Source organism: Ochotona princeps, chromosome 4 (genome assembly GCF_030435755.1).
Source record: "Ochotona princeps isolate mOchPri1 chromosome 4, mOchPri1.hap1, whole genome shotgun sequence".
Lineage (NCBI taxonomy): Eukaryota > Metazoa > Chordata > Mammalia > Lagomorpha > Ochotonidae > Ochotona > Ochotona princeps.
This window is the reverse complement of record NC_080835.1, coordinates 12,605,751-12,677,839: the sequence shown is the minus strand read 5'-3', so window position 1 is coordinate 12,677,839 and position 72,089 is coordinate 12,605,751. Positions and strand designations below refer to the sequence as shown.

General features: G+C 40.0%; 1 protein-coding gene across 1 annotated transcript; it reads left to right on the top strand.

Moving 5' to 3' along the window:
• The first annotated feature begins 17,350 nt into the window (after positions 1-17,350).
• On the top strand, positions 17,351-54,569 carry LOC101528792 (fatty acid desaturase 2-like protein FADS2B). Its single transcript, XM_004585519.2, has 12 exons — positions 17,351-17,671; positions 23,652-23,762; positions 33,112-33,309; positions 34,712-34,813; positions 42,983-43,108; positions 44,930-44,990; positions 48,995-49,071; positions 49,261-49,358; positions 50,494-50,590; positions 52,009-52,088; positions 53,121-53,246; positions 54,518-54,569. Exons 1-12 carry the CDS (start codon positions 17,351-17,353, stop codon positions 54,567-54,569), a joined length of 1,449 nt encoding a protein of 482 aa, XP_004585576.2.
• The last annotated feature ends 17,520 nt before the right edge of the window (positions 54,570-72,089 follow it).

Sequence of the window (72,089 nt, the reverse complement as noted above, 5' to 3'; positions counted from 1 at the left end):
ACGCAGCAAAGCTCATTGACGGGTATAACTGAAATTTAAACCTATAACTATTTGGATTAGAGTTAATACTCTTTATTGCATTATTGTACTATTTATATAATTATATATTTATATATGATATACATAAATAATATATCATATATCATATAGTATATATATTAATAACATAAATAATGTATTAGTACATATAAGTACAAATTTTAGTTTTAACTTTAATTTTAAACATATTTTAAAATATAAATATTGTATTTATATATAATATATTTGTATAATAATAGTATTATATAATATATTGTATCATATTATAAGAGTATTAAATACTCTACCTTCAAAAGTACTTTATCAAGAGGTCACTCACCCTGGGTTATAAATCCCTCAATACAGTGTGGAACTACAACATACTAAGTATGATACTGGCTAAGTCCCGCCCACTTTGGGCATCACTCAGACTCATTCTCTTTAGGTTCCTGTCATTTTCTCTGGTCTTGATTCTTTATGGTGTAGTAGACACAGTTTATTAGGTAATCAAGCATTCAAGTTACCTTGATTATAAACCCAATGAATAAGAGATTACAAATAGTGTAAGGAGTGTTGAAGGGAACTTCCTTGTCAGATTGGCATATTTGGGATTTGGCTATTATTCCCTCACCCTCCTGATTTCTTAGTAAGTCAAATAAACAAATTAGTTTTGCTTGTTAATGTGGAATTTTAGCATCAGTCACTTCATTTTGGTTTGGTTATTTGGGCCTAGTGCATGTGCCCAGCCTGAACCAATGGCCTTCCAAGTGGTTTAGTCAACACATGTTCAGCAATGATTCCCAACAGTGGAATTACTTTGTCCCCAGTGGATAGCTGAAGCCAGTCTCAATGTCATGACTTAACAAGGAAGGTAGGGGAAAGTCTGTTCCTGACATCTAGTAGGTAGAGTCTAGGGATGCTATTCAACAGCCTACAGCACTCCCAGGGCCACTCTCCTGCCCCAGAAACAATGAATTATGTTGTTCAAAAGGTCAAGAATGCTGAAGTGAGAAACAGTAATGTGGGGAGTGGGGAGAACAAACGAAAACACAGCTGATTCACCAACAGCGACAGCAAACATCAGAAGGTATTTCAAAACATTTTTAGAAAATACAATTTAAAAGTAATTTCATTTTGGTACCAAAAAAGTTTCAAACCTTGTGTATATCATTGCTTCATTCCTTCTTATTGGTGAACAGCATTCATTGCGTGGATGTACCAACAGCTTTATTTATCCATTTCCTTGTTCAAAGGCACATTAGTTATTTCCTGTTTGTGGATCTTACAAACAAAAGCTGCACTGAATTTTGCTGTGTGGGTTTTTCCTTGGACATAAGCTTTTATTTCTCTAGGAAAGATACCCAGGAGACACATCTCACCAACAAAGATATGTGGAAACTGAAAATGAAAGGATGAAGAAAAAGACATCTCAGGCTAATGGAAAAGAGAAACAAGCTGGTGTAGTCATTCTTATGTCAGATAACAGACTTTGACATGAAAGTGATTAAAAGCAATGAAGAAGGACACCACATAATGATCAAAGGACCCATTCAGCAAGAAGAGATCACCATAACAAGTGTATATACACCAAATGCCAGAAAACTGCCTGTTCATTTCCTTTGCCCATTTCTTCACAGGGTTGTTTGTTTCGCTGTCATTGAGTTTCTGAAGCTCTTCGTAAATCCTGGATATAATTTCCTCACTTGTTGTGCAGTTGTGCAAAGATCTTCTCCCATTCTGTTGCTTGCTTCTTCGCTTAGTTGACCACTCCCTTTGCTGTACAGAAGCTTCTTAGTTTGATACAGTTTCATTTGTTTACTTTGGCTTTGACTCTTTGTGTTCTGGGCGACTTTTCTAAGAAGTTTTTACTGATGCCTCTCTTGCAGAGGAAATGAACAGATATTTTTCAAAATAACAAATTCAAATGGCTGATGGATATATGAAAAAAATGCTCAGGCTCCTAAGATATCATGGAAATATAAATGAAGACCATATTGGAGTTTCACCTAACTCTAGTATTATTGACCTACATTTAGAACTCTACTAACAACACCTACTGGCATGAAGGTGGGGAGAAAGGTACCCTCCTTCACTGCTGGTGGGAGTGTAGGCTGGTACAACCCCTATGGAAGTCGGTATGTAGAGTGCTAAGAAAACTGAAAGTTGACTGCTGTATGACCTAGCTATCCCACTTCTGGGAATATATCCAAAGGAAATGAAATCTGCATATAATAAAGTTGCCTATGCTCTTTTATTTACAGCAGCACAACTGACAATACCAAAAACATGGAAAGAGCCCAGATGCCTGTTTAAAGAGTAGTGGATAAAGAAACTGGTACATCTACTCTGTTTATGAAAGACTAATACTACTGAAATAATATAGGGAAAATCAGTGGGGTAAGGGGCCTTGGAGAAGGGGGAAGGGAAATTCTACAACCACTGGAGCTGTATCATCATAAAATTAAAGGATAATAAAAAACAAGATACAGGGCCCGGCGGCGTGGCCTAGCGGCTAAAGTCCTCGCCTTGAAAGCCCCGGGATCCCATATGGGCCCCGGTTCTAATCCCGGCAGCTCCACTTCCCATCCAGCTCCCTGCTTGTGGCCTGGGGAAGCAGTCGAGGACGGCCCAAAGCTTTGGGACACTGCACCCGCGTGGGAGACCCGGAAGAGGTTCCTGGTCCCGGCATCGGATCGGCGCGCACCGGCCCGTTGCGGCTCACTTGGGGAGTGAAACATCGGACCAAAGATCTTCCTCTCTGTCTCTCCTCCTCTCTGTATATCCGGCTTTCCAATAATAATAAAATCTTTAAAAAAAAAAAAAAACAAGATACAAAGCAATGTATTATTTAATTTGTATGTTAAGCTGTATTAAATTATACAACTTAAAAATACGGTTTTTAAATTTTTAAATTATAAAATTAAATTTTCCATGATATTGTTTTGTAGGTTTAGAGGTTCCCCCCTCCGCTTTCCCTTTCTCCCTCCCTCTTCTCCCTGCCCCACCTTTTTCCCCTCATATCATTACAACAGCGTAGTCCTTAGCAACAGTCACAAGTCCAACATTCTACTACATAAGTGTATCATGGCATTGTAGGTATAGGCAGTGGTAGAAAATCTAGTATCATATTGTCAAAGCATATTTGACAGTTTCATTAGGAGTTCTTTTATTCACAAGCAGAGATACATACTGCAACCTATCTTCACCTCCCAGTATGCTAGTCTCCATTATGCAGTTCATCTTTGAGAATATATGTGTATACATGTTTACATATATATATATACATATATATATATAAGTTGCCTTATATCAGAGAAAGCATATATTTTTCCTTTTGAGATTGACTTATTTTACTGAGCATAATGATCTCCCACTGGGAGCATTTTGTTGTACATGGTGGTATTTCATTGTTTTTACTGACTGAGTAGTATTCCACATTTTTCAGGAAAAACATTTGGTACAGCACTAAGACATCCCTTGGAATACCCACATGTAATATTGGAGTACTTGGATTTGAGCCCCAAGTCAGCTTCTGTTTCCAGCTTCTTATAAAGTGCACCTTAGCAGGCAACAGTGATGGCTCAATTATGTGGGCCCCCGTCATCCACATAGAGATCGAAGTTGAGCTCTGGCCTAACAAGAGCTTTGGGCTGAGTGTTTGAGGAATCAACCGGTTAGCATGAGATCACTCTCCTTCTGTCTTCCTGTCTTCCAAATAAAAATAAATATCCACAGCTTAGGCAACTTCCTAGGTTACCTTGCACCTAGGTGAGTGTTACACAACTGGGAGAAAAATAGCTGGCAAGAATTCTTATTTTTTTAATGATAAGCAGGGAAGGTGGGGATCTCTGGGTCTGGAATGCCACCCAAGTTCACAGGTGTAGCAGTTACAGACCGCCCAAGGAAGGGGGTCTTGGGACATACTGGAGTGGGAGCAGATGAGGGCATGCTTGACAGGGAAGGAATGATTTCTAGAGATTTCCACAGAAGAGGCCACTGCACTCACAGGTGGGCAAGGGATCTGAGATGGAGTGGCTGAGAGGGGCAAAACCAAGGGCCTGTCTGGGTCAAGTCAAGGCACCTGCCCATGTGGAAGATCTGGGATGTGCTAAAGAGCATCACCCACTGCTTGTTGGCACTCACAGCAGCTGGGGCTGGGAGCATGCCTGGCTGGACCGTGCCGTGGTGTTCACCCACGAACATCAGAGCAGGGGATAGGTCATGTCAGGCTGGGATGCAGCATCCACCTGAATGTGAGAGAACTAGATCCCGGGAAAGAGTCTGTGGGGAATTCTAGACTCACTTCTGTAGGACTGCAGCACACACTCATTTACACAAAAAGTGGGAGCAGTAAAGGGCCATGCCAGGTTGGGCCACAGAACACCTGACAGGAACCCACATGACCCTCACAGGAGCTGGGGCTAGAGAAGGATGAATGGGGTCAGGCTTCCCTACCAGCACATGCAAAAGCCAGGACTGAGGGCAAACCATGCCAAAGAAGGCCACTGCCCCCACTGGCATGCATGAGATCTGGATTTGGGAGTAGTAGCTCCATTACTAGTCCACAGATCCCTCTGGGTAGTATAGGAGCCAAAGCTGGGGGCAGGCCAGACCGGACAAGGCTACAGCACTAGTAAGCATTTGTGTGGGCCTGGTCTGGTAACAGGTCAGGCTGGGCCAGGCCCTAGAAACCTCTGGCAAGCATGAGAGCTGGGACAGGATCTGGGCCACACATACTGGGTTGGGCTGCAATATCCACCAACAAGAGCTGAGTCTCTGTGTGGACCATGTCAGGCTGGACTAAAGTACCTGCTAGCATGTGCAAGATGCAGGGCTGGAAATGAGCCTGGTAGGGAACCTTGGGAACTCCCCTACTGTGGGTGGACCAAGCTCGGTAAGCCTGAAGCACTTGTCAGCATACATGTGGGCTGGGCTCCAGCACCCACCTGCGCTCCCAAGAGCCAGAATGAGTGTGGGACAGGCCAAGCTAGCCTGCAGCATTCTCTGGATCTCTCTGGCTCACAAGAGAGCTGCATCTGGGATGGGCCAGACTGATCTAGGATAAGGCACCCATTGGTGAGATTTAGAACGAGTGTGAACCAGTTAGGCTAGGCCATAGTATCCACTGGTAAGTGTCAGGACTGGAGGCTGGCCGTGTCAGTCTGGGCAGCAGCACCTGACAGCACACATGGGATCTGGGTCTGGGAACAAGCCTGATAGAGGAACTTGGTGAACTCCTCTGCTAAACATAGCTCCTGCTGATAAACACAGGAGCTGGGGATGGAAGCAGGCTAGACAGCACTGGGCTATAGCACATGCTGGCACATATGTGAGCAGAGTCTGGGGGCAGGTGAGACTATTATGAGTGAGACTCAGGACAGGGTGAGGGCCAGGTTGGGTTGGACAACATAAGGACTGGCACACATGAAAGCCAGAATGGGTACTGGCCAGCCAAGCTAAGCTGTAGCACACTCTGGTAAGTGTCAGGACTGGGTACATATCATGCTAGGCTGGACTGCAGTATCCTTTGGTGGGTGCAAGATCTGGGGCTGGGAATATGCCCGACAGGGAAACTGTGGGCCCTCCCTCTGCTAAGCTGTACCTCTTGCTAGTGAGCACAAGAACCAGAGCTAGGGGCAGTACAAGCTGGACAAGACAGCAGCACCTGTCCATAGGCATGAGGGTCAAGTCTGGGGGCAGGTAAACCACAGCACCTGTGGACATGCACAAGAGATGGATGGGATGTGGGCTAGACCACAGCAGAGGCTGGCATGTGCAAAAATTGGGGTTGGGGGTGGGTCTGGTAGGGATTATTGAGCTCATCAAAGATGAGGTTTCTTGGGAGTGGGGGCTCCCTACTGGGCCACTGAACTCAGACCCTGGCCACAGAATAATCATAGGCTGTATAGTCCAACCTTGGAGTGCATGTGTCAGGTCCGGGCCTCCTCAGTTGCTGATGTCTGTGCAGTGGACAGCACATCCAGATGCACATGGGACGCAACAACCAGCTCATCTAGGCCAGCATGGGATATCAACTGCTTCATCAGAGGATGGAAAACAGAACAGGTTGGACAATTCTCCTCAGCAAGCTTTGCAGCATGTTCCTGGGTCTGTGGAAACACTAAGGTAGAGTTTGTTAACCAATAAACCTTGGGAAAATGTTCTCAACCCTGGAGCAATTAACTGACAATGTCTCAGGGCTATTGACTCCACTCAAGTAACATTCTAAGAATATTCTTCCCCACATCAGAGTCTCAATGATGTCATCAAAGAACTGTCCCCTATCCCCGGATGTGGATGTAGTTTGATAGCAAGCAATGTACCCCACCTCCCCCCACCCCCATAGACCCAGGAGGGGAAAAAAAAGGACTGAAATGTGTGTCTCACTTGCCTTCCTCCATTCCTGACCCTTCCCACCCTAATTGGAGGCCCACATGGGTATGCATCCCTTCATCTATGTAAGCCATATTAAACATAAAATTTAAAAATAGCAATAATCCACTTAATAAATAAATAAAATTTTCACCAGACTCAAATAAAAACAAGATGTGACTAAATAGATATGTGAGTACTTTTGTTATGTACAGGTGCAATAAAGATCTGTGCATGTGTGTGGCTTGCATATGTGTCTGATAATGTAAATAAAAGACAAAGAATCACCAATACATGGTAGGAATAAAGGCCATTTTAGATGACTTTCAGGTTTTCATTGGAATTAGAGGCATTTATACAAACAACTGATAATTTCTGTATGTAAATGAATTAACAGCCCAGCATTGACACGCTGTACATGTGGCAAAAGCATAAGCCGGAATGTGATCACTACACATTGACTGTCTCATTCTCTGTTCCTGTAAATGGTTAGCCTCAGGGAACCACCTCTCTCTGACCAACATGCGTGTGATTCCCAAAGCTGACCTCATCAGGCTGATTCGCAACTCTCTGTGTTCAGACACAACTGGGGTCTTCTATCCAGGCCAGGTGCTAGGCCCCTGTCTCCATCTAGCCAAATAATGTCAGTCTGTTTCTCCTGCAGGTACTTTTGAAAAAGAAAATCTCTTGGTATAGATTTAAAGTTCACACTTGAAGCACTGACTGGGGAAATAATATTCCTGAGAACGAAGTCAGCAGGAAATCAAGCTGATCATTCAAAGAGACAAGGACTAAATCCAGAAAAAAATGATATTTTCCCAAGGTCTGAATACATATATAGTCTCAGACTTCTTTGCATTATGAGACAAACTATCTTCTAGCCTAAATTCACATAGCGATAAATTCCATTCCACTGAACTGGATTTTTGTGTTTTGACATCTCTCAGGGGTATAGTGCAGGTTGTTGAGCCAAGAGAAAAAGAAGTCATTTCCAGCCCGCGTGGCTAGGAAAAGCCTCAGAAAAGCGAGGTCATGGCTCAGCCTTAGAGAAACACAGGAGAGGTTGACTGACAGCCAGAAGTAGGCTGGTTTTACACATGTGTGAATGTAAAGTGTTTGGTGAGATACTTTTACTGAAGTAGAGAGTTACTGACAGGAAGCAGGAAGGAATAAGGATGAGGCCACAATCCTGAATGCCAGATTACCAAACTCAGGAATTAGCCTAGATGCAAATAAAGAATCAATGAAAGGTTTTAGTAAGGGTGTGATCTGCTGAAAATTACCCTTCCAGGAAACTCATTTCATGAGAGAGTCGTCTCTAACAGATGTGTGACATGACCGGTCCCCTTCACAGCCTCTTCCTTGTATCCTTCCTCAGTCTCCTCACTTTCTAACATCCTGCCACTCTGTCTTGTGTACTGATTTATCCTCACCCTTTTTTCGTAGATGTATCTTTTAAAATATGTCTGTTTATGACATTTTAAAAAGTCAATATATTTCCTAATGGACACGCTGCAGGATAGATGAATCTCAAAATAATTATTGAATGAAAAACGATAAAGCAGAGCCGTAGGGTATAGTTTGATTTATATAAAATTATAGAAAGCTCAAAGGCCTGCTCATCAGTGATGCCTGATGATGGGAGCAGGACGAAAGAGGACGCATGAGCAGGTGATTACAGACAGGCAGTAGGGCTGCAGTTGATCGCAGAACTAGCAGTTGATTGCAGGGGCAGGGCTGGCTGAGGAGAACAGAGAAGGCGATTGCAAGGGGAAAGGAAGGCTGAAGGGCTGGGAGCAGCAGGCAGGTGCTAAAAAGAGGGAACAGACAACTTTGGAGGCACAATAGAATTTCCACTAACTTGACTGATCTCTTCATAGCTGGAAGCGTTCGCAAAACTCAATTGCTTAAAATTCATTCATTTTATTGTATGGTGCACTTCATACCGTTATACCTCAATATAAATGAGACCTCAGTAAAACTGTTAAACACACACACACACACACCCCGGAAGCAGATGTTCAGCCAGGCAGGGTATGTGCACCAGCACTGAAGTGTATGGCTTTGTGTCCTGGCTTTGGCTTCTCGCTCCAGCTTCCTGCCATGGCACGCCCCTGAGGGAGCAGTAATGGCTCCGCAGTGGGTTTCCTGCCACCCACCTGGGAGACTAGGATGGGCGTCTAGCTCGGGTGCTGACTCAGCCCCGGCTGTAGAGAGCATTTTTGGAGTGAACCAGTAAATAAATCCTCTCTCTCTTCTCTCTCCTCTCTCTCTCTCTTTTCTTCTCTCTCTCTCTCTCTCTCTGTGTCTCTCTTTTCCTCCCTCCCTCCCTTGCTCCTTCTGTCCTTCTGCCTCCCCCCCCCCCCCAATTACAATTTAAAAACTGCAAAACCTAGAAGTAACCATATGGTCCAGATTAAAGCAATAAACATAAGTACTATACAACTGCAAACTAATTTTCACAATAGTTCAAGCTATATTTCATGATTTTGTTTTCAGCTGCTCCCACTCATCTTTATTTTTTAAAAAAATATATTTATTTATTTTTATTGGAACATCACATATACAGAGAGGCAGAGAGACAAAGATCTTCCATCCACTGGTTCACTGCCCAAGTGGCCACAATGGCCAGAGCTGAGCTGATCCAAAGCCTGGAGCCAGAGCTTCTTCTGGGTTTCTCACATGAGTACAGGGTCCCAAGGCCTTGGGCCACCTTCGACTGCTTTTCCAGGCCACAAACAGAGAGCTGGATGGCAGTCTAGCAGCCTGGACAGGACATAAACTGGCGCCATATGGGATCTCAACATGTTCAAAGCAAAGATTTATCCAGCAGGCTATCGCACCAGGCCCACTCACCTTTATTCTAAATTCCTGATGTTTTCATATTTTATCACCCTCCTAAGTAAATTCTTTCCTTTTCTTCAGTCATATCAAATATAGTTCCAGACTGCTAACACTAGAGGAAAATAGATGAGAAATAAAAAATAATGAAAATCCTAAGCCAGGCCATTATGGTGCTAGTACAGCTAGAGAACTTAAACCTTGTACATTTTAAGAGCTTCAGGATTCAGGGTACCAGGGAAATTGAAATGTTGGAAGATAACTCAGCTTCATTCGGTGGCAGTCACCCTTATTAGAGTTCATTTTTCTGCTATACAAAGCGATCACTGACCAGTTAACAGTCATTGGTTTTCCTATGTGTCAGTCCGGAAGCAGAATGCATTTTCTTACTCTTCATGATAACCCCATAAGAAAAGTTCTCAATATTCCCAGTTCCCTCTCCTTAGCTGTGTAACTTAGGATTAGTCATCTACCTTCTCTGATCATGAATCTTCTCCTGTAGAGCAGAATAGTAAAACTAGATGGTACTTCTTACACTGATATGAATTTTTGTTTCTTTACTATATTGCAACACCAAACAGAGCATATAAAAGAACCAAAGAAGATTCTGTTCTAGAAAATAAACCCAGTTTGGGGTACTGTCTCTGTGCGTATGACTTGACTTTATCATTTGTTAAACACACTCAGAACAAGTTGAGACGACAAGGAAATCCCTGCATTCATAGACACATCAGTGTCTGTGTATCATGTCAATGTGGCATAGCAAGGGCAGGGTAACAGGAGTCACCAATGCTGGCAGAAATGCTATAGGTTGGTTTTGTTGTTTTGGCTTTTTGCTTTTTATCACAGGTGTTAATGAAACTACTTTTAAGTAACAATCTACCACCATAATGTGGGCCGTATTCAGCCTTGGCTACTGGCTCAGGAATAAGCAATGTTCCCCAAAGCATGCAAAGCCACAATGTCACACAGCAGGCCTCCCCATGCCCCCAGGCTGCCTGTTACATAGTCAGTGTATACTCAATGTCAGTGTGAAGAGATCAGGCTTCCAGGGAAGCTTAGAACCTCCACCATAGGAACCTGAAAATCTTGCAGTGACTCCAAAGGCATAAGCCTCCTACGGACAGTCACTTACAAAACTTCACGTATTCAGCTCTTAACCCAACAATTTTGCATTTAGAAATTTACTCTGAAGTTAGATTTCTAAATCAGTCAGGCAATGAAGATTATCAATATTAAATATCTATTTTTAAGAATATTTCCTAATTTGGGAGTAAGGCATCACAACTGAGAGCAATGAATCAGAGGAGAAAAGTGGTTAGATGAATATAGACAGAGGGTGAATAATAGATGAACGGAGGGAGAATAATATGTGGACAGAAGTAGGTAATGGTAGATAAAATCATGGAGAATGAAGAAGCCGGGAGCACCTCAAAAGTTTGTAGAGAATGAAATTAAAAGAAAATGTGCATTTTCACATTAACCCTCTCAACACTTCTAGGAGCATGGTAGAGGGACAGCTAGAAGATACAAAAAGAAACCAGTAAAAAAAAATAATAATAAAACATTGTCGCTTTTTGACCCTGGGTGGTAGATATATGAGCATTCGTTTCCTTATTCTTGTGACTTTTATATAGAAGTGAAATGTTAAAAAATAAAAATGAAGGAAAATTGAACCAAATTACTTGACTATACAATGATTTTAAGTTTGTGGATCCAAAAATTTTCTGGCTCCATGTGTAAGACGTCCCTTGGGATGCCCACATTCCATACCAGGATCCTGATTCAAGTTCCAGTTATTCTGATCCAGCTTCTGTTGATGCACATTCCGGGTAGCAGACAGGGATGGGGCAACTACGTGCACCCCATCCACCCATATGGGAGACCCAAATTGACATCTGGGCCCTGGCTTCAGACTTTTCCATCCCTTGGTCTTGTGGGCACTTGTGGGATAAACCAGTAGATGAGAGAGCTCACTCCTCTTCACCCTCAAGTAAAGTGATAATAATTTTTTCTATTTCTGTTTTTAAAAAATTCATCTTTAAAAACTAAGAGAGAAGACAATTATCTTTGATTTGCAAAGATCTTATTTTCAAAATCTGCCAGGCTTTTAAAAGCTTAATTAGCTCTGTTACAGAGACAGATCTTGCGTTCCATTTTAATCAGAGTGCTAATTTTGCCATCTATAATTCCTGTACCATGTAAGTTGTTTCAGCAGATTGCAAGACGCAGTGTCTCTTAACCCTGATGATGATAAGGTTTAAAAGGGCTAGCATTCAACATATTAATAGTCATTTCGAAAAGCGTCTACCACTTCCCCTACTGTCTTGCGTATGAATCACCATAGTGGAAGCATGTCACAAAGAGCATGCGATTCTTTTCCTTGAACATTAGGAAATCTTTTGAAAGAGTATTTTAAGGAACTGCCTCCATCTGAACCACTCCCCAGCTCTGTAATCCGTGGTATGGTATTTCCTTTCTCTGAGTCTTTTTTTATTCTCCAAAAGCAGTGGTGCCAATCATATTCATGACCTACCACTGTTGCAAGGATTAAATCAAGAGATGTGAGGCAATGGGAGGGGTGCATGATGAGCTCTAGACAAGTATCCCTCCTCTTTGCTTGCTCACACTTGTGGCATGCCCGCCAGACCAGCTGTTGGTCACTGCTCTACCTGAAACTAGACCCCATAACCTCTGTCCTTCACATGCAATTATTCACTTACATGACAAATATTTGGACAGAACTTTTTCTATGACAGACTCTAGAAAGACAGGAATGAATAAAACAGCTCCAAATCCCTGCGGTCTTGGATGTTGGAACTTCATGTGCTCTTCCTCCTGTCTTCTTTCTTCCTCTGACATAGGCAGCCACTGGGTACACAAGGGTCAATGACGCGTGGACGCTGTGAGAAAACAAGGCTGTGCTGCCCCACTTGAATCCTGCTCACGGCAGGACCAGGGCCAACCAATCGCAGGCTGCCAGGCGACCAGCTGAAGCAGTTCTTCCTGAATTTCTGCCTCAAGACAAAGAGGCTCTTCTACGCCAAGGCACCAACCGCAGGTTAATTGGGGGTGTTTTGCAAACAAACCTTGTTGAAATGATAAAGTCATGCTTCAGAACAATCGTCCTGGGAAAAACTGGGTGTGCAGTCTACAGAGTCACACACATACACGGAGCTTAGGGTTTCCCTCCAGTGAAGGAAGGCCACTGCAGAGCAGATGGGCCAGTTATAATGATAACTGCATATTCACACACTTTTATGATGTCAGACCTCAAAAGGCTCAAAGCATTTCATAAACAGATAAGTAAGGAGATCATGAATCCAGGGATGAGTCGAATCCCTTCCAACACAGTCCAGTGTTCTCCTGGGCTCTATGGCTGATAAAAATCAGTTCCTTTTTCTCTGTGACACATGAGAGTGAGATGACACCACTCCTATGGAGAACTTGGGAAATCTTACACAATGTCTAAGAAAAACATGGTTCTTTTACAAAATCATACTTCCATCTTCAGTATTTCCTTTGAGTCTTGCAACAACCTTTTAAAGATAAGGAAAAACTGGTGTCACACTCGGTACAGAAAGAAAAGGGTTCAGAGAGAATAAATGGCATATAAAGATGCATAGCTTTTAAGTAGGAAATAGCATAAAAGAGGCATGACCCATTCTGCAGGTGCTTAATTCAGAGCTCCTGTGTGCTTTGTACTCAGGCTTCAAAGCTCTTTTTTCTCCATTATGTATACAGCCTAAATTCTCAAGATCCTGACATCTGAGCCTGCTATAGAGTATCTTTTCCAGTGATTTCCGTTTTTACCTAAAAAATATTGCTCTGGTTTTGCTAGCATTACTGTTGGATTGTGTGTAAGCTTTTATTGTATTGGTCACCTTATGGCCTTGAGAAGCCAGAGAATGCTCACTTACTGACTTAAACAGAAGGTGACCAGGAGCCTAGGGAAGAGAAATCCAAAGTGAAACAGCCAAGGCTCAGAAAACTGAAGCCTTTCTCATCAGGGGAAGTAAAGATGACCCTGCTTCTTCACACTTCCTCTGGGAAGATGATAGATAAAGACTCAGTACCTGGCAAATAAAATGTGCACGTAAAATAATTGTTGGCACTGAATACTATGCTGATTCAGAGATCACAAATGCCAGCAAGGACTGGGAGAAAGGGGAACCCCCCACATGCTACTGAGGGGGAAAATACAAATCAGTATAACCATAATGAAAAGCAATACAGAGTTTCCTCAAAAAAAAAAAAAAAACTAGAAATAGATCTGCTATGTGATCTAGCAGTCCCATTACTGGGTAGATATCCATGGAAAATGAGAATCAGTCTATTGACGAGACAGCTTCTCTGCCACATTGATTGTACGGTTATACACAATAGTCAAGACAAGCAATCAACTGAATTGTCCATTGGCGGATGGGCAAACAAAGAAAATGAGGTGAGTCGTATTCTGCCATGACAAGAATGAAATCCTGTCCTATACAGCAACACATATAGAACTAGAGGACATTGTATTAAATAAGTCAGACAAAGAGAGACAAATTGCATGTTCTCACTTGCATACAGAAGCTAAAGGTGATCTCTGGGAAATGAGACTAGAATCATGGTTATCAGAGCCTACACAGGATGTAGGAGAGGAAGGGGTGGACATGAGGGTAGTTTGCAAGTAGGAGGCACAGTGTCATAGCAGAAACGACGTGTAATGTTCTGCAGCATTATAGTTGACAGCAAGTATATATTTCATAACAGCTAGGAGAAAATGTTCCAACACAAGGAAATGATAAATGGTTGAGATGATAAATATGTCAGTCACTTTGATCTGATCAGTGCACACTGTACGCCTATGCTGAAATACCACTCCTGTGCCTAATGCGCATGTACAATTATTATATCAATCTAAACTTTTAAATAGAAAATTTAAAAAGAATGCCAATGAACAACACTTACAGGGTAACTTCAAGGCTATCTTTAATGTTTTGCCTGAACTTTTATGCATTCAATTTTCACAACGGGAACTCTATCAGACACTAATGCTAATAACTTCACCCCTTCTTTGGAGACCAGAAAAATGGAGTACAGAGAGGCTAAGGTGCTTCCACCAGACATGGCAGTCCCCAGTGTTGAGTCCTAGGCTAGATCCCTCCAAGCAATGCCAAATGCTTAGCGATTTGGGGCAGGGAAAGGGTTGAGGGTTTGTTTTCAGCAAGTCCTTCAAATGGCAAAAAGAAAGTTTGATTCATCTCTCAATTCCAGGATATCAAGCATGGCAACCACAAAGTAATGAATTCCCAAGAAATTAATAATGCAAAAAGAATAAAAGTCCTTGATGGCTGGGGAAAACAAACAAACAAGCAAAAAACCATAATGCCACTTGCTAATTCAGCCTAAGAAACCTGGGACACTAGCATTTAGAAACCTGGGACACTGGCCACTTTGATGTGGTCTGGCCCAGGAATATATATATATCATCCAATTACACTATCTTCTACTCTGATATCCTGTGGGATGATGTTGCCAAAAGACCACCATTGTATTAAAAGATAAAAAGCCTAAAGTCACAATGCCAGCCCATGGAAATCACTCCAAATAGGCTCAATGGATAGATTTGTCAACAAGTGGCAGAATGTCTCACCCTCCATGGGTTTAGAAAAAAGGCTTTTCATAAAATTCTTTGTGAGACTCTTCAGAATCTTATCCTTAAAGGAAATTTGGTGTTCAACATATCTTTGAATTCATAATATTTTTGAACGGTACATTTGAGGTGAAGCATTTACTTAATTGTTCCCAGAGAAGAGTTGAAACACACTCTAACACACTGGGACAACCCCTTCAAGTCTTGAGAAGGTTTGAGCATAACCTCCTGAAAACCCACATTGTTACCACTTACATCCATCCTGAAAAGGAATATTGGCTGGGGGCCAAGTGTACCAAGGACTTTTGCTCCAAAAAAAAAAAAAAAACCCCAGACAGCTTGCACATGAAAGAGTACACAAAGCTATGCTAGCCATGCTCGGCTTTCATGGTTGCAAAGATCTGCAACTACCTTTAACCTTTACACAAATGCACACACACACACACACACACACACCCCTCATCAATACATCTGTGTGGTATGAAAGGGTGAAAGGGCAACACCTCAAGATTGCATGCAATGCCAAGTAACTTCCCTGGAGAAATCCCCTGACTTGCCTCCACCAAACTTCGAAGCCAGTCTGCTCTCCTGCCTATTTATCCTGAAGCTCTGGAACTATCCTCCCTTTATGCATATGACCTTACAAATACTGAAATTTGTATTATGCTGCATTCTCGGAAATTACTGAGGATTTTAATAACTACCACAGCACTTGGGTAGTCCCACTTACAGACAGGAAACTGAAGCCCGAAGAGGCAAGGCCACGTGGCTGATGTTCTGTGTTTGACAAATGATAGAACTGAAATACAATCCCATATACATCTCGCCTCAAAAATCATGTGTTATCTTTCTTTGGCTCCCTATTTTAGAAACAAATAAACAAAAACCTTCATTTCTTGGTAAGAATTTTGGAACTGCTACAAAAAAAACTAAAAAGGAAACTAATTTGGGATAACAGCATAATATGTAGATCCAACATTTAAGAAATATTTGCTTCCAATTGCATACCATTTGGTTAATACAATTTGTTGACTAATTCTTGCTACACTATACTATGTATTCATACCATAAAAAATCTATAAAAACTTGTTAATCTTCACATAATATTCAATATATGCAAAGTTATTACCACCTTTTTCCTTAGTAATAAATATTTAGATGACTTCTGATATTTTAATAGTCACAAAAATGGTAGAATAAAGCCTTTTGTACAAAAATCTTGGACTGAACTATTGATGTTTAATTATCATGATTCCTAAGTTATGAGGATCTGATTTTTTTCTATTGCCTCATGTAGCCTCTTCTTTAAGTTAGGAATCTTCTCCATCAGCACCGTCACTACCACCCCAGCATCTCTCTCTGCTTTGTTTCTGCATCAGCACATCACATCGTTACACAGAGGTTAAGAGAGCACTTGGGATGTCTGCATCCATATTCTGGTGTCTGGGATAGAGCTCTGGCTCCTCTCCTTTGAATCCCAGCTTTCTGCTCACTGCACCCAGTGAGGCAGCAGGTGGTGGCTCAAGTCCCTGGTTCCCTGCCACTCATGTAAGAAGCCCAGATGGAGTTTCAGACTCCTGTCTTCCACCTGGCTCAGCCTTGACTGTTAAAAGAGGAAACACCAGGACCATCAGCAAGGGGAATAGAATGAGGAGTGCTCTACAGCCAGACTCATGCACGCTGCCTTCTGTCCCTTGTTTTCTCACTTGGAATATGGAGCACCACCAACGCCTCCCTCAAAGGATTGAGACAAGGATGAAACCAGATGAAACATGTGACAAGGACTATGTAAGCCCCCTGTCAGCTGCTGTTACCCTCAGACATGCTAACAGATTTAGACAGCTTTCAAAGGGAGAGAGAAAAAAACTGCTTTCCTATTTGGCTTTGTTCTGTTTTTGTAAAATGAAACAAGTATTTTTTTTTTCAAATGTTTGAAGTAATTAAAAGCCTTCAGTTGAAATGACAGTTGTCAAGAGAACACTTCTCCAGTCCAGCAAGATTTCATGTCCTGTTGAAGACTTTGAGTTTGCTCATAAGCTGAATTAACACATTCTGAAGTCTCCCTTCACAGGCAATCCAACCTGCCTGGGTGCTGAGCGGGAGAGGTGCCAGAGCCTGGCCCCTCCCCGCTGGAGGCAAGTCGCGACTTTAGGCCACTCTGTCATTGGCCCTGGCTGTTTCCCAAGGAACATTTAATGATGAAGGAGGAGGATGCTGAGAGCACCCAGCAGGGACAGCAGTGAGGAAACGTGGTGCAGCCTCTATCGGGCAGAACTGAGGACACTGAGGAGCTGGGAAGGTGCTCACAGTGAGGTTTTATTAAGAGGCAAGGAGGCTGCAAGGTTTTCTCTGACCATCATACAGTAATGAAATGAAAAGGAAGAAAACTGGTCATTTAGGGATCCAATTGGAGAATTAGAGTTTTCAGGAAGGAACCAGAGATTCTAGGAGGGAACCAGAAATCCCAGGGGTTCAACAACAATGAAGTTTGAAGAAAGCGTTGAAAGCAATGGAAGCCTTATAAGAAGGAGTCAGCCGTTTCCAGGTGAGAGTCATCAGGCAAATGGCAAACCAAAAGCCAATGGGAAAGCTGAGGCCTATGTAAAGCAGGAGGCCAGCAAGTACTGCAAGGAGCCTAGGAACGGTCTTAGCATGTACACCTGGCAGGAAATAAAGAAACACAACCAGAACTCAGACCAGTGGCTGGTAATCAACCGTAAAGTTTACAACATTACAGACTGGGCCAACAGACATCCAGGTGGGCGCCGGGTCCTCAACCACTATGCCGGGGAAGATGCCACGGTAAGGAAATCCAATCTCTCTCTCTCTTTCTCTCAGTCTCTGTCTCCCTCCCTCCCACTCTCTCTCTCTTTCTCCTTCCCCACCCCTCTGCTTATGAGTGCCTGAAATCCTGACTCTTCCCAAAAGAATTCAAGTCCACCATGTGCAGGCTCCACAGTCACTCACTTCCTCCCTAACCAATTTTTTCAGGATTTCCATCTAACAAGAATTGGGAAGCAAATTTGGCTTCAAAGTCCAACTATTATTACTCTGGGTTTGGGAGGATCTCCAGTGGTGACTGTGAGCATTCTGTTTGTCAACTTTGGGTTTGGTTCTGTGCTTTGTATTCTGTTTTGCTTTGTTTTGATGTGGGGTCACTGTCTAGCAACCAAAGTAACACATGGATGGGCATACTCCAGAGCAAAGAGTTCCTGCACGCAGATAGAAATCTCTTAACAATCAAAGTGTCTAAACAAAGTCAGCAATTCATGCAGTGATTATCAAAGTGCGATTGCTAGTAACATAAAACAACCATTACCTGCACATCTAAGAGTTTGAAAGAACTCCTCTGTATGCTATAGTTCATTCAGTGGAATACAACTGACACAACCACTTTATGAGCACATTCAAATTCCCTGCTTCACTTAAACCTGTTCCTGAAGAAGGTGAATATTATTCATGTGTCACAGATGAAACAGCTGATATTCAAATAGCAAATTATGTGTCATACCACCAGCAAGTGACAGTGCCAAATTCTGAAATCACATTGGTTTGATACATAGGCATAAACCACACACATATGTATATAAGTATGCATATATATATATATATAGTCTTAAAATATAACATTTACATAATATTTGATCAGGACATCTCCCAGACTCTGAAGTACATTTAAAAATCCCTTCAGATCTGAATATTCCATAGTAACATCTGTTTTCTCTTAGCTAGGAGTTTTATTTCCATGTTGTACACGAGAAACAGAATCAGAAAAGGTGTTGTACTAAATCAACATTAGAAAAACTAGTACATAACATCACAGAAATTCTGCATGCCCTCTCTGCCCAACTTCTGTTCTCCCATCTTCTTGTTTTGAATCTGTATTCAGATGAATGTCTTTGTGAGTTTATCCCAATCCATCCCCACCTATCAGTCAGAAAATGAGCAATGGTATGTGGCAGGAGGTGATCTCTTGTATTCTAAAGAATAATTTGATGAGAATAAGGAAAAGATTAGCAAATATCAATGGAAAAATCTACAGATTCTTTTCTATACCCCACCAAATTTTCACAACTCAGGGAATATATGGAGCAGCCTTTTCACAAATCAGAAAAGATATCAATTGCAGAATTAAATCAAATGGTAAATAGGCAAGGATATAGATTTTTTTAAGATTGATTTATTTATATTGGAACAGCAGCTCAGATGTTGCAGAGAGAAGGAAAAGCAGAGATAAAGATCTTCCATCCACTGATTCACTCCCCAGATGACCATAACGATCAGAGCTGAGTCAATCCAAAGCCAGCAGCCAGCAACTTCTTCCAGGTTTCCCATGTGGATACAGAGAACCAAGGCTTTGGGCAATTCCACATTGTTTTTCAATGCTACAAGCAGGGAGCTGGATGGGAAGTGGAGCAGCCAGGACAGGAACCAGCACCCGTAATGGATCTTGGAACTTGCAAGATAAGAATTTAGCCTTTGAGCCATCATACTGGGCTCTAGGACATAAACTTTTAACTTCCATATAATGAACTGATACCCTCACTCAGTGGGCGACAACACATATAACACAGTTTCAATTTGCTAACAATTTTTTATCTCTTAAAAAGCAGGAAAACTAATTGATTGATATCATAGAAACCTTAAGAATCTGAAGGATCAGCACCCGCACCAAAACAGATTTATTTTTGTGTTAGACTGCAGGAAATTAATCTGAATAAATCCAGAGAGAAGATTTTCCAAGGGGAGATGATTCAATAAGTATAAGGAGTTGAGAGTGCCAGGAAACTTGACAATCAAAGAACTCCAGGCCAATCAGAGCACAGAGCTTCAAGTGAATGTGGGAAAGTTTTCAGAATTCTCTGAGCTTCAGCTTTGTCATCAACAACACAAGGAAGACATTACATATCTGACTGGTTTCTGTTCCATGCATATAAAATGTTTGGCATTAAGACAGACACAAGAAAATTTCATTAAATTATAGTTGTCATTATTCATGTCGCAGGCATACCTTAGCTGTTAACTCATCACTGGCTTGCAAAACCTGATGATATTTGACGTCATTTAGTTGCTACATGAGGGCTATAGATAAGGAAGGGAGACAGAACATAATGGCATAGAATGTAAATTAAAATGCTCATTCTGCAACTTCAGAGGTATTTATAGATGCTGCCCTAAGTCGCAGACATGGAGCAAAGTGCACTCTCGGTGTGCCAAGCCTGGACCCACAGCTTCACCTGCCCAGAAGAAACATCTTTTTCCTATTTACAAAGGAACTGCTTTTCCAGGCCTCATTAAAGATGGATCATGATACCTGAGTATTTGCTCATTCACTCAGTCAGTTATTCTGCAACTCTTCTTAGGAAACCAGATTAATGCTTAAAAGCAAGAGTTTTTGAAGGAAGGTCTAATTTACCTCTGGGTAAAAAGGAAGTCTCATCAGAGTTATCCAGAAGATAGTGATAATCATACCTTCATCTTAGCATTGTTACCAAAGTCAATAGAAAGAAAATTAAGTGTTCAGTGTGGTTCTTCACACGGAGTTAACACTCAAAAGATTTCTTCAATGGATTTTAATGTTATTCAAGGGATTTTACTGTCAACAAAAGGTCTATAAAAAACAATTGGCATACATGTTCCTTTTGCTTCATGTGTAAGTAGGAGTTATCTGATTGAGTTCATGTACATGAATGAAAACTGTTGTCACAGAGCTAAAATCTAGATTTTAGGCCTAGGTCTTTTCACTTTTAAGAGTTCACTTTGGAAAGGCCAGAAGCAACCTAAAACTCCAATAAGAAGAATTGCTTATATAAATCATAACATAATTGCAGGCATGATGAACTATTTTACAATAATGAAAATGAACATTGAAAAGTATTTGATGACAGTAAATACTCATGTTTAAATAATTGACCACAAGTGTGTATACCACAACAGTATGAGTTCCATGAAAAACATGAATGCAATCTTAGGACACAAGCAAAGAAGCAGCATATTTCAAAGAAATAAAGCAGGATGATTATGCTCTGAACTGGCCAGCTCTCTCCTAATCTCCAGACACCACAGTCTAAGAGTGAGAATGAGACTCAAGATGTTTCTCCAGAAAGCAAAGGCCAACACAACCAGAAGGGAGTGGCAAGAGGTCAAAAGGAGTTATGGCAGAGTTTGTTTCAACTATTTAAAGGATTACTAAGTGGAAGAAGGTAAAGCTGCGTATAACAAAAGAAGAGACTCCTGTGTGGTTTGGGATGAGCAGAGCAAACAGGCAAGGCTGGGGCAGGGGTGGGAGGGTGTTCAAAGGTGGAGTACACACTTGATTCATATCTTGAGTAAGCATTCAGCCACGTAGCCAATTTCCTTACTCAGCACAATACTAGCCAAGACACATGTTCAATTAATGCAAATATCACGGCATGAAATGAGAAGAGAAAAATTTGGAGAGAAAATAAAACAGAGAGATCGGAAGGAAAAGAGGGGAAGGGATAGAAAGATTCTGAAGTGCTGAGCCAAGAAGTTTGCATTCCACGTTCACTGCATGGTTGCCTCTTCTAGTCCACATGATGATACTCACCTAGTGTAGTACTCATTCCCACCCCACCATAACAACAACAACAACAAAATGTACTAGTCTTTCTCAGATGTTATTGAACAGGGAAAAAAATAGACAATCATTGCAACGTTCCTGGCTTGTCATTATCTTGTAAATAATCTGGTCTTCCCTTGAATAGAGGGCCAAGTTGTAAAATAGATGGCGGACAAAGAGAAGGAAGTGTAAGTGCTAACAAGTGAAAATGGGCCCTGAGGACATGATGACCTTCTGAAACGGAATCCTACCAGTTAGCTAAATATAAAAATCAGAAGGGCTTATTAACAGGCAGAAAGACCAGGATGGAGCCAAGGAACATGGTGAACGTCAGTAGGATTGGAGAAGGAATGTGTGAAAAGGATAGCTTGGATAGATCATTTATAACACTTGATGATATCAAGTGACTATATATGTGACCAGAGTGAATTGCTAAATTTTGAAAAGAAAATAGGTGGTAGATTCTTATCACTACAGGTATACAGAGCAGAAAAAATATCTAATTTGTATCTACAATTAATTCATTTGATCCTCATAGCAAGTTTATGAATTGCTTGGCTTTTATCATCACTTCCATTTGGGGAAGAGAATACAGAATCATGTGGGCATGTCTTGTCCACTATTTCACTGACTGCAAGAGGCAAAGTCAGAATTTAGATGCAGAAAAGTGGTTCTAGTCTACTTTCCTAATCAATTATATGCATAAAGATCACTCCACAGTAATTTGTAAGACTTTTACACACTTAGATCACAATTTAGGTATATTTCTTTATTTTTAATCACTCCCTCCCCTAAAACCATAAACACAAGAAGTCCAGAACTCCCTTCTTGGAGAATCCTTCTTCCCTTAGAACTGTTAAAAATTCCTGGGCAGAAACAGTCTCACTCAAGCATAAGTGGGATATGGATATAGGAACCATAGCTGTCCTCATTACTACATGGGATTGTTACTGGACCTGAATCTTAGATCAGAACACAACTGATGGAGGTTAAGCCATGGCCTGTGATGCCAGCATCCTGTGCAAGAATACCAGTTCAAGTCCCAGCTGCTCTGCTTCTAATCCAACTTCCTGCTAATGCACTGGGAAAATAGCAGAAAATAGCCCACATGTCTGGGTTTCTCCCACCCTTATGGGAGACTCCAGTGGAGTTCCAGGCTCCTTGCTTCAGCCTGGCCAAGGCCTGGCTGCTGCAGTCGTTTAGAGAGTGAGCCAACAGATGGACTGACTCTCTCTCTCCCTCTTTGCCTTTCCCCTTCTGTGTCATTGTACTTTTCAAATTAGTGGAAAATGTACCCCCAGTATGTCCCCTCTAAAGAGTCCATGACTTGAGCTCAGCACAATGGCTCCATTGGCTAATCCTCTACATCCAAGTGCCAGCATCCCATAGGGAAGCCAGTTAATGTTCTGGCTGCTCCATTTCCCAGCCAGCTCCCTGCTTGTGGCCTGGGAGAGCAGTAGAGGATGGCCCAAAGCCTTGGGACCCTATATCCATGTTGGGAGACCCAAAAGAGACCCCTAGCTCCTGGCTTTGGATCAGCTCAGCCCTGGCTGTTGTGGCCATGTGGGTAGTGATCCAGTGAATGGAAGATCATTCTGTCTCTCCTCTCTGTAAATTTGCTTTTCCAATGATAGATTTATAGAAAGATAGATATATACGAAATCTAAAGAGCCCAAGACTTGAAGGCTATTATCTTATAATCTCTCAAGCCTGTATCTTAAGCCACATTTGTCCATTTTAATCTGTTTTTCTCTAAAAATGACTAATTCAATGGTCCTCATTCTAGCCTTGACCAAGAACTAAAAAGCAGCCTGCATGAGTATAATCAATTTCCATGACAAGACTGATGTTAGACTGTAAAACTTCATAATGGCCCATAATTCAAGCAACAATTTCTTCTGGGGCTCAAAAATAAGTAAATAATCATGTCATCCCTACTCCAGAATAAGCTGGTTACTGGGGTCATGCCTAGAGAAGTAGTGCATTCAGTGGCTACACCTCTGGATAAGGCTTTCTTGGAGGGTTTGCCAGCATAATTTTGATCCATCAGCTTGTAACATCAACCTGAGTCAACAGTGAATTCTCTGTGCTGGAGTTTGTGTTGGCTCCCCGGCTGGGCACAGGATGAATCAAGGAAGGAAACCTGTATGTGGATGAATAAATCTCTTCTAAGCCTCTAACCATCCCTGTGATTTACAGGATGTCTTCAGAGCCATGCACCTGGACCTTGATGTTGTACAGTTGTACCTTAAGCCATTACTCATTGGAGAACTTGCCCCAGAAGAACCCAGCCAGGAGAGAAACAAAAATGTGAGTGTTTTTGTGAAGAATTCAAATGTGTGGAAGGATGGGAACAAGGCAGATTTTGAGGATAATTTATCATTTTCTATGATAAAACAAGCACCCTTCCTGAATGAACCCACAATAGAGTAGAAGAGCTTTTATTTATCCATAGAGAATATTTTCCAAGACTCCTGGCAGATCCCTGAAATTTTGTATAACACTGATTCCCATACACAAGCAATGAAATATCACAGCAATCAATCTGATAACTGAAATGGCTACTTCTTGATGATGGATAATGTAGGCAACATGGATATTGTGTAGAAAGGGATGATTCACACCCCTGGCAGAAGAACGGAACAGTGTGAGATTTCATCATGCTATTCAAGAGGATGAATGAAATTTAAAATCTATAGACTATTTACTTCTGGAATTGTTCATTTAACATTTTCAGACTGCAATTGACCTCAGAATGCCAAAACCATGAAGCAGAGCCACAAATAAGGGTTACTACCATAAATGAGAGTATTTCACAAATTTAAAGTCAATGTCAGCTTCTTTTAAGCCTCAGGAGGCTTAACCTTCTGTAATACAAAGTAATGAAATATTTGGCCCTCTACCAAATAGTGATTCCATGTTCTTAAGCACCTATTTCGTGCTAGGCAACTTACACATATAATTGTTTCAGTGACTGCTTATCATTATGTACTTATTGTCTCTGTCAATGCTCCCTGCCAAACTAGGTTCCGTGAGAGTTGAGAACATGATTATCTTGCATAGCCATGTGTCCTCAGAACTTACCTTCACAGGATCAGATATGTAGTAGATATTCCATAACAGCTATTGAATGAAAGATGTAAATATATCCTGGCTACTATTATTACTACTTTGGGGGAAAGCATCCCTCAAGAAAAACATGATACTTCCCTACAATCCCTGCAGTTGGTGCTGCCACAGCACACAGCAGGACTTCCAATCCATTTTCTCTGTCTCTATCTCCTTAGTATTCCCAGGAATGTGTGCCATTCTTTCTGTAATGTTGTGCCACCATGCAATTCTAGCTTCTAAAGAGAAGGGACTCTTTAAGATGAATGATTTACTGTAGTGATTCTACATGCAGTTTAAAAATATTTTAATTATTGTCAGACAGTTACATTTCCGGCAATTTATTTTTATGACAACTTACATGATGGTTAATGCCTTTGAAGTGGTTTGTACAAAATACTGATCTACACACCCTAATAAAACAAATGGAATAAGATTTGATTCCCTCCTCAAGAAATGAGGAGATAGACTCACAGAGGGTATTGGGACTGATTGTAGGGGGACGACCCGGGTATGTGCAGATCCAAGATTAACCCTCAGGTTTTCTCCTCAGGCCTGTGGGCATTCCACACAGGGTGCATTACCTGAACGCTCATCCTCATCCTGCTTTTCTGAAGTTCTATGACCTTAGGCCAATTCTAAACCCTATCTGCTGATCAGTTTTCTCCCTATAAAAAGTGACAACAATAATAACACCAACTTCATAAGAAATTAGGGATATGTTGTGATAAGCAACATCACTTGAAGTGTTTAGAACAGTGTTGGACCATGTGCATGTTCAAGACATTTTAGATACTATCACGATCATGGATCCAACAGTGATAGTAGTAATTTAGAAACCTTCAGGTATGTCCATATTTTGGGGACAGGTGATGTTAGCCTTAAAAAAGAATATGATGAAAAAAATAATTCTGAAAATAAAATTCTGTAGGGGAAAAAACTACCAATGATTGAAAACTAAAAATAGTCAATTATTATCTTAAAGGCTATTTGTCTCTCAGAAAGGCTTACCACACATTTTGTTTAGGACTTCTATTTGAACATTCAGGTAGCCCCATATAGAAAGCTGGTGTTTGAGCACAAAATGAGGTATCAGGAGGTATGAAGCCCAACATTTGTCACTTGCTGGTGATTTATTTTAGGCATAGATGACACCCTACTCTGTACAATAAGTGGAATGGAAAATATGACAAGGCCCAGAGACACCCTAGACATGGTCAATAATAATAGACAATTATTAAAATTATCTATGGCCATCAGCATTCCAATGTTGATGAACACTTGGAGATGATCTTACAGACACTTTTATCAGGCAATGGATTCTTTAAAAGTTGTATCAATAAATTTTGAAGTGGTATTTTTGGCTTCTAAAATTATTTCCATGATGCTTTCTTCTTATTTCCAATTTCCCTCCTTTCTGACATTTGATGGACTTAGTAATTCCCATAACCTTGTTACATTGTCAAGTGACCTACTTTAGACTCATTAATGTCATTAAGCAAAGACATATTTCTTCTCAGTCCATGCATACTCCTTGATATAATGTGGCAAGCTCAGAAGCCAATGCCAATACTCTGCAAGAATACACACAACACAATTGTGAACACCATGGTGCTTGGAAACCACACCCCAAGGCCACTAGTGTGTGGTCATATAATGAAAGGCTCTCAAAAAAAATTCCTCCTCAAAGCTAATCAGAATGAACCATGTTGTTCTGTATTGACTGTCTTCTGTGACAGAGTCCTTTGTGTACTTCGTGAATTGGTAAGCCCTCTGTAAGTTATACCAGTAACCATGGTAACACAGAGGATTACAATCAAGTCTTCTAAGCATAACCGGACTTCAATCAATGCCTGAACTAGCAAGGTTTCAAAGGCAGCTAATGGGCTGACACTTATCTCTACTGAGTGCTCCTCTCCCCTGCCATCTCTTTCCAAAAATATCCCTGAGCCCCAGCACAGTCTGAACGCAGTTGTCAAGTCACTGCTCATCTTTGTCTCCTCTAGAAAACATCTGAAATGAAGCTGATCATAATTTTTTTTAAATCTTTGTTTGCTTGTTTTACTTGGCTTTTCATTATTTTCATTTTTGCTAATATAAAACTAACAAATTTTATGGGGTTTTTTTGCATAAACACAATTCTAAGAAAACAGTCACACTCCCTTGCTTCCCCTAATCCTCTCATACTCTTTTCTTCAGAAGTATTTGTAGAGAAGTAATTTTAATCCACTCTATGTTCACAGGTTTAATTTGTCACTAGTCATAAAATTCAACAAGTAAAAAGCAAAAATGCCACAAGACCGCGTTGCCACTGGAGTACAAACATGGGACAAAAATGACAATTTTATCCTAAAGCGACCATTTCATTATTGCGTATTCTGGTAATTCTATGTAGGTCATGTAACAGAGAAAACATGATTTTTCATTTTTTAAAAAATATATTTATTTTATTGTTATTTTTATTGGAAAAGCAAATATACAGAGAGAAGGAGACTCTGAAAGATCCTCTGCCCACTTGTTCACTCTCCAAGTGGCCACAATGGCTGGAGCTGAGTCGATCTGAAGCCAGGAGCCAGGAGCTTCTTCCAGGTTCCCACATGGGTGCAGAGTCCCAAGGCTTTGGGCCATCCTCAACTGCTTTCCCACACCACAAGCAGGGAGCTGGATAGGAAGTGAAGCACCAAAATATGAACTGGTACCAATATAGGATCCCAGTGCATGCAAGACGAGGATTTAGCCCTTCTGCTATCATGCCAAGGCCAATATTTGTCTTTTGGAGAGTGGCTTATTTCACTAAGCATAATGGTTTCCAGTTCTATTGTTTTCTTGGAATTTCATTTTTTATGGCTGAGTAGTATTCCATGTGTCTATTTACCACATTTTCATGTTTTAACTTTTTTTTATTTTATGATAGAATTTCATAGGCTTTGCGATCTCACTTACCTCCTCCCAAAATTTCCTCCCCTTCGCACTGATTTCCCTTATCTTATTACCATAGTATAGTCCTTTATAAGCAGTCATAAGTCCATCATTCTGCTATTTAAGTGTATCTTGACATCGCGGGTAGGGACAATGGCAGAGAGTCCAACAACCTATTGTCAAGTTATATTTAAGAGTTTCATTGGGAGTTCATCTTTGATTTAGAAGTAGAGATGCATGCTGCAGTGTATCTTCACAACTGGATATGATAGCCTGTGTCACACAGTAACTATGTATTTCCTTAAATGAAAAGCCACAAAACAAAATCAACAACAGGAAGAAAGTTTAAAATTTCATAATGCTGGTCAACTGGCAGATGCTGGCACATGGGGCTAATTCTGTCAAGTTAAACTGCAGAACCACCTGGAGAGTACATGATCCAGGATTGGGGGTGGGCCCAGTAGGGAAATAGTGGGCATTTCCCTCTTGGGTAACTACTCCTACTAGAGAGCATGAACCCAGAACTAGGGCAGATATGGCTGCACAGAACAGCACCCACCAGCATGTGTTTGGGATGGATAGTGGGGCTGGTTGGATTGACCTGGTTGGGTCAATGCCCATTGACATGTGTGAGAGCTGAATGGGATATGGGACAGTCTGGACAGGGCTGCTGTACATACTGGCAAGCATGGGAACCAGGACAGGGGATGGGCCTGGTGAGGGTTATGGGGAGTTGCCCCTACTAGGCTACAGCCCCCACTGGTTTATGTGACCAAGTGTGTGGTGGGCAGGATTGCACTGGGCTCCAACACCCCTTAGTTTGTGTAGAAGACAGGACTAGAAACAGAACTGACCCAGCAATTGCAACCACCAGCATATGCATAAGCTGATTGGGGCGACGGACTCTGCTGGACACTGTACAGGCATGCACACATGCACACATGTGGGATCACCTCAGACAAAGTTTCTTTGGGCATCCCTCTAACTGAACCGCTGATCTCAGAATCCCAACCATGAGGAGAAGTGCAGGTTCCATGGTGTGACCATGGAGTGCATATATCAAAGCTGAGCCTCCTCAGAGGCTCAGATGGACTGGTAACAACATATCCAGGTGCATATGGAGGATATGGTAGACCATAGGAACCTGCAGAGGATACCCAGTACCACAACAGAAGACAGAGAACAAAACAAATCAGTCATCTACCCCAGCCACATGCTGGCAGTGAAAATCTGGGCAAAGACTCTAAGGTGGACTATGTCTGCCAGTGGATTCTGGAGCGATTTCATCATGCTTGAAATGGCGAGACTAGCAGCAATCCAGAACTATTGATCTCTCAAAACCACTTGAGCAGTGCCCTCAGAGCATGCTCCACGTAAGGGACCCTGGAATAGATGGGAGGCTAGGGTGAGGCTTCTCCCTTTATCTCCACCCTTTACCCCAGATACAGGAAAAAAAGAGAGAATGTGGAAACAATGGTCTTACCCACTTTCCTGTAACCCTTGACCCTTTGTGCCCTAATCAACTGTGTAAAGATTATCCAAATAAAATAATAAAAACAAAGATAACAGAACATGGGAGTGAGAAGAAAATTAAATTTATATAATTCTGGGCCTAGTGATTAAAGTCCTCGCCTTGCACTCACTGGGATCCCATTTGGGAGCTGATTCTAGTACTAACAGCCCCATTTCCCATCCAGCTCAGCTCTCTAATTATGCCTTGGAAAGCAATCGAGGATAGCCCCCCAAAGCTTTGGGACCCTGCACTCACATGGGAGACCCAAAAGAGGCTCCTGTCTTTGGATCAGCTCAGCTCTGGCCGTTATGGCCAAATGGGGAGTGAATCATCGGACAGAAGATCTTCCTCTCTGTATATCTGACTTTCAAATAAAAAATAAAAAACAAAAATCTTTGAAATAAATTTATAATGCCATGAAGTTAAATAGCATGTTACTGAATGACCAATATGTCATTGAAAATGAAAAAAGCAAATAAAAATCTTCCTGGAAAATTATGTTACTGTATGACCTCTGAATCAGTAAAGAATTCAGTAAGAGACAAGAAACTGTTTTTGAAGAAATGAAAATAAAAACAAAAATATCAAAACCCATGAATTACAAGAAAAACAGTATTGAAAGGGCTGTTGATCTTCTATTTTCCATGAAGGTTACCTTATATAAGACAGACCATATGATATTTGTCCTTTTAATATTGACTTATTTCACTGAGCATAATGGTCTCTAGTTGGGAAATTTGGTTGCAAATGGTAAAATTTAAATCTTTTTAATGGCTAAGTACTATTCCATCGAGTAGATGTACCACAATTTCTTTATCCACTCCTCTTTCAACAGGCATCTGGGATGTTACAATATCTTTGCTATTGTAGAATGTGCTGCTGTAAATACAGGAGTACAGGTCCCTTTCTCATATGCAGATTTTGTTTCCTTTGGATATATTCCCAGAAGTGGAATAGCTGGGTCATACAGCAATCAATTTTCAATTTGCTTAGCACTCTACATACTGACTTCCATAGGGGTTGTACCAGTCTACACTCCCACCAGCAGTGAAGGAGGGTGCCTTTCCCCCCCACATCCACACCAGCAGGTGGTGTTAGTAGAATTCTGAATTTAAACCAATCTCACTGGAGTTAAGTGGAACCTCAATACGGTTTTCATTTATATCTCCTTGACAGCTAGGGAGCCTGGACATCTTTTCATATATCCATTAGCCATTTGAATTTGTTCTTTTTAAAAATGTGTATTCATTTCTTTTACCCATTTTTTCTTTTTTTTTTTTACAATCTTTTTTTTTTCTTTAATATTCATTTATTCATTAATTACATTGCATTACATGACACAATTTCATAGGTACTGGGATTCCCCCCCCCTTCACCCCAAACCCTTCCCCCATCATGAATTCCTTCACCTTGATGCATAACCACAGTTCAAGTTCCGTTGAGATTCCCTAATTAAAAGTTTACACCATACAGAGTCCAGCATCCCACTTGTCCAGTTCAAGTTCAACGGCCTCTTAGGGAGGCCCTCTCAGGTTTGTAGGCAGAGCCAGCAGAGCGTCACCTCGATCAATTAGAAGCTCCAACATATCATCAGCAACAGTCCAGGTATGATGAGGCTGGTGCAGAGTCCACTGATTGACATAGTCCGTCTTAGGGTTTCCCCTTGTCCAGTTTTCCGCTGCAAGCATAAAGCTGAGGTGGTTGATTCATCTACTCCATTTTCCATCTTTTTTTGATTAATGCTTTGATTCCTCCATTTTGTTCAGGGGAATCCCCCTAAAAAAAACTTTGAGGCATTCCCAGTCCAGGCTCCTACATGTACTACTAGTAAGCACAGTGCCCGCCACCGTCCATCACTCTGATCAGCTGATGGTTTTAACCCCTGGGTTGGTTCTCTTCTGAGCCCCGACCTCTATTGGAACCAATGAGTATCGCATCTCTCCCCGGCTCCGCCCATCACACTCTTGTGCCTCACCTAAACCAGTGGGAGGAGTGCTGGTCAGGTGTTGCATTCCCTGCTAGCACAGGCCATTTCACTTTGGCATTTTGTGTTTTGTACTTTTTTTTTTTTTTTTTTTTTTATCGCAACCAAACCCGGCCAGGCCCCCACACAGTTTCAGCACTTGGGCATGCCAGTGGATGACTTGAACCGACCCATTTTTTCACAGGGATGTTTGTTTTGCTGTCATTGTGTTTCTGAAGCTCTTTGTAAATTCTGGATTTTATTTACCTACCTGTTGTGTAGTGTTCAAAGATTTTCTCCCATTCTGTTGCTGCTTCCTCACTTTGTTGGTTGTTTTCTTTGCTGTACAGAAGCTTTTTAGTTTGATATAGTCCCATTTGTTTATTTTGGCTTTCACTACCTTTGCTTTTTGTATCTTTTCCAAGAAGTCTTTCGCCATTCCTATATCTTGGAGCGTGCTCCCTATGCTTTTCTCTAATAGTTGGTGGATTCTGAGTGCAGATTCACGTCCTTGATCCATTTAGAGCTGATTTTTGTATATGACAGGTGGGGGTCTGACTTCTTACTTTTATAGGCTGCTATCCAATAGTCACAACATCATTTACTGAAGAGAGTAGGTTTTTCTCCTGGTTAGTTTGCCATTCTCTTGTCAAAGATTAATTGCTGCACATGTGTGGGCTCCCTTCTGCTGTTTCTATTCTGTTACACTGATCTTCTTCTCTGTTTCTGTACCAGTACCAGTACCAGACCGTTTTGATGACATTTGCACTGTAGTATGTCTTGAGGTCTGGAATTGAGATTCCTCCTGCTTGATTTTTATTTTTCAGGATAACGTTGGCTATTCGTGGTCTCTTGTGTTATCAGATGGACTTTCGTATCACCTTTTCTGTTTCTGAGAAGAATTTTGTTGGGATTTTGATTGTGATTGCATTGAATCTGTATATTGCTATTGGTAATATGGTCATTTTGATATGTTGATCTTGCCAATCCAGGAACATGATAAGGTTCTCCATTTCTCAAGATCTTCTTCAATTTCCTTTATAGATAATTTATAGTTTTCATTATAGAGGTCCTTCACATTTAGTTAGCTTAATTCCTAAGTATTTAAGATTCCTCTCCTCTATTTTAAAGGGGACTGTACTTACAATTTCTTTCTCATCCATGGAATTATTTGCATACACTAGTGCCATCGATTTGTGTTCATTAATTTTGTATCCTGCTACCCTGCCAAAGTCTCTTGTGAGTTCCAGTATATTCTTGATTCGAGTTTTGGGTTCTCCTATATGGAGAATCATGCCATCTGCAAACAGGGATAACATCCTCATTTCTGATTTGAATTCCTTTATTTTTTTTTCTTGACTAATAACTCTGGCAAGCACTTCCAACACTATATTGAATAGAAATAGTGAGAGTGGACATCCTTGTCTAGTTCCAAATCTTAGTATAAAAGCTTCCAGTCTTTCCCCATTTAGTATGATGCTGGCATTGGGCTTTTTGTATATTGCTTTGATTATGTTAGAGAAGTTTCCCTCTACGCCTATCTGGTTTAAGATAGTATTCTCTACTCTATATTTACCACATTTTCTTTATCCCATCATCAGTTGAGGGGCATTTGAATTGATTTCATATATTAGCTATTGTGAATTGAGATATAATAAACATGAATGTACAGATAACTCTCTTGTGTTCAGGTTGGATAAATTCCCAGGAGTGGGATTGCTGGATCACATGGCGGATCTATTTTCAGCTCTCTGAAGAATTTCCATATTGTCTTCTGTAATAATTGTGCTAGTTCGTGCTCCTACCAAAGTGTATCAGGGTACCTTTTCCTCTATATCCTCACCAGCATTTATTGTTTCTTCATTTTCAGATGTTAGATCTCCTAATTGGGATGAAGTGAAATCTCATTGTGGTTTTCATTTGCACTTCCCTCATAGCTATGGAATCTGAAAATTTTTTTCTGTTTCTCTGTCATTTTAATTCTATCTTTTGAAATCTTTGCTTTTAGATCTGGACAATTAAACATATTGATATCAATAACATTATATTAATGAAATAAGCAAATTACTAAGGTAATACAATAAACTATGGATGTTCAGAGTCTCTCTTTTTTTCCCCTTTAGAGCTCATTCCTTGTTTGCTTATTTATTTCACAGTCCCAGTTGGTAGAAGATTTTCGACAACTACGGAGGACATTAGAGGCTATGAACATGTTTGATGCTAACTTCACATTCTTTTTCCTTCACCTCACCCAAATACTGATTTTGGAATTCCTGGCGTGGCTAATACTATATCACTTTGGCAATGGCTGGACAGTCACAATATTTGTTTCTTTCATTCTTACAGTTTCCCAGGTAAGTAGCTGTTGTAAACCTAGACAATGATCTTGAAGAAAGGCTCGGTGTTTTTTTTTTTTTTTCTTAAAGATTTATTATCATTTGAAAGGCAGAATTACAGATAGAAGAGACAAATAGAGAGGTCTTCCATCCACTAGTTCACTCCTCAAATGATCCCATGGCCAGAGACGAGCCAATCCGAAGCCAGGAGCTAGAAGTCCAGAGCCAGAAGCTTCTTCCAGGTCCCCCAAATGCTTGTATGGGTCCAACAATTTGAACCATCTTCTGCTGCTTTCCCAGGACATAAACAGGAAGCTGGATCAGGAGTGGAGCAGCCAGGACATGAACAGGTGCACCTGTTCAATGCTGCTACCGCTGCTGCTGCAAGTGTAGGCTTAATCTATTATGCTATGGCACTGGGCCCTCTTTTGATATTAATGTCAGCTGCTGCCTGACACTTCTTGCCAATCTACTGACCAGTGTCAGACATTTTTACCAACATGTTGACGCACCTTTCTGGCCTCCAGTTCTCTCATTTGTTAAGTAATGATGATAATGAATACTTCACTGATGCAGATACTGCATGTGGTAAAGACACTATCAAGTTTAGTTTAGCTAAACATGACAATTTAGCATCATTGCCAATGAGAACAATCATGTGCTTGTGTGTGTATGTGTGTGTGTGTTTGTGTTGTAATTTTTAAAGGAAAAAAGGACATTCAATTTCTGTTAGAACAATTGGGGAAGGATTTATAGGGAATGAACAGCAATGGATTCTAGATTTCATTATGTTTATTATTTTCTTGAAAGCCCAATTTGTTCTATTCCTTGAAAAAAAACTTTCAGAAACAAGAAAGGAAATTAATACTTTTTGGAGCTTAGCATACACTAGGTATTTTGAATGTGCAGTTTTCAAAAAGTTCATCACACATGTAGTATGAAAACTATTCATGAATTACAGAAGTTTTTATACCAAAATAAATTTACCTTTAATTCTATTTTTCTGTGAATGCTTCAAAGTACACACATATGTAAGTTGCACAAGAGTTCAATGGGTCAGATATTACTAGCACCGTTTATGAAATAAAGAAGTGAAAGTCAGAGCTGCCAAGTTACCTGCTACAGTTCTGCAGCTCATAAGTGGCGGAGATCGTTTAGAACACAGGTCTGCCTGATTCCTGAGTCTCTACCCTTTCCACTCTAGACTGGAATCTTGTAGTAGGAGTGAAGAGAGCATTCTACTCTGAAAACTACTGCACAGCAAATAGGAGCTGTATGGTCTACACAGGACTTGAATTTGGCTTGATATCAGATAAAATCTCCCACTATTCTCAAACAGGTTCATGAATCTACTAATGGATTCGTTGACTGGTTAATCTTGAGTTCTCAACTTCACTAACAACAGTTTTGTCTCTTTCAGGCTCAAAGTGCATTTTTGCAGCATGACATAGGACACCTTTCCCTATTTAAGAAGTCCAAGTGGAACCACCTGATGCACAAATTTGTCATGTGTCATCTCAAGGTACAGGATATCAAGGAATGTGTTGGAGATTCTTCAGCATCATTCCCTTAGGCAGAGGTTTCCATATTTGCTTGAATGACAGTTCACAGGTATTGAATGAATTGCTTACAGGCAAGTAATTGGCTTAGCTGTTGAGATGCCTGAATTCCTGATTGGAGTGTCCAAGGTCATGTTCTCCCTCCACTTCTGGTTCCAGTTTCCCACCAGTACACCCTCTGAGAGGCCACAGGGGATAGCTCAAATGATTGGTATTCTGGCACTGTGTGGGAAACCTGGACTGTGTCGACTTCTGGCTTTGGGATAGCTGATCCTCAGCTGATGGGTGCAAATAGTTAGTGAGCCAGTGGAGAGAAGAGCTCTCTTTCTCACTCTTTCTCCCTCCCTCCCCCTGTCTCTTTCAAATAAATATTTATAAGACAAATTCACTTTTCTGCCAAAAAATGTTAAATCCATACAGTTTTTCAAAATATACATTTCCATAAAATTTTAAAAATATGTTTTTGAAAGGCAAAGAAACAGAATGAGACAGAAAGAAAGCTTTCATTCACTTCCATTAGGGCCACTCCTTAAATTCCCTCAATAGCTAGTGCTAAATCAACCCAAAGTCAGGAGTCTAAAACTCTACTCAGGTCTCTAGCAGCAATAGCAGGAACCTAAGTACTTGAGCCATCACCTGGAGCCCTACCTCCCATGGGTGTGCACTGGCAGAATACTAAAACCAGAAGTAGATCAAGACTCAACCTCTGGCACTCCAATGTGGGATGCAAGCATCCAAGCAATGTCTTACCTGTTACATCAAGTGTCTGCCCCTCCATGAACTTTTTGAAGACTATTTATGTAAGTAAAAGCTGCTTATTATAATGTGTAAATAAACATGTGTACTAACCATGTGGATAATATATATATATACCAATGTATAATATAGTATTATAAAATACATGCGAAGATGATCATTTTAATTTTTATGAGAAAAATATTTATTTATGAATAAATATCTCTTTTATTTTTCTTTACATATCCTTCTTAAATTGATAAACTATTTGGTCCAATCCCAGGAACATCATTACCCTAAGGGATCATATCACTGAAGAAAGTTTTTGCTTTAGCAATGAAAATGGGCTCTGTGATATCTTAAATGTATATATTCTCAGAAGACATTTGAACATGCATTGCTGTGTTCAGGAAACCCAGAAGTTCAGATTAATTCTGGAAGGACAGGGCTATGAGAAAATTAAGGGAAGAATGAAGGTTTATGAAAACAAAAAAGAAATAGTAAGGCTAGATGAGTCTGCTACAGAGTTGAGGTTTGCAAAACCCAGATTGATTAAAACAATGGGAAGTGATATTGTCAGCTAGTCCTACCCACCACCTTCACCACCAACCTCTGTCAACATAGGTTTCAGGAAGCTGGATCTCTGTCCACCGCAATACCCCACTTAGGAAATTTTCTGGCAAATATTAGACATTCAATAATCAAATGTTGAAGGAGGGATGAATAAATGAACAAATGAGCCCATGTAATAAGATAGGAATTCTGTGAGAAGCAACTAGCTCACCTCTGACTATGCTCACTGTGTGATCTCGAGCAAATTGCATTGTATCTCTGGCCTTCAGTAGCCCCATATGTCTTATTAGGAGCTCAATTAAATATGTACCTTTCCGGAAGCGTGTAGGATTTGATGACTATGTACTTTGACCCAGAAGAGGGATCAGTGCTACTGACCGTTCAATAAACCAAATCCTTGACTTTAAACCAGATCTCTTAGGAAAATCCATGGGCACTGACCCAGTATATTAGTTCTTCCTTAACATAAAGATTTTGTTAAATGCATTGAAGTGAGCATACTTCAAAAAACTTCATGGACTCAGAATAAGTTTATTTTGAAGAAAAAATTGTTTAAAATCTACTCATGGTTACTTCATAATATATACTTTCCAGGTACTTTTGAAGACTGTGTATGTATGAATTTCTAAATTATTATTAAATATTTTGTTCATATAAGATGAACAAATTTCACAATGCAGTTTTAGGAGCATGGTGATACTTCCCTCATTTTCCACCAAAATAAGCACCTTTTATCACATTTCCAATGAAGTTTTTGCAGTACATTCACACATTTTCAAAAATACCTGGTTATCTGCTTCCCTAGTCCCTAGTGGGTTGAGGGTGAAAAGGATGTTGGGTGCTGGCTGACAAAAAGCAGTCAGCAATTAAATGATACCGAGAGCCAATGGAAACTCATGCTTGATGAGAGTTTTACCAAGCCCCACTTTCAGAACCGGCTTCTCTGGATTTCTGTCTCATGTAATTCCTGTGAGATAGGCACCATAGCATCTTTATTTTCCTGTTGAGATGGGGTCTAACTTGAAGCCATTGGCCTTAAGCTGGTAAGCAGAAGAAGGCATAACATGCAGGTTCTAGACCAGTGCCTCTCAAATCTGGCTATCATTTTAAATCACCTGAAGAACCTCTCAACACACATTGAATCCTATCATCTGCACTGAGTGGAGTCTGCGTATTGGCATATTTGATTTTTTTTTTATTTTTTACTTGCTTGCTGATCTCTTTGAAGGGAAGAGAGCAAGAGAAACAGAGAGAGACAGAATGATTATCCACAGATTTTTTCATTCCCCAAGTGTCAACACAGCATGGTTGGGGAAGATCAAATCCAAAAGCTCAGAACTCGATCACATTTTCTCATGTGGGTAGGAGATATCCGTATATTTGAGTTATTATTCCCTCTTCTCAGAGAACACATTAACAAGAAGTTAGGTATTTAGTTGAGTTGGATAGGAAGCCGGGACTCAAACCAGGTGCTCCAAGGAGATGTAGGCAGCACAAGCCTTAACCACGGTACCAAATGCCTGACCCACCAACATGGTTTTGAAAGCTCCTGGAGTGGTTCTAACCTTCAGCCAGGATTGGGAATTGCTACTGTTAACAACAGATCTGCCTTCCATGAGAACTTAGTCATCAATTCACCGGCCACTGTAAGCAAGCACTTTAACGTTTTTGACCTTCAGTTTCTTCAACTAGAAAGTTAGGAAAGATGACAGCTTCAACTTGATGGGGATATTGTTTGGATTATATGTAATACTTACAAGTCATGCTTACCACAACGCCTATAATATGCAAGGTACCTGATAATTGTTACTTATTAAAAGAGTAGCCATCCTTTCTCCACTAGGGTTATATTCTAAACCCCCCCAGTGGATGCACGGACCCACAGATAATGTGTAATACAGAATATGGTAGGTAACTAATGGGAAAATGGTTTAAAGGACATCCATACACAGAGAGATGATCTGTGTCCTGACAAGATGATGTAGAAGGACAGGAGACTTCTTCATGCGGCACAGAACAGTTTACAATTTAAAGCTTACATACATTTTATTTTGGAGTGTTCCATTTTTTAAATTTTAATTGGCCTTTAGTATCTGATACCACAGGCAGTACAACTGCAGATACGTGCTATTCCCCTAATAGGAACAGTCTCTCCACTGTCAAAAATTAGGACTCAGAATAATTAAGAAAAATATGTTCAATAATGATGGTGTTAGGAAGATAGGGAAGTAGACCATAAATCTCAGCACCATCACAAGTTAAGAACTGGCATGGAAATACCTACCACTGCATAAATCCTCACTTAGGTTATAAAAGTCAGGTAGTAGTTCCCTCCATTTTCCCCTCCTTATTCAAGGCATCAAGGGATGGGCAAGACTAATCTACCCTGGAGAATACAGGCGATGGATCTGCTGCCAGATCCAGAATATTTCAGACCATCCTCACTATGACTGGCACTCTTAAAAATCAGTGCTTTCCCCATGATCTACATTTGTACATAATCCTTTCTATATAAATTATGTCTCCAGAAACAATTCCACATTAGTAGAAATGACCATACCCTTGATGACTTGAGGACAGAATGAGAAAATGGAAAATGATGAATCAATTATACCCTGCCTTTTTGTAGGCAAAATAAGTGATTTGTAAACAGTCTGAATGCAGGATTCACCTATGTGCAGAAGGGAAAACACAGACAGGAACAGGTGATGAAGAAAATGGTAAAGCTATCCTACCTTTCACATGCATCACAAGTTCAATTTGGAATATGAACTTTGACAGTTGTTCTTATCACCATACACCAGATGCACAAATACTGAGATTCTTTGGAAATTTCACTGGTTGCTGTGCAAAAAATTTATATTCTGATCTTTACAGTGTTTGCACAATAAAAGAGCCTTCTGAAAATATGTCATGAGATAGCAACCTACATTTTTGGTCCTTCCTACAGGGCAGGCAGAACATCTTTAATCCAAAAGTCTGAAATCTGAAATGCCCCTGAATCCAAAATATTCTAAGTGCCAATCTGACAGATGCCACAAGTGGAAAATTCTATGCTGTGAAACATTGCTTCATGCCAAAAATTATTTTAAAGATTACAATGTTACCTCCAATCTGTATTTATAAAATATATATGAAATGTAGTTGAATTTCATGTTTAGACTTGAATTTTGTCCCCAAACATCTCATTCTGTATATGTTCTAAAAATGTTCCAAATTTTCAAAGATTTCTGATATCTGAAACAATTCTGGCCCAAAGCATTTCAGATAAATTATTTTCAACATGTCTTCTCTGTATCTCTAGCTATACTTACCCAAATTCTTTTCTTCCCATGTGTAAGAACACAATGGAGAGATGTGGTTAGAGATAAACAGAAGAGTAGAATTTATGGAAAGTCAGAAAGACAGTACACACTCAGAGTGAATGTGAGCAACATTAAGAGAGGAAATTGTCCCCATGCTGGGCTAGAGTCATGATTTTATGGAGGTGGGTAGCATTCAGAGCAGGATCTGGCTGAAGATCTAAAGGAGACAGAATTTGGGGTAGAGCTGTAGCTAATCTCCAGGGAGTGTCATGACACCTGATGCCTGATGTAAGATAAGATTTAGCTCCATGACAAGGAGCAGGTATGCCAAGTCCTCAGCCGTGTCAGATGAGCACAGAGAGCAAGGGGACTTGGGTGGTGCAATATTTGAATGTTGGCAATCTTTTTTTTAAGATTTACTTTTTATTTTTATTACAAAGTCAGATATACAGAGAGGAAGAGAGACAGAGAGAAAGATCTTACGTCCGATGATTCACTCCCCAAGTGACCGCAATGGCCGGTGTTGCGCTGATCCGAAGCAGGGAACCAGAAACCTCTTCCAGGTCTCCCACATGGGTGCAGGGTCCCAAAGCTTTGGGCCGTCCTCGACTGCTTTTCCAGGCCACAAGCAGGGGGGCTGGATGGGAAGTGGAGCTGCTGGGATTAGAACTGGCGCCCATATGGGATCCCGGAGCGTTCAAGGCGAGGATTATAGCTGCTAGGCCATGCCGCCGGACCCGAATGTTGGCAATGTTTAGTTCCTTCACATCACTATTATTGGGAGTAGAAGTAGAAGGGTTCTTCAGAACATTTGCTGGAAAATGAAAGTAAAAAATGAGTTTCTTTTGGTTAAAAAACAAATAAATCCACACGTAAGTTTTCTTTTTTTAATGCAAATTTCTCATGAACTTTTTGGTGAACCCTCATATTTGAAGTTTAGACCTCCCTAGAATATGTGACCTATATTTTCTATGACGGCATCCCAAAACACTGATGGGGAGACAAGTGTTAAACAAGTTATTTTCCCAGTGACTTCATTCATTTCACAGATGAAGAAACTACCCAACATCACACCAAGTAGATGGCCAAAGAGAGATTCAAATTCAGTTGTTTTGGCCTACAGCCTGTTGCTCCCTGTAGTGAGAAAGAAGGGCCTAACTTGGCCTTGAGAAATGATGTAGGGTGGATACAGCTGTCATCCTCCCACCCCAGCTCTTTTGTTTTGTAGTAATTCAGGCTTCAAGATAGAGGGGCCTGGGTGGAGTCAGTTGCTCAGTTCACACCCATAATTACTCTGGTTACTGTTCTAATCTCAAAGGCTTGGAACTGTTAAGATCTGGTCCTTGGTCTATTGTGAGTTAAAACCTGTCTTCCCATTACCAATTATTACAGTTGTAAGTTAAAAAAAATACAGTCAACTGGTGGAGATCAAATGTTAGCTCTCAGAGAGCGTAACTGAAAAAAAAAAATCATTCCTTATCACATTGTCCTTGTTTAATTATCTGTATTTCCCATTAGATTATATGTTTGTACGTGTGGAAACCTCCTTTTATTATGCTTGTCTTGACTCTCCAAATGCCTAGCTCAGCATCTGACACATAGAATTTGCTTCAAAATAATAAGCAGATGAATACAGGGGGAATGCAAAATTAGAAGAATGAATAGGTCAGATGCAATTGGATGGGACAAGTTCAGAGAGTGAGGGGCTCTGAGAGGGAGAGTATGGCTGCAGATGCTCTGAGGTTGAGTAAAATAAGATAAGCTAAGGAAAATATTTGGAAACCAAATGATCTTTAGAAGAGAGATCCAGGCTGGAGGGGAGAGTCCACCACAAGGATGTTAGGGCGTGTTGAAGATGAGAAGAGACGACTCATAGTAGCAGGAAGTAAGGAGGAGGATTGCTAAGAGAGGACTGCAAAATAGACCATGGAAGGCCAATCTAACCTTACATACTCAACTCTTCCTATCACAGATGTTCAGCATCTAGGCCAGCATGCTCCAGTAGAAATATAATGCAAATCAATATTAAAATGATGAATGACATTTTCTGTTTTCTCTCACATTTGGACAGTAACGGTATTACATTATTATCCCGTATCTATTAAAAAAGAGTATCTCATCTATAGGAGGACAATACAAAAATTATGACTAAGACATTTTACACTTATATTCTCACGCAATCTGTAAAATGCAGTACTTCAAACTTAAAATTTGTCTGAATCTGACTAGTCATTTATTAAGTACTCAAGAGCCACAGGTGGCTAGGGGCTATTGTGTTGGGTAAAGATAATTTCTATCTTCTTTTTTAAGATATTTCAGATATGCAAGAAAAGTTACTACTCTTGCTAACTAATTAACATAAAGGGGGAGAAAATAATATTGCAACTTACCAACATTTTATATTCAACATCTTGTATCTTCCTGAAACAACCCAGAGAGACAAATGTCATATGCTATATTTACTGAAGATGGAATTGAGCCTAAGAGTATGAGTAATTTGCCCCCAAAAACCAGTATATGAAACTAAATTGATTTGCCTCTGAATCCAATATTCTGTTTAAACTTTCACACTTTCAGTGATAGAAAATCCTAAACAACCTACAGACTTTCAGTGAGAGAATCATAAACACCTAATCAAAGGTGATTCAAGCTTGGCACCAGCTAAAACATTTTTATTCTCATTTACTTGTATTTTTACATAAAAGCACCGAATCTGAGAAATACAATGATCTGAGTCAAACCCCCCAAGGAGATTACTCAGTGTTGTGATTCTTTGAAATATTCACTGAAGAAAGATACCCAAGGCTACTTTTTTTTCCCCAGAATTAATTAAAGTCTTGAACCAAAGGCTGCTTTATATGTGCAATAGGAATCAAACTGCTCCATCCGCCTTCAGAGTTCTCTTCTAAGGAGGACCAAGCAGGACCCAGCTCACTGGATCAGTAGCTAAATCCTTGCCTTATAAATGCTGGGATCCCACATGGGTGGAGGTTCACGTCCTGGATGCTCCACGTTCCGTTCCTTCCAGCTTTCTGCTTGTGACCTGGAAAAGCAGCAAAGCATGGTGCAAAGACTTGGGACTCTGCACCCACATGGGAGACCCAGAAGAAACTCCTGGCTCCTGGCTTCAGATGGGTTCAGTTCTGGCTGTAGCAACAATTTGGGGAGTGAACCAGACAATGGAAGATCTTTCTGTCTCTCCTCTCTGTAAATCTGACTTTCCAATAAAAATAAAAGATAAAAAAAGGAAGAGGATCAAATATAGAAAGGATGGGAAAATATTTTGTTTCAACAGATTTTAATGAGTATCATTATCAAGTTATGTTCCTAGGTCAGAGAACTGCCTCTTTGTAATCTATAAAGCCTCTGTCCAATGAGGAATCTTGAGGCCCAGAAACAAAGTCAACCTTAAGGACTCAAATCTTTTATTTTAAGTATATCAATACATACACAAAATGTGATGGTGATGGGTATTCCGGAAAGAAGTCTTTAACTTAACAAGCTCTTTCTGCTTCTCAGGGCTTGTCAGTAAACTGGTGGAATAACCGACACTTTCAACATCATGTAAAACCAAACATCTACCCCAAAGACCCAGATATTGACATGGGCCCACTTTTTCTGCTTGGAGATTATCAACCTGTTAAGGTATGTTTAGATATCCAGGGAAATCAGAGTAATTTTCCTGGAAGGGGTTCTCAGATGGGGTAATTTTCCTGGAAGGGGTTCTTATATTGTTGATGTAGAAAAATCAAAATATCAAACTAGACTTCTACCCTTGTGAACGATCTAAGTGTATTGCTCCTTTTAGGACCAGGATACAGATGAGAAATAACTGATTCTAGGGGTTATAGAAACAGAAAGACATTTGAAGCCATGAGTCAATAATCTTAAAGGTCATTAAGTCAAACCACCCACAGCAGGAGTCTGATAGTCCACACTAGACTGCTTGTCACTGCAGGCCACACAGGTCCCTGCACAGTGCCTGTCACTACTCTGAGGAAACACAAGTTGGTAACTAGTGGAACTGGATGATATGATTCTTGGAAGTTCAGCAAGGAATGTGGACAAATGTATACCAGGAGGAGAAAAATCACTATATCCACTAAGAACCAATCAAAAATATCTAAATATCTGGTTATTCCAACTAATTCTACACCAATTGGAAGAAACCACATTGCTCATGCTTATTGCAGGCTTATTTGGGTTCATCTGTATATGAACTATGGCCTAAATGCCCTGTAAGATACCCAGGAATCCCAGCTCCAGTTTGAACTTTTTAAACAATGGAAAATAGAGCTAAAGTTTTATTTCTAAAATTTCTCAGTGATTTTCTTTAAAAACTCACCCTAAGACCATCATGTAAAGGACTTTATAGATTACCACAAAATATAAGAGGGAATCAATACTCAACCAATCCATCTAGTTTTGTCAAGCACCAAGCATTTTCTACTTAGTTCCTTTCTCATATTTCCCACTGTTTAAATATTTAGAGACATTTAAGTGACTGCTAATAATGTGTATTATTTGACAATAAAGCTTCTTTTTTTGTTTGTGACAGTAAGAGAAGGATGATCCAACTTAACTATCCAAATAGAATATATATGGGGAAAGATAGAAAAATAATAGGAAAATTAAGAATCCAATCATCCCATAGTATGGAAGATATGTGGTGGGTACAAATTATTATTCACTCATCAGATCTCTCAATAAATATTTGTTAAATATCTGCTCAATTCTCCTGACCTTGCAGATATCATATTATCATACAATATTTATTTCTATGTCTCCTCTCAAAACATATGCTGTCTTTGTGTCCTGAAAAGAGGTTGCATTAGTGAAGGAGATTTCTAGGAAATGAATCATAAATTCTCAGTAGTTAATGCAATGCAATGATTAAAAATATTTAAATTTAAGATATAAAATATGCAATGAATATGTATAGTACCATCATGCCTTAGAAGTAGTAAATCACCATGTGAGATCCATGAGGACACAGAGAGGAAAGAGGAGACAAGAGGGGCCATGCCTATATCTTTAGTTACATGACCAACCAATGGAGATGGAGCTGAGCTTCGGAGAATCAAAACATAGTATTAACATTGAAGAAGAGATTAAAAACCTCATTTAAAATATCCCTTTTCAGCCACTATTTCATTTCAGACGAGGAACAAAAAAATTCAAAATGGCTTTCATGGTAATAAAAATAAGTGAACAAAAACACCATAGTCAAATAGAATGATATATCCATGAAGGAACTGCCCACATTTAGACATAACAAAACATGCCACATATTTCCTCCAATCTCAGTTCTGGTTCTTGAAGTGCCTCAGGTTTGACAGTCAATGAATCCTTCCACAGAGATTTCACAGACAGACAGACACACATACACACTCACACAATCACACACAATCTTAAGTGTGAAGCCAGAAATATTGCCCCATTTGATATTATTCTCTCTCCATTCAGTATGGCAAGAAGAAAATCAAATACATTGACTATGAAAAGCAGCACCTATACTTCTATATGGGTAAGTCTCCCAGCGCCACAGTCTTTATAATCCCCTTTTCTTAAAGTCAGCACTTACTGAGCCCAAATAAGTGTGTAGAATTCTCTCACAAAGGTCAGACTATGTATTATTATTTCTGGGGAAAGCAGCATGTCTTATTTCAGACTTCAGGGGTAAGAAGAAAAGAAGAAAAGTAAATAAACATTTCTAACAGGCATTGCACTACTCAGGGTATTGGCAGGAAAGAAAAGGGATACTGCAAAAGGGACAGAAGGCAGAATGCCAATCAAGGGATATTCCGTCTGGTACTCTCATCCTGGAAAGAGAAAGCACCTGTCAAGAGACAGTGGTGCTTGCACAAGGAGGAAAAGGAGATGGGAAAATCATGCTGAAGTGTTTGTAGTATGATATCAGAGAAAGGTAAAGTCTATAAGTAAATAAAAGGCAAGCGTCTTTGTAGATGAAAACTGGCTGATTCTATGGCTTGCCTATGGTCATAGAATATGTGAGATAGCTATAGTTTAAACAGAAGTTGGCTTCCAAATGTGTATAAGCATTTAAATCCCAAAACTGTGGATTGGTGGTATTAAGAAAGTAGAGTTCAAGTATGGTAGTTCAAGGGGCAAGCCTAGCAGGTGTTCCTTAATCACTGGGGCCATGTCCTGAAAAGACTGTTCTTATGAGTAGGGTGCTTGTAAAGGCCAAGTTGGGCCTAGCCACCTTTTCTGCTTCCTAGTGCTCTGTTATTACTCCTCCACATATGTGCTGACATTGTCATCTGCTGACCCACCCAGTGGCCTCCACCTCATCTTGTATTGGGAACATCCAAAACTGTGAGCAAAAAAAAAAAAAAAAAAAAAAATCCTTCCTTAATAAGTAGCATTACACATTAGGTAGTAGTAATTGAAATAAGGCTAACAAAGAGGCATATACATAATTAGTGTGTGTGTGTGTGTGATAGGCTTATAATATATCTAATATTGTTAAAAAATAAGGGTATTATGTTAAAAAAAATAAGGGTAGCTGAATAATTCTGATACACAGAACATTAAAAGCCAAGGGTTTTTGTCTTTAACCCAAATCAACCTCATGACAACACAAAGAAAAATTTTAAAGAATTCTCAATTCTGCAGATCTGCCTATCTAAAACCTCTTTATATAATTGGGGAATGCAGGGCCCTGGGCAATAGCATAGCAGTTAAAATCCTCTCCTTGAACGTGCCAGGATCCCATATGGGCACTGGTTCTTATCCCGGTGGCCCCACTTCCCATCTAGCTCCCCGCTTGTGGCCTGGGAAAGCAGTCGAGGATGGTCCAAAGCTTTGGGACCCTGCACCCACATGGGAGACCCGGAAGAAGCTCCTGGCTCCTGACTCCTGGCTCCTGGCTTCGGACTGGCTCAGCTTCAGCCATTGCAGCCACTTGGGGAGTGAACCATCAGACGGAAGATCTTCCTCTCTGTCTCTCCTCCTCTCTGCATATCTGCCTTTCCAATAAAAATTTTAAAATCTTTTAAAAAAATGAGGAATCCACAAAAATCAGGCTAGTAGCCAAATATTTCTTTGCTAAAGACAAAGGTTTTCAGCCAGGGGAACTCTTCCCCTACAGAAAACATTTTACAATGTCTAAAGACGTTTTAGTTATCACAAAGAAGGGACAGAAACATGCAGTATAAAGCCAGGGGTGTTGCTAAATAGTTTCTGCTGCACAGTAACAGCCTGTCTTAGCAAATAACTGTGTGGCCCCAAATGTCAACACTGATGCAATTAACAAGCCTTGTGGATCATGTGTAGACCACCGGTGGTCACCAAAACATGCCTGAGGTGGACAGTGGCTGAGTGCAATATTGAAAATCTGGGGTAAACCATCATTACTGCCCCTTCTTCCACTTGCACTCCAGAAGTAAAAGGCAGGCATCCTCTATGTGGATAAAAACTGGCTAGTCCCATGACTTACCTATGGCCATACATCGTATGACCTTACATACCTATGGCCTTACATCATATTTGTCATTTGCCCCACCCCCTACATGACTGACACAATGAACAAGCACATGGGTACCCCACTTCGAAAGGAAACTGACCGCAGTCGAACTAGATGGGAATTTACACACAAACGTCCCTATTCTGAACTTTTTTTCTCTTCCGTGAGATCTCAAAACTTTTGTTTTAGGTCGAATGCACATATGCTTATGACTGTTGTATTTTCTTGATGAATCAATACTTATATAAATATATAATGTACTTCTCTGACTCTTATTGTATCTTCTGATACAAAGTCTCCTTTATTTGATAGGCACATAGCTAATTCCTTTTGTGCTTGGTTTCCATTTCCTTGGAATGCCTTTTCTCCAACCCTTCGTTCGCAGCCTGTTCATATTTTGCCTTATGAAATGAGCCTCTTCTAGACAGTATGCAGTTAGGTCATCTTTTTCCTATCCAACCAGCCTGCATGTTTTGACTGGGAAATTTAATCCTTTACTTTCAAGGTTACCAATTTTAGATCAAAGCTAATGCCTGCCCTTTGGTTAACTGGTTAGGGAGTGTATCTGCTCTGCCAGTGAATGTGGTGGTACCATGTGTCTCCACGATGCTTACTTCTAATGTAGGACTCCCTTCATAATTTCTTGAAATACTGGTCTTTTGGTGATCAGTTCTCTCCATTTTTGAACATATGGAATGCTGCATGAATCTGTCTTCTGTATGTAATAGTGTAGTATTCCCATAGTCTATGAGGAATGAATGAACCATACTGGCTCACTATAGATGATTCCCTTACAAAGTCCTGCTATTCTCCCTGCCACCACTACCAAGAACTATTTGTGCCCTTTCCATTTAAGGTTACCTTAGCATCTTAAATACTAAAAAAAATCACACTCAACCTAGCATAGTGGAAAGAACAGGACATTTGTCAAGTGCCAGTAAGATAAATTTGATTCGAGCTCCTGTAATAGGAGCTGAACATAAACTGAACTTAACTCTGCTGAAACAAAAGAGGAAAAAGGCATCTTAAAGGCCAAAGAATTCTAAAGGAAAACATTGGGAGATGGGGTGAGGGTAGGGGAGTTGGTCCATGGGATTAGCTCAGGGCATCCTGGTCCGCTAATTGACAGGACAGCAGCTAGCGCCCCCTCCCCACTGGGACAGGAAACAGTGACCTGTTCTTGATTGTTACATTTCCAAAGGGCAGATCTTAGGTTCTTTGAGAAAGGTATTTCTGGATAGTGGAAAATACATCTCAAAGGGAGAGAGAAGGACCTTACTACTGTTGGTTTTCTAAAGTAAATATCCTAAGAAAAGGAAGACCAGGTAGTGCGTTTACTCCAACAGGAAGTTCTAGGAGATTGGAATCCCCCCAAAGACAGGGTCTAGAGCTATTAGAGACTGCTCCAGTGTTTGCTCAAGTTTTTTGGTGGGTGTCAGTTGGAGGGCGAAAGAAGTGGGCTTGTGCCCAGAGTTTGCTGTCCCCATGGGCCAAGTTGGAGGCCTAGTTGAGAAAAGGGCTCAGAGGATCTGACTACACGTTGATCAAGTAGAGAATCTTTACCAAAAGCCAAAGCACTGTGATATCCCTTTGTGTGCTCTCAGAAGCCTTGGTGATGCTGTGGAAGGAGCAGGTGAATGACCGACCTGGAACTGAACACACCATCACTGTTTCCACAACCTCAGCACACTGTGCTAGAGCCCAAGCCCCAGGATCTTGGGAGACTGAAGGCTTTTAAAGACTTGACAAGTTTTAAAAGCTCTTCAAGGATGTCAAAATCAAAAACGATTCAAGTTTTCGAAGCCTCCCTACCCTTTTTGAGGCAGCTAGAACCTAGAGTTCGTTCAGTCTCTTAGGTGTGAAAAGTCCAAGGAAGTTGAGCATATAGTTCTGGATCACCACTCTGCATTTTGTTCAGGATTAACACTCCAGGAGTGGCATGTTAAGGACACAGACTCCCGATGACTTTCATTGAGGGCTTCCATTCTGCTCACTTGCTTACATTGTTTGTTGTTGGTGGTGATGATGTTTCTCTTTTTCAGTTGGGCTTCCCCTCCTCATGCCTGTATATTTCAACCTGCAATCCATGCAAGTGATGTACCTTCATAAGTACTGGGTGGTGAGTACATGGCTCAGACTCTGAGACTAAACTAGGTAGGAGAGAGAAACTAAACATGCTTGGTAACCGCCAGACATCGTTTCTTGGAGTAACATTATAAGATGCAAATAGAACATAAAGGGACCCCAGCCTAATAAAAACAATGAAATTATATTCAGGACATCTAACTTCTAATTGTTTTTGTTGCAGGACATTGCCTGGGTCAGCAGCTTTTACATCCGACATTTCATTACATTTTACCCTTTCTATGGAATTTTTGGAAGCTTTCTGCTTATATATTTGGTCAAGTAAGAATATTTTTATACCCATAACCCAAATGATCCTTTCACCTTCCTTGTCAGGATATTTGTGATTAGCACAAGTCACATCCCATTTCCTAAAACTGAGATATTTTGCAGCAAATATGCAAATAGTGATGTCATTGAACAAGACAAACTCCTTGCAAGAAAATGTGTCTTTTGCACATTTTTTGCATTTACTGGATTCTTAACTGCAACACTTCAGTTTCCATTCCCCAACCCCCACCAAGTCCTTTAAAACTATTATCTAGCTAGACATCATAACTCCTTGACAGATCAGGAATTTTGATGTTCTTTTCTGAGTAAAGATTTTCCCAAAGCCAAATAATTATTTTACTTCTTGTTTTATTATTATCATCTTATGATACAGTTCCATAGGCCCTGGGATTTCCTTTACCGCTCCCTAAATCCCCTCCCCACCCTACTGAGTTCCGCTATATTATTACTATAGTGTAGTTCTTGGGTTTATGAAGAACTTTACCAAATAATTATTTTTACCTGATTTTAATAAATTACACTTATCAACTTTCTGCTTTGTTCCTCTCTCATTCTGTTGCATCCTTACTGTAAATCCTAAGTAATTAAAAGGATGATGGTAGCTACTATGCATCAGACACATTGTTGAAAGCTTTCAATGCATTATCTTGCTTGCTTAATCCTGTACAATCCTACAATGTAGATAGTATCATTTTTATTGTCCTGTTAAGGGAATTGAAGCTCATAGAGATTATACCACTTGCCTAATGTCATAGAACAAGTAAGGGCAAGGCCACTGCCAAGAAAGAACTTGAACTTAGTTCTCTTTGATGACAAAACCCAGACTGTCAACTGCTTTGCTTATGTCCTTGGAGAACCTGGTATTTTTCATTCTTTCACTGGAATTACACAAACTGTTGGAAGTACTGCTTCCATATATTTACGTCCATGGTAGCCTGAATGCCTTAATATATCACTGCTAGCTAGAAAGATTTTCAAAAAGGAAAATGAATGATCACCAGTTATTGGAACATTTCAACTTCCTTTATTTCATCTAATGCTGAGCTGTCTCTGCCAGTGGTTATGCAAGTCCAATAATTGGAATACCTCAAACAGTCATCATTTCCTTCTTTCCACTTCCCCACAGATTTCTGGAAAGTCCCTGGATTGCTTATGTTACTCAGATGAGCCACATACCCATGAAAATGAGCAAAGAGGAGAATCGGGACTGGCTCAGCACTCAGGTAGTGATGGAAGAATCCTTCCCTACTGTTTTAACTTTTACTTGGCTTGAATATTAACAACTCATTCTATTAGAATACTTGTCTGAAGTCAATGTTTTGCATGCAACTACATCAGGTAGGTACTGTAATACCTCTGACTTTACCCATGATAAAATTGAGGCATGTGGCACAAGGCATGAGGCATGCAAAGATTCAATCGCATCAGACCGAAATTAGGAAATGTGGATCTACATAGTCTGATTATACAGCCTTCTTTTGCTCTAAACCAAGGACTAAACAAGTAAAGTCCCAAGATCAGATCTGGCCTACTTTATTATGATTCTTGCCAAAGTCACTTTATTAGATTTAGTTAAAATAATATATAATAGTATTATGACTATAACTATTGTATAAAGTTGTGGAAGGCTCCAGAAGCCTGCCAGATTGCTGGTGTTTCCAATGTCACAGTCAACAATAAGTAAAACAACACAATGACTTTATACTCCCAAAAGTTTTTGACAAACTCAAAAAAAATTTTGTAGCATTTTAATCCATTTATCATTGGTGTTTACTGTACTTGAAGTGAAAATGAATATTTAAACATCTGAATATGAACTAATTTATTCATTAATCTTAAAGTAACAAGAATAAATGTCAGACATGTTTGACATCAGAGTGATGATATCATCCCAAGTTTAATATCTGGAAAATTCCACCATACAAGCAAGAAGGAGTGACAAAGAAAAAGGCAAGTGATGTCTTAGAAGTACTATAGTGGGTGATAGTTTTGAGCTTGCAGATCTCATCAAAGTGTCCTGGCCACCTCCAGCTTCTCTAAATTATGATAACTAAGAGTCACACACAACATTCAAAATAGCAACAACCCCAGCTAGAATTAGACCTCAAAAAGTTTTAATTGAATAAAACGTCATTCATATGAACTCCTTCCAAAGATAATTTTTAAATGCAGAAAATACATAATAATACAAAAGAAAATTTTTTATGTTGGAACTCACTTCTGTGCACAGACATCTTGGCTAGAACCTGAATATGGTACTCATTTAGAACTCCTTTAAGTCGACTCCACGGACATGACATTCAAACCTGGCAATATGCACCACAACCGTGCAATCCCACCTTCAACTGCCAAAGTCCTCAGTCACAACACCAAGGTCAATGGTGATGTTCTCCCTCAAACCCTCTGTAAGTTTTCACTTCTGTAGCCTTATATGTACCTCACAGAAAAATTGCATAGCCTTTTTAAAGTCTAAGTTCCTGAAACATATAACTGAATATCATTTATACTCCTTATAGTTTCTTACAGGTATACAATAAATATTTGTAAGAATGTTTGACAAATGAAAAAACAAGTGAACATTTTCTTTGATTTGTTTGACACTTGGGCTCATTTATATCTGCTGTAAACTTTTTCTTTGCAGGTCTTGGCAACTTGTAACATTGAACAGTCTTTTTTCAATGATTGGTTTACTGGGCACCTGAACTTTCAAATTGAGCACCAGTGAGTGATAAAAACATTTCGTGTTAGGGCGGAAGCAGTCACTCAGTCTCAAATAGAGTTCAGACCAGAGATCCAAGTGCAGAATTACAGCGACAAAAATGAATATATTCTCTAAAGGCTGCTGTCTATATCAGCATCTATAGAGGAAAGGAAGGAGGGAGGGAGTAGAGGGAGGGAGAGAGGGAGGGAGGGAGGGAGAGAGGGAGGGAGGGAGGGAGGGAGGAGGGAGAAGGAGGGAGAAGGGAAAAATAACAAATGTGAGACAATGAGGTAGAATCTCTCCACAATATTCTAGGGAAAAACTATCTGGAGTAATTAGAAAAATTTTGCACTTGTTGATGAAATTTTCTCATCCTTTTATATTAGTCCCTTAAAACTTCAGCACAGCAGGAAATGTTTATCATTCATATTGTATTGGATGGGAGATTAAAACCCAAGCCACTTACTTGGCTGATTACTGGATAACTTTGACCAAAAGTAAACTTGCTCAAGGGAGTTACTCCCAAATGTTTACCACAGCCATGGCTCACCCACATGGTTTACGTGTTAAAAGACAAGGGGATGGGCCTGGTGCAGTGGCCTAGTGGCTAAAGTCCTTGCCTTGCACGTGCCACGATCCCATATGGGCGTCAGTTCTAATCCCAGCGGTCCCACTTCCTATCCAGCTCCCTGCTTGTGGCCTAAAAAGTACTTGAGGAAGGCCCAAAACCTTGGGACCATGCAATCATGTGAGAGGACCCAGAAGAAGCTCCTGGCTTTGGATCAGCTCAGCTCTGGCCTTTCAGCTTCTTGTGGAGTGAGCCACCAGACAGCACATCTTCTCTGTCTCTCCTCCTCTGCATATCTGACTTTCCAATAAAATTAAATCTTAAAAGGGGCAGGGCTAGAGTATTTTACCAAGGGCTTTTGAAATCCCCAGAACAGAGGAGCAAAGTCAAGATTGGGTCTTCATTGGTGGTAAGAGAAGAAAGAGAGCTCCTTTGGGTTTTTCTTTGATATAAACTTCACTTCTTCTCTTGATTGTTTCCCCAGTCTCTTCCCTACAATGCCTCGCCATAATTACTACAAAGTGGCACCTCTGGTGAAGTCACTGTGCGCCAAGCATGGATTGCAGTATGTGAATAAGCCCATGTTGCAGGCGTTTGGAGATATTGTCAGGTAATAACATAATTTCTTCCGGCTCATAGCTCTCAGTTCTTTTCACTACCACCCCCAGACTACGCACTGGCCTGTGAATCATTCACCCAAGAACCCTTTATTAAGGAATACCTGTGAAACCAGCATGGACACAGAAATCTTCAGTGAGCAAGAGCAACAGAAATAAGGATAATGGAAATACTTCATCATTTTCCTATTGCCTTTGGGAACTTCTTAGTGAAAATGTCGTCTTATCTGACTATGTGTCAGCTTCTTAAAACAAAGACTGAATGTTATTTGGGAAACCTCTACAGGGCTTCCCACATACTTTAAAAGTAGTGAGAACTATGAAGTCACCTGGTCCAGTGTTGTATCCTTAGATGTCTGCAGGTCCAAGGAGACACAAATGTGCAAAAAGCACTGAGGTTAGGGTAGTGAGGTTTGCTAGAATTGAAAACTCCATACGCATCTGGAGGCACTTGGATTATTTCCAATGAAACATTGTGCTGATCAAACAATAATCCATAGTGTAAGACTGACAACTCTCCCTTTCTCTTAGGACTGGGGAAAAGATACATCATCAATAAAACCAACAAAGAAATGCCTGACTGATAAAAATTAAAATCTCTGCCTAGTGCCCCAGCTTCAGACTTTCTGTCTCTCCTTTCCTCTCCACCCCAGACATGTGACCAATCTTCAGTTGCTAAAAAATTCCCTCTGCTGCCATCTTGTGCCTTTGACACTTCTTCTGCCTGGAACATTCTTCCAAACCAGTACTTCTCATTATATTACCCTGTCTATTCCCATTCTTTCTTCAAGGTTTATTACAAATGCCTTTTCCTCCTTTCAGTCTATACAGGTCCCCAAGACTAAATTTGTCACATGCTCTTGAAGTATCTGGATCTCTCTTTTTACCACATACATGATAAAATATTGTAATAAATTATTTAATATATGTCTTCCAAGTTAATCAAGAAATTCCATGAAGGCACATTAGAAAGGAGAAGGTGCGTGGATGAAGAATGGATTGTAATATAATACCATAGATATGGGAGAAAATAAAACAAGGGAAATTTTTGGTATCTTCTATTAAAGGCAAGGCAACCCCCTTGTTAAGAACAACTCAATGTGTTTGATTGCTTCCATTGGTCAATAGAAAACAGCCATTATCAGAAAAAGCCGGAAATTGCCATATTGATCTGAACCAGACATGGGGAACAAATGTTTCCTAAGAGAGCTCTAGTTCCATTAGAATTTCACCCTCTTGATGGTTTTGTTTGCTCCACCCACAGGGCCTTGAAGAAATCTGCAGCCCTCTGGATGGATGCCTACTATGAAACATGAAACAGAACATTGACCTTGACATTTGTTTAATTGCATCTCTGAATGGGGATGGTGGATGTTAACGAGCTCCTCCCTTCCTAACAGGGAATTAATTAGCACCATTGGCATGCCTGAATGTGCCAGGCATTATCATCCCACAGATACATGATAACCTTCTCCAACAAGGTGTCTGCAAGTAAAAAACACAAGATGATTTTGGCCATAGTTCCAAAAGGGAAAAGGGAGCTCATTGTTTTTGCTTTTTCATTAGGATCCTGAACTTAATAGACCTTAATTGAGTCATCTCTATCAAAAGACAGAAGTTCAGGAACTGAGTAAAAGCTTTACTTCATGAAAAGGGCTGTTGGAAAGACATCTAATGTGTACTTTGTAAAGCAACGTACTTGCTCTTAGGAAGGAATCCTCTATTTAACAAGTTTCTGTTGAAAAACAAATTATTTTTGCTCATTTCTTTTTAAATGTATAAACTTTTTCTTTAAAATAACAGAGTTAACATTAAAATCTTCAAATATTTCAATATTCATTTGGGCCTTTCATTATTGTGCCTATATATGTGTAACTACTATATAAATATACATTAGTATATATGCATGCATTTGGTTTCCAAGTGGAGAAATTGGTATGTCTATAAAATTTCTTAAACTTCTTGCAGTTAGTCCCAGTAGTAACTGATTAAAGAGTCTGTTCTCTATTTAAAGTTGTCTTACATTGAACTAGCAAATAGACTGTTCTTGGAGTGTAAGATTTTGTTGCCTAGCCCCTACTGACCAGAACAGAACTAAAGTACATCTTTGTTGTGGGATTCTGGTGAGAGAAAGTGCGTCTTTTTCAAAAATGGAAACTTTAGGAAACTATCTCAATGCATTTTTCAAGTTTGGCACTAAATTTAATAGATCTAAATAATAGAGATTTCTCTTACACAAGACAATTTCAATACTCAAAGGATGTTGCACTATTCTGATCTCTACTGTGTTTATTTTTGCTTAGCTATGCCTGGTGGATGGGCTAAAGCTGATCTTAACTGCAGGTAGTGTAAGTATAATAGAATGCATTTCCTCCCTGGCTACAAGCAAATATGCACCATTGGTTTATCTGTCATTTGAAATTCTACAACTAAGTCCCTAACACCAAACTATGCAATATGCTTTTGGGGTTGGTTTGCTTCTTTCTTAATAAATACATAATGAAAGGCAACAAATTAAATCACCAGAGTTCCTGGGGAGCTAGCCAGGCATGTGAAAGCTAAGAAAACAAGAACTAGTCATCTAGAAGAGAAAAGATCTGAAATAAAAATGACACCAAATAGAAAAGTTGGGCAGAGGATAGCAAGAGGGAAAAGCTCTATTGATTTTGTGATTCTTGTCGGTGGATGTGCAAGAGCCCAGGTATTCCTTCTAATAGGTTTAAAAAAATCCCCCGCCTGATTCAGGGGTGCCACGGGAGAGCAGAAAGTGGGAGGAGTACAGTGGTTGGTTTTCTGTCTCTTCTGGTACATCCGCAGAGATTCTCAAGCAGCGTTTGCCTTTCTGACACCTACAAATAACACCCTGATCTCTCCTGGGCAAACCTAACTACCTCAAAGGCTTTTCCCACCTAGTGTCAAAGCTAACCTGCTCTGTCATTCCCCAAACAAGGTTGATTCCGGTATAAATTTGAAGACATCTGGGAGATTTTCCTTACTGAGAGTTTTGATTACTGCTTCAATTTCCTCATTCATTATGGTTCTTGTCAGATTTTCTATTTCTTTGTGATTCAGCCTGGTCTTTGCATGTCTCTAGGAATTCACTGATACCTTCTAGTTTACACAGTTTGTTATGTCTATACGCTCGTAGCGATCTCTTTTGATTCCGTGTGTGTCTGTGGTTTACAGAAATATGAAAAGCACTCTATTCAAGGATTCATCAATATATACTAACAAACAGATCCAGGAGAATAGTAAATAGAAATAGAAGGTCATAGTGGGAAAAGAAGCTATATATGAATGAAGATTTATCCTTGGAGTAAATTTAATTTGCTTAATGAGTTAGTAATCAATAAAATTATCAGATTCCTGAATTCACTCTTTCATCTCAAGGTGGCTGGTGTTTATACTTGGTTAAGTATTGATTATGTGTTTGTCACTTATTTGGTGTGATTACCAAGAAGAACCAATAATTAGTGATTGCTCAGTTCCCCAGATCACTGAACACTGATCTGAAATCTAGATGATCAACACTGCAAATCATTTTATGTCCACCCTTTATGCTATAGGGCTCTGCTCCATGAGCAAATGGGTGAAACACATGGCTTGCTAAGCCAGGCTCCTGCCTCTTCAAACTGAATGACTCCTAAGAGTTACATTACAGTTCTACTTGAAACCCTTCCGTGGACTCCCACGGCACCAGAAATGAAGATGAAACAGTGAGGTAGTCCCGTGAGTCCTTCCTTATTTAGTCCAAGTCGGCTTCAGCCCCAATCACATTCAAGTCTTCACACTCATGCTACAGGTCTCTCTTCCTCATGTGTGAACCGCTTTCCCTCTACTTGCGGCATTTTTGAAAACAATTACTGTCTGATATTTTAGAGACACGGTGAATATGCTAAAAGAATATATAATTGAATGAATATGTAGGTGCTAATTCTAAAGCACTGTAACTTATAAGTCCTTCTTGGTCTCTGGCATGGCCAGTCTTGTGTAACAACTCACTAGAAATTTCTTCTTTTGTTTTTTATTTATGACTATGGTTGAAACATATACTCTATGAATGGAAAAAATGTATAGTTTTCCTACTGTAAGATTTTTTTGATAATACACAAAAATGTGTTCATATAATTAGTCCCAAAAGATAAATTTTATCACATATATGAGAATTTTGTCTATATTCTAAACCTAGATTATTAAATTAAAAATGTTTTGTGATAAAAACATGTAAAACCTGCTCTTTAACATATTTTACATACACAATAAAGTATTGTTATCTTCAGGTACAATGTTGTAAACCTGACATCTGGAACTTAATATTCATTTTGCATAACTGAAACTACATGTGCTACTTATCAATGAACAAGTACCTTTCCCCAGAGATTAACTCTTACAAACCTGCTTCTAATAGTTCAACTATTTTAAAATCCTCATATAATTAGAATCATGCAATATTTGTTATCTACAACATCGTTGCTTTAAAGAAGATATGTGGAACTTATTATTCATATTGCATAACTAAAGTTATACCTGTCAATTAGTATCACCCCATATGAATTAGACTCTTTTAGATACCTCATGTAATTAAAATTGTATAGTAGTTAATCTTCTGTATAGAGTTATTTCACTCTGCAAAATTTTAGAGTTAACTCATGTTGCCACATATCACAGTATTTGTATTTCTTTAATCATTTTATTTATTTAACTATCTGAAAATCAAAGTGACAGAGAGAGATGCAGGCATTCCACGCAGGAGCCCAACCCATGGTTACTCCATAACAGCCACCCTGGATTTCCATTTCCCAGCTGATGTTATTATTCTATGTCACATGTTTTAACACATGAATCAGTTGATATAAAAAAAATGCTGCAATGCAGCAAGGTGGAGGAATCCATCATGGGGGAGGGCTTGGGGAGGGGTGGGGGAATCCCAATACCTATAAAACTGTGTCACATAATGCAATGTAATAAAAAATAATAATAATAATAAAATGCTACAATGAACATGAGAATACTATATATCTTTCAGATCTTGATTTTTAATTTTTTGATTAAATATCAGAAACAGGATTGCTGGGCAAAACACTTACCAATACACATGAGGATTATGAATGCCAAGTAATAAATACTGAGCCTTCAGGGGCTTTATTCCATTCGATTTTCATAGTAATATTAAGGGGAGACAAGAATTAACTCATTTTACCTTAGAGGAATAAACCTAAGGCTTAGGGAAATTAATCAATTTGCCTAATTTCATAGATAGAAGTTGTTGGGGGTAGTTTCAGAGCCAAGAATATCTGGTTAAATAGTCCGTACCCAAGAATTCCCAAGTCAAAGCTCTAAAGTAAAGGCAAATTAATGAGCTCTGAAAGACAGTCATTGGCATTTTTATAAATATTCAGTTGCTTACCAGGAGCTGATAAAATAATCATCACAGCAGCTCGCTCTCCACCCTAGTGCATTCCACCAGAATAGGTACCTGGGCAGGACATCACAAGAAGAGGCTGTAAGAGTCACAGAGGCAGTTCAGAAAGAATCCCACCGAGCAGCTCCTACCGGGTAACCTCTAAGGAGTATCCAGCTCAGGGAAATTTCTCTTGCAGAAAGCAAACGTGAGGTTTAACCTTTCACAAGAGACAGATGCTACATTAAACATGAAAGAATGGGGTAAAGGACTGATCTGGTATTTTGAAGTGACAATGTATGGATTCAGTCCATGGAAAATTCATTTTTCTCATGGAGAGCTTCACGTGGTTTTCCCCAATATACTATTTCCCTCTAAGATTTCACACTTCTTGTCAATATTAAGCAATAAAACCTTTCCTACATTTCCAGTTGGGACTGCGTTATGGATGACTGGATTAGAAGTCAAGAATCTAGTTTCTAATTTCAGCTCACTAACTCAGTAGTACACTTACAAGAGCTTAGCCAGGTCGCTTATATACTTCCTACCTCCATCTCTACTTCCGAAGAACAGGTATGGTACGTAATATTACTTAGCAATCATGTAGGAAGATTAGTGGAATGATTTCATAACCAGGAACACCCATTCAGATTCTGATTATTGTTATTATTATAATGAGGGTTTCTCCCGTCCTTGGTCTACCAAAAGAAAGGCCATAAAGTCATTCAGATACACCTCATGGAAAGACACTGAATCATCTCAGCAATGACAGAGCCAACTTTCCCCAGATGAAAGACTTATGAGTCAAAAATAAGACAGTGATCTCTCTTGTTGCAACAAATAACACCCACAGGTCACCTTCCATTTCTGGCTGTATTAAATCTCCTGGGACTAGCATCCACATCTCAGGCTGGCCTGGCAATAAAGAGCAAGAGTTTAATTATCCAGTCTTCTAGTGAACCATAAGTGTATTGTTGGAAAACTCCTAAATATGAGTGCAGTATTTGTTGCTTAGTTTGGATATACAAAGGACGTTCTTAACTGTGCCCTTGCTAGTCATGCACTTTTTTACATTAGAGGTAGCGAACATGTGAAGCACTATGTTAAACTCGATTGCAGGCAGGAATATACTCAGGTCCCTTTCCATTCTCAATATGGTTCACAAAATTTTGTAGCCAGCAGCACTGAAAGAATTTTTCAGTGAACATCTATGTAGCCATCACTTGATTCCAACATTAATATTTTTGTAAAATTTGCTTCCTTTCATATCTGTTCATCTATTCACCACTTTCATCTATCTTGTTCTTTTGTGTACTTTAAGTTTCCAAGAGGCTTTTTAACAATAAACTTCAGATTCTGTAGGAGGCAAGCTATTTCTCTTCTTCAACAAAGAACTGCTGAAAGCTGTATAGCTGCTTCATCTCTAAGAGAATATGATAGTCACCTTCTCAACAAATTCAATTAACTCAAAACAAAGTATGTTTTCTATTCTTTTCATTGGCTTGTATATACTCCATTTACATTCGTCATTCTCTTTTATTTGGCAACCTTTATTGAGCCTCTAAAAGGCTTCAGGCTTGGGGCCTGGTAATAGAAACAAGAGAGGAAGAAAACCTGCCTCTAGGAGCTTGCAGTCTAGTGGAGAAGGAAGTCAGTAAACAAGCTAATGGAAGAAAACCCAAGATAATCTTCTATGAACAAAACAAACTAGGGAACACGAAGAGAAGGACAAGTAGGAGACTGGATTGATTTAGGGATACTGTGAAAGGTGAATCTGAGATGAGTGTTGAAAGAGGCAAGCATGAGACCTGCTAAGCAGGACTATCAGAGATAATTAGAGACCATGGGCAGGAACCAGCTTCTGTTCCAAGCATAGGATAGGAGAACCGCGCCTCAGTGCCTCAGTGCCCCAGTGGAATAGGCAGCAAGCTTTTTCCTCACTCTCATTTAAACTTCATTATTCACGAGTATGATTTTCCCTGAGTATTAAACAGCCTCCAAAATGGTTTCCCATTATTTGTAAAAGTATAGTCTTCTCTGGGAAAGTCCCAGGTTTGACTAACTTGGTTAATTCTTTCTATTTAAATTGTTATGCTCTATTTATCTCCCTAATACAGCTGATGTCTGCTTGAACTACTCACCAGACCAACACCTTCATGTCGTTGTTGTGACTCTGCGTGCTATTCATTTCTTTTTACTACCAGAGCCAGTCCATTGTTTGGCAGAAAGTGGGTGTTTAATAAACACTCTACTGTACAATTAATTATTTTGCAAGCACCATGGTAGATAAGCCTGGAAAGTTAAACTGGTTTCATAATTAAAAAAAAATAAGCACACTTCAAATATGCTACTCTGGAAAGTAAACATTTCAGGTGTAGAAGACTACATGAGTCTTTAAAAATAAATGCGAAAGCCTTCAGGCTGAGGAGTTTTAGGACTGAAATCAGGTTCTAGAAAGTTCAATCTTGACTTTACACAAAGGAAACATTAGAAGAGTGAGTAAGTTGGAGATGGAAAGGCTAGACAAGTGGTTATTGCAAGAACCTGGGAAAGAAATTTTAAGAACTTGATTGGCTCATTTCACCGTTCTAGTTGTAAGTTAGGTTTTTCAGGGTTTTTCTGGGCTATCTCCCTGTTTCAGGTTATATCTTAGATTAATTAAAGAGTTCAGCAAACATTTTTCTCTGAGATTCAAACACCTAAGAGCTATATCTGGCCTGTTAATGACTCACCAAATAAGTTAATAAGTCATCCTGGGGGCCTGCACAGTAGTATAGCCTGCCAATTCTCTGCCCATGGCACGGGCATCACATATGGACACTGGTTCATGGCCCAGCTGCTCCATTTCCAGTCCAAGTCCCTGCTTATGGACTGAGAAGGAAACAAAAGACGACTTGGGTCTTTAGGCCCCTGCGTCTGCATGGGGACGCAAAGGAAGTTCCTGACTCCCGGCTTCTTGGCTGCAGCTGTTTCAGGAGTGAACTGGCAAACGGAAAAGTTCTCTGTCTTCTCTCTGTAAAATCTGTCATTCAAAGAAAAATAAATAAATCTTCAAAAAAAAAAATCACAGGCCCTGGAGTGTTTTTGGATTTCCACTGAAGGAAATTCCCAATACTCAGATTCTCATTCCATCTGCCTAGACGTGGTCAACAAAGAACCTTGATTCTCAGCCCTACTACTAAAATTCCTTCCCTTGAACCAAAAGATGCACCTCAACAGCCTGACAGGTGGAATGTTCCAGATCAGAAGTAGTTTGCTCAAAAAGAGAAGAGTTAAAACATTGTTATCTGAGTAGAGAGAATGGCTGGTAAAGCCGAGGTGCTTCTTAATGAACATATATTCTCAGACTAAAACAGAATGCAGAGACATTGGTGTTTGGTTTTTTTTTTTAAGATTTATTTATTTTTATTGGGAAGGCGGATATGCAGAGAGGAGGAGAGACAGAGAGGAAGATCCGTCTGATGGTTCACTCCCCAAATGAGCACAAAGACTGGAGCTGAATCAATCCGAAGCCAGGAGCCAGGAGCTCTTCCAGGTCTCCCACGCAGGTGGAGGATCCCAAAGCTTTGGACCATCCTCAACTGCTGTCTCAGGCCACAAGCAGGGAGCTGGATGAGAAGTGGGGCTGCTGGGATTAGAACCAGCGCCCATATGGGATCCCGGGACGCACAAGGCGAGGACCTTAACCACTGCGCCACTGTGCCGGGCCCAACATTGGTGTTTGTTACAAAGTTCAGAGTGAAACAAAAAATGAGCCACTCAAATGTGGCTGAAGGACGAGATCCTTCTAAGAGTTATACGAATTGATGATGACAAATAGTCAGTTTATGCATAAGCCTCATCCTGTTATCGCTGCAATTTTATGTAGTAAATAAAGCTATTCCAAGACAAACTTGTATTTTAATAATTTTGGTAACCTATAACATGAGGTCTGTGATGTCTTTCTCTTACTACCTTGACACTAGTAATGTAATTAGCAATCTGTGGAGTAACTGTATTTGAGTGGCTTCTAGTACTTTTTTTAAAAAAGATTTATTTATTTTTATTACAAAGTCAGATATATGGAGAGGAGGAGAGATAGAGAGGAAGGTCTTCCATCTGATGATTCACTCCCCAAGTGAGCCGCAACGGCCAGTGCCGTGATGATCCGAAGCCAGGAGCCAGGAACTTCCTCCAGATCTCCCACATGGGCGCAGGATCCCAAAGCATTGGGCCATCCTCGACTGCTTTCCCAGGCCACAAGCAGGGAGCTGGATGGGAAGTGGAGCTGCTGGGATTAGAACTGGCACCCATATAGGATCCTGACGCGTTCAAGGCGAGGACCTTAGCTGCTAGGCCACGCCGCCGGGCCCTTTCTAGTGCTTTTGTGCACTTTGATTTGACTTAAAGAAGCCCTGCTAAAGACTGAAGTGGTTTTTTTTTACATTTTATTATTATTGCTATCATTTTATGATACTGCTCCATATTCCATTATCCCCTCCCCAACTCCTCCCCCCTCCACCTAGTTCCTCTATATCATTACCAACATATAGTTCTTCATACTCAGTCATATGTCCATCATTGCGGGCATGGACAATGGCAGAGATCCAGAATCCTATTGTCAAGATATAGTAAACAGTTTCATTGTAAGTTCATCTTTGTCTGGAAACAGAAATGCATACCACACTGCATCCTCACATCTGGATGTTAGTCTCCATTTCACAGCTACTGTACATCCCCATAAATGAAAAGTCATGACACAAAATCAACAATAGAAAGAAAAATAGAAATTTACAATGCCATGAAGTTAAATGACATGTTACTAGATATGACAGTCTCCATTACACAGCTACTATACATCTCCTTAAATGAAGAGCCACAAAACAAAATCAACATCAGGGAGAAAAAAGAAATTAACAACACCAAGAAGTTAAATAACATGCTATTAAATGACTAACGTGTAGCTGAAGAAATGAAAATCAAGAACCTTCTTGAAGAAAATGGTGCCACTGTGTGATCTACGAGGCATTGAATGAATTAATCAGAAGAAAGTGTTTTGAAGAGATGAAAACAACAGAAAACAACAAAACCCATGTGATATAGTTTCCGCTGATCTTCGTTGAAGTGTGCCTCCTCCAGACAATAAACAGATGGGTTTTGTTTTTTAATCCAGTCTACTAATCTATGACATTTGATTGAGCTTAAGCCATTTACATTCAGAGTTTAATATACATGGGTGTTACTTTGGTCCTGTCATTTTAGCAATGGGTTGTTCACTGGTTTATTCTTCTGTTGTCATTTTACTGGGATGTTCTTCCCATTTGCCTTTGGTTTTCGTAGGCGCTATTCCTCTTTTCTCTCAAGAGAACATCTTAAAGTATCATTTGTAGGACAGGTTTGAAAGAGGCAAATTCTTTCAGCTTTTCTTTACTATGGAAGAATTTTATTTCATTTTCAAAGACAAAAGAAAGCTTTGCTGGATATGTTATCCTGGGTCAACAATTTCTTCTTGCCTGTAGAGTTTCCTGTGAGAGATCTCCTGTGAGCTTAATTGGCATTCCTTTATATGTCAATTGATTGTTTTTCATGTGCACATTTAAGGATCTTTTCCTTATGTTCAATTGAAGAGAGCTTGATTATTATATGTCGTGGTGAAGATCACTTTTGATCAAGCCTGTTGGGAGTTCTGTGCCCTTCCTGGATCTTGTTTCCCAATTCTTTCTCCAGATTAGGGAAATTTTCCTTTATTATTTCATTAAATACATTTGCAAACTCAGCTTCTCTTTCTGCACCTTCTGGGACTCCCATAACTCTTACATTAGGCCTCTTAATAGTGTCTTTCAATTCTTGAATACTTTTTTTGGCCTGATCCAGGTAAGACTGAAGTTAATGAGAAGAAATCCAGCACCAAGAACGAAGTACAAAGTATCTTACAGGAAAGACAACTAAAGAAACATTGGCTGTTTTGACTAAAGCATAATAATCAGCAGATAATCAGATTAGCTGGTTTCAAAATGTTTGCATTCCAATAAAGGGAATTTTTGAGGTGCTGTTTCAATTTTCAGTGGCAAATAAATGTGTATCTAAGGGAATTTATTAAAATTGATCAGTATGAGCTTTTTATGAATTTTTAAAAGTAAAAAAGAAATGATAAGAACTTGAGTGTGACTAGACATACAACTATGAAAAGAAAGACAATACAGAGATTCTTGGTAGAAACAGGATCCATATAATACAATACTTAAGCACTAGAAGAGACCTAGAGACAATCCAAAGTTTGAATTGTAGTTGTTGGCTTCTGCTAAGGAAGAAAAGCAGATGGAGCAAAGGTAAAGGTATGCACTTAAACATCTGTTATGATATTAAAAGGAAATTCACTTTTCCTTAATTGTCTGCTAGACCTGCATTTGTTACACCAAAGTAAGTTTATTTTTTAAAAACGATTTATTTCTTTTTATTGGCAGATTTATGGAGAAATTTACAGAGAAAGAGACAGAGAGAAAGACCTTCAATCCTCTTGTTCACTCCCCAAGTGGCCACAGTGGCTGGAGCTGAGCAGATCATAAGCCAGTTGCCAGGAGTTTCCTCCTAGGGCTTCCCACATGGATGCAGGGTCCCAAGACTTTGAGCCAGCCTCTACTGCTTTCCCAGGCCACAAGCAGGAAGCTGGAGGGAAAGTGGAGCAGCCGGGACATGAACTGGCACCCACCTGGGACCCTGGCAGTGTACAAGGTGAGGATTTAGCCAGTAGGCCCAAGTTTATCTTTTAATTTCATTTTTCACAACCTTTTTAAAGTGCCCTTTTGTTTTCTCAGTTTTTTTAAGAAACAGATAACTGCATGTCCACACCATCAAAAATAATTTCTGAAATAGCGTACCACGTAATAACACACTTACCTTCCATGGTGATTAACCTAGAAACTATGCCTGAAATTCCATACTTCCCAGAAAACAGGAGAAGTTCCCATCTACATCAGAGAAAAGTGGACTTGCCTAGATTTTGTTGTCAGTTCAACTTAAATGGACAATATTTAATAAATCATCTGTTGGGACCAAAGCAATGGCATAGTACACTAAGACTCTACCTGATAAGCTAGTTTCCCACATGGACACCAATTCATGTCCTGGCTGCTACACTTCCAAACTAGCTCTCAGCTTACGGTCTGGGAACGCAGCCAACAATGGCCCATGTCCTTGTGCCCCTGCACCAATGTTGGTGACCTGGAAGAAACTCCTGGCTCCTACCTTTTTTTTTTGGCTCAGCGCCAGCCATCGTGACCATTTGGGAGATGAACCAGTGGTTGGAACATTTTCTCTCTCTCACACACACACACACACACACACACACATTTTTCCTCTCCTTCTGTCTGCAACTTTGCCTTCCAAATAAATTTTTTACAAAATCTCTTTTAAAGAGGAAGCATCTGGAAGCAAGGGCTGCCTAAAATTTAAAAAAAAAAAATGGAAGAAGAAGATGACTAGTTCACCTTTGTCAGTGTTTTAAATACCAAGCACTACAATTTTGTCTGGTAAGTCACCACTACCCAAGTCTAACAATTCCCTGTTTTCAACATGCGCCTTCTTCCAGGATACCCTTTACCCACAACAGTCTGCCCTAGGATGGGAGCAGTGGGCAACAATTTTCTATACGTTTCAGGCACTGTTCAATGCACTAAGTGATTTATTTATAAAATAAAATCCTGTACACATTTAAATGCTAAGTCTTAGAATGAGCTTGGCCACTTCCACAAGATCCATGAATACCCAATTAAGAATAGCAACCAAAAAAGTCATTAACAGTCATTTTATCAGTCATTAACACTGGGTTGGTCAGGATTCTTTAAGTTATGAAGCAATTTTTACTGCACCAATCAAAGATACACCACCTAATACAGAAAAATACATGATAGAATGTGAATTTAAGAGAAATTTTGTGGAAAGTTTTTTGAAATGTGTCTGAGTACTTCAAACAGTTTGTGGAAAAATAGAATTATGTCCAACTAAGATGTAAAAATTAAAAATACAGAAACTTGAAAAAAAAAGAATACCAACCAAAACAATAAAATATCAAAACCTAGTGCCAAAAAAAAAGGAATGATCTTTTTCTCATGACAAAGCATTCCAGATGCTGCCAATACTGGCTGCCCAATGCCTAGCTGTCATTCAGAAGCTGTTCAACAGACAAGTAAGTTCTTGCAATAGCCAATTATCTGGTCTCTCCACCTCTTACTCTTCTAATATTTCCTTAAGATGAATCTTTCTCCACTTCCATTTGGAGTGAATGAATTTTTAAAGCCTGTGATTTGGAGTCTTTGTTCATGTAATTTAGAAATCTTCATAAAAGTCATCTACGTCCCCCTCCCTTTAGAACAAATCAAAAACACTGACTCACATCAAGAGAATTTCAGTTGTGACACATGCTTTATTAGGGTACAACTGGGTAGAACTGAGCAGATTAGTGAATAAAGTTGACCTTTACACTGAAGGTGAATTTTTAGCTATGGACCTTCCATGACCAGAACCCTAAACATGAATATGGCCATACTCCTTAACACTCTTAACTTGTTAGGTAATCATGAACTTGCCTTTTCCCATCTAAAGAGTATCTCCTTTATTGATAGATGATGTATAAAACAAAAGGGATGGTTTTGAGCTTAAAATTCAGCAATACATGAGAACCTGCCAGTACCACTCCTGTTGTATTAGCTTCCAGATTACTCTGTAACTCCCCTCTTTGCTCATTAACACCTTTTAACTTGATATTGCATCTAGTTGAATATCCAGACACTTTCATGATAGAACTCCATTTTATTATTCAGCTCACCCCCTATAAAAGGTTTTGCTATAACAGTCCATGTATTTTAGACATACAATCCCTGTGACCTGTCTTGCTGCTATGATCTGAGTGTGTCTCCCACATGATTATGCATATGCCCAAAATTCTTATGTTAGAAATTTAACCTCCAATGTGAACAATGTTAGAAGAAGCCTAAGTGCTTTGGGACATTTTTAAATCACAAAAGTGCCACATTTATAAATTGATTAATGCTACTTTTAAAAAGGTTGGGGATAGTTATTCCGCCTCCCCTCATTCCCCTTGGGAGGAAGCACCATTCAAGGCATTGCCTGGAAGCAGAGACCAGCCTCTCAACAGAAACCAGATGCCCCGGATCTTGATCTTGAGTCACCAGCTTCCAGAAGTGTGAGAAACAAATGCGACCTCAATGACAAGTGTTCTGCTATAGTAGCAGCAAACGGAATAAGACACCCATAAGATTGTCTCATTCTTTGATTGCTGAACTTGGCTTTATCTTTCCTCAATTATACTTGACACAATTTGAAATTATCTTTTCTAGGTCATCTCATTTCATTGAAATATACATTTTAGCACAGAAGTCTGAAAGAATGCTTGAAAATAAATTCATCAATGCATTTAAGTATATCCTTTGATTGATAAACAGGAGTGAGTGTGGGAAAATAACTTTGGCTCCTTCAGAGCATTGATTTTTAATATGTATTTGAAAGAGAGCAATATGAAGATGTAGTTTGGGAGAGAAATATATACATGTAATTATATATATATATATATATATATATATATATATATATATATATATATATAAAGAGAGAGAGAGAGAGAAGGAAGGAGAGACAGAGAGAGAGAGAGAGAGAAGGAGAGAAGGTGAGAAAGAGAGTGGGAGAGAGAGAGCACCCTATCACCCACTGGTTCATTTCCCAAATACCTAAAATGCCCAGGGCTTGGCCAGAAGCTGCCACCCAGGCAAGTAATCCAGATTTCCCATGTAAGTGACAGAAGCTCAAATGCCTGAGCAATCACCACTGCTTCTTGGAGTCTACATTATCAGGAAGTTGGAGTCAGGAGCCAGGAATTAAACCCAGTTGTTCCAGTGTATCTCATGGGCATCTTAACCCCTAGGCTTGACTATGGCCCAACAATTTATGATGAATTCCTTCGCTGTCACATTTCTAACACCCAGCATGGCCCAGAGTGGGTGTTCAAAACTTGTTGTTCTTGAAAGATTATTGTTGTTTCCATACCAGAAATCAAACACTTCTCCTACAAAAGGTCCAGAGTTGACTGAAGTTTCCAAGGACAAAATTACAAGGAGTATCTAAGAGAGTAATATTTGAAAAATTAATATTTGAATGTTGATGGTCAGCTTCCAGGATTTTATCAGTGACTTGGGGGAATGTGTATTGTGGTTAAGATGCATTGCGCAATCACAGAAGAGCGGCAAGTCATTGGCCTCAAAGTTTTACATTTTCTGAAAAGGTAAGACTAACACAGGGTAAAAAGTAAAAATAGAACTGAGATGGCATGTGACTGGTCAAAAATATCGCTAGAGACTACTAAAATCAACGTGCTTTTACCAAATATGCAATCACTAGTAGCAGCACTTTCTCACATGGACAGGAAAGTGGTTAAATTTTTTTTCTTTTTTTAATCATTTTATTATTATTATTATTTTCTTTTTTGGATTTACTATTTTTTATTATTATATTTTTGACAATCTTTACATAGTTAATTATGGTAAAAAAAAAAAAAGTTCAAGGGCTATAGGAAAGAGGGTAAGACTATTATTTCCATATTGTTTCCTTCCTGAGGTAAAGGGGGATATTAAGGGAGAAGCCCCACCCAGTTTCCCACCCTCCCCAGGTCCCGGATGTGGGGCATACTCTGAGATACTTGCTCAAGTGGTTTTCATAGTTCACCAGTTATGAATCGCTGCTTGTCTCGCCACTCCAAGCATGATGAGGTCGTTGAAGAATCCACTGATTGACATAGTCCATCATAGAGTCTCCATTTGTCCAGTATTTTGCTGCCAACATTTAGCTGAGGTGGTTGATTGACTTGTTCTATCTTCTGTCTTTTCTTGGTTAGGGTTCTGAGTCCAGCATTTTGATTGGGGAGATCCTCAAAGAAACTTTGAGGTGTTCCCAGACCAGATTCTTGTATGTTCTAGCAAGCGCAGGGCCTGGCACAGTCCATCGCCCTGATCAGCTGGTGGTTGCAACTGCTGGGTTGGTTCTGTTTTCAGCCCCAACTTCCACTGGAAACAATGAATGTTGCAGTCCAGCCTGGATCTGCCCAGTACATACTCAGCCCTCACATAAACCAGTGGGAGCTGCAGCCTAGTTGGAGCGACCCACAATAACCCCCACCAGGCCCACTCCCTACTCTGGTTTGCCAGTATGTGTAGTAGTAGTCCAGTCTGTCCCACATCCCATTTGGCTCTCATACATGTCAATGGGTATTTAAGCTTAGTTCCATCTAACCAGCTCAACTATCCAGCCCTCACGGATGTTGTTGAGTGCCCCTCTGTCTAGCCACCCCAGCCCCTGTCCTAGTTTTCTTGCCCTCCTGTGGAAGTGGTAACCCAAGAGGGAGGAGCCCACTATTTCCCTCCCAGGTCTCTCTCAGTCCCGGATTATGCACTCTCCAGGTGGTTCTGTGGTTTGACTTGACAGAATTAGCCCCCAGTGCCAGCTTCTGCCAGCTGATGCTGCAGTTAAACCCAAACAACCTTCACCCACTCTAATTTTATTTGCACCAGTAGGAATGATCAGCCCAGCCTGGATTTTCCCTGATTTTCCCACATGAGGCACACAGGTGTTGTAGCCCTGCCCAGTCTAGTCTGCTCCCACCCCAGCTCACGCTCTCCAGTGGGAGTAGCTGTCCAGCAAGGGAACAACCCCTTATTCCCCCTGCCGGGTCTGCCCCCTCCCTTCCTGGTTCTCATGCGTGCTGGTTGGGCAATGCAGCCACATCCAGTACAGGTAACCTCACCTTGGCTTTCCATATTTTGCACTGGTTTTTGTCACGACCGAACCTGGCCCAACCCACACTCTGTTCTGGTGCTTGGATTTGCCAGTGGATGATGAGAACTGATTCAGCCTGGTCTGCCTCCGACCCATGCCAAATGCATGCTAGTGGGAAACTTTCCATGGCCTGTTCTGGGCTGTTTCCTATCGTGCTTCTTGTGCTTACCTGCCGGGTCTATGTCCTGCCAGAGGAGTTTCCCAGGCTCCTCCATCAGAACCCCTCACAATGCCAGATTTTGCACACACCAGGGGATCCATGGGCCAGTCCTACTCAGTTCACCTCCTGTCCTAGCAGGGACAGTGGCTTTTCCTGACTGGCCTTCAACCCAAACTGGTTCTTGTTGGATGTTTCAGCCCAGCCACGGCTCATTTATACCCATTTAGAGTTCACACATGGCTCAGTAGGGGTTGAGACCTAGCCTAGTCCATCCCACATCTACCCTGGAAAGTTTAAATTTTTATCTATTTTTAAGGAGTCTAAAATGTAGCTGGACTGCATTGTGCCTATAGTAAGTTAGTTATTTTAAGTACTTCAAATATATCTTCCATGTCAGAATACAAGTCTCCTGAGGGGCAAAATTTTTATCTTATTCACTGCCAGATTCTCAGTGTAAAACAATGCCAGGCATGGATGAGGGGAGAAAGGTACCTTATCTACTTCACTTTTGCTGGGAGCGTAGGCCAGTACAACCACTATGGAAGTCAATATGGGGAGTATTAAGACAACCAGAAATTGATCTACTGTATGACCCAGTATCCTACTTCTGGGAATATTTCCAAAGGAAATACAATCTGCACATGAGAAAGTGACCTGTAATCCTGTATTTACAGCAGCATAGTCTACAACAGACACGGAAATAACCCAGATGCTTGTTGAAAGAGGAATGGATAAAGAGAGAAACTCTGAAGCATCTGCTCTGTGGAATATTACTCAGTCATTAAAAAGAATGAAATTCTACCCAACTAGACACCATTATGCTCAGTAAAATAAGCCAAAAATCAAAAGAATAAATGTCATATGTTCTGTCTGATATAAGGCAAACTTCATGCAAAATACAAAACAGATACAAAAGTAAACATACATATATGTATGCGTGTATATACATGTGTATACATATGTATGTGTATATATGTATACTTATGTGTATACATATATGTGTGTATGTATATTCATGTGTATACATATGCATGTGTATATATGTATATACACACACATATATATATCCATCTACAGAAACTGTATAATGGAGGGTAACATACTGCGAAGTGAGTACACATTGCAGTATGCATGTCTACTCCAAAATAAAAAGAGGACTCCCAATGAAACTGTTAAAGGTATCTCGAAAATAGGATATTGGACTTTCTACCATTGTCTATACCTACAAAGTCACAATACATTTAAACAGAAGGATAAAGAACTTGTTACTGTTGTAGAAGAATTATACTATTGTAATAATATAGGGGATATTAGTAGGGGGAGGCAGAATTAGGGAGGGTTGGAGGGAAAATCCCTGAGCCTATGCAACTGTATCCTGAAAAAATAATTTTTTTTAGAAAAAAAGAAAATCTAGCCAACTTTTACTAAGGCAGACATTAAAGAGATTCCCCACCC

What these genes read in the sequence shown, in the direction of transcription:
- LOC101528792 (XM_004585519.2), top strand. Translation starts at nt 17,351, where the DNA reads ATGAAGTTTGAAGAAAGCGTTGAAAGCAATGGAAGCCTTATAAGAAGG. An exon ending in ACCTTCATAAGTACTGGGTG is followed by an intron (nt 49,072 to 49,260) that starts GTGAGTACATGG and finishes TTTTTGTTGCAG; the next exon opens with GACATTGCCTGGGTCAGCAG. An exon ending in GGGACTGGCTCAGCACTCAG is followed by an intron (nt 50,591 to 52,008) that starts GTAGTGATGGAA and finishes TTTTCTTTGCAG; the next exon opens with GTCTTGGCAACTTGTAACAT.